Source organism: Mustela lutreola, chromosome X, assembly GCF_030435805.1.
Source record: "Mustela lutreola isolate mMusLut2 chromosome X, mMusLut2.pri, whole genome shotgun sequence".
Taxonomy (NCBI): domain Eukaryota; kingdom Metazoa; phylum Chordata; class Mammalia; order Carnivora; family Mustelidae; genus Mustela; species Mustela lutreola.
This window is the reverse complement of record NC_081308.1, coordinates 41,642,399-41,703,346: the sequence shown is the minus strand read 5'-3', so window position 1 is coordinate 41,703,346 and position 60,948 is coordinate 41,642,399. Positions and strand designations below refer to the sequence as shown.

Genomic DNA, 60,948 nt, shown 5'->3' with positions numbered 1-60,948 from the left:
GGTGGCTCAGTTGGTTAAGCAGCTGCCTTCGGCTCAGGTCATGATCCCAGCGTGCTGGGATCGAGTCCCACATCAGGCTCCTTGCTCGGCGGGGAGCCTGCTTCTCCCTCTGCCTCTGCCTGTCATTCTGTCTGCCTGTGCTCGCTCTCTCCCCCTCTCTCTCTCTGATAAATAAATAAAATCTTTAAAAAAAAAAAAAAGAATAAATAAGATAACATCTTGATAAATGTAATTAATACTCAGTAAATGAGGGTTAGGGAATGCTGTTTAAAAAATGCATAAAGTATAATATACACATTCACGTGTATGCTGTATTTGGAGGCATCTGATGATTAATCCAAATATCCTAGGTCTTCATATTTATTATGAAACATCCAGGAAACAAAACAAAAACATGTACTTAATTTAGCATCAATTTACTATAGCATAGTGCTACAAAATACTAATGGCAAAGGATTAACTTTTGTGGATCAAAATGGTGCATTAGAAAACATTTCCAGGGTGCCTGGCTGGTTCAGTTGGTAGAGCATATGACTCTTGACCTTGGGATCATGAGCTGGAGTCCCATAGTGGGCCTAGAGCTTACTTAAAAAAGAAAGAAAAAGAAAAAGATAAGCTTTACCAAAAAAAAAAAAAAAAGAACACATTTTCCAAGTTGAGAGGTTTGGGTATACACTAACAAACCTCCACTAAAGGGTATTTTTCAGGCAAAGAAGAAAATGATCCCGGATGGAATGCAGAAAGGAATGAAGAGCAACCAAGATGGCAAACAAGTGGGTAAAATGAAATGAACATATGAAACAAAAATGTTTTGTGGGGATACATGACTGTATCTGTGTATGTGTGTATATGTTTGTGTGTGTGTGTATATATATATACACATATATATAATATATACATATATTACATATAAATATATAAACCCCATAATACACTATTACATTTTAAAATATATATGTACATACAGCTATATGAGCAAAGTTTCTATTAAAAATTAGCTTTAAAAGATAATTTCTTGGGGAAAACCATAAAATACTATCAAAGGTCAAAAAGGCGACTTAAAAAATAAAAAGACAAACCATATTCATGAATACAACAGCTTCAAGCCATTTTACACCTTTCAGACTGGCCACAGTTTGAAAGACTGCTAATAAGTCCTGGTGAATACGTGGGAAAATGTAAACTTCATCTCAAACTGCTCATGAGAATGTAAGTTAGTACAACCTAGAAGGGGAAAAATCCAATTATTTAACAAAGTTGAAAAACTTCTGCATCAATCTGAAGAACCTAGCTAGGGGACAGAAACAATACCAGTTATTTTTTAATGAAAAGAGCTTATTATAAAGACTTTTTAGCTAGTCGCAGAGTTACTAACCATGTAACTGAAAAAATAGGGAACATTAAAATTATCGTGGCGATAGCAACTACAGGAAGCAGCTGGGCTAAGGTAACAAGGGAAGAAACTGGAATTGAAAAGTTGGAGAAGTAATGTCATGTGGGTGGGACTCACACCTCTAGGGAGGTGGCACTGGCCAGCGGCTGCCAGCGTCTCTGAGGGGGTGGGAGGCGTACTGTACGTAGGGGGTTCCATGGGTGATGGAAATCTACAACCTGGATTAAACTACCACCACCGGGAGGAACTGCTGCTGGCCAAGGGAAGAAGTAACACTGGGCTGACACTCAGATGAACAGGGAGCTAACAGGAAGGGGAAAAAAAAGAGCATGTCCCTTCTTCCTTCCTCACCCTCAAAGTTTATATTTAGTATCTCTTATTGGGAAGACTCAACAGGAAGAACATGGCAAGACAGAAACATGTTTTGTAGAGTCACAGCCCAAGCACCACAAAGCACAGTGTAGAAGGGGGATGTTAGAGCGAGGGCACAAGAGCTGAATCACTTAAACACTGCCTACACTCTATGACCCATCAGTTCCGTTTTTAGATTTAGACACCAAACACAGATACGATACAAATGTCTTGCACCAAGAGAATGCAGAGAGAAATGAATGGACCAGACCTATATTTATCCGTGTGGACAGACCCTGGAAAGGTAACATTTCATGAAAGGAGCAAGCTGCAGAACTTTCAACACTGTGTGATACCATTCATGTAAAGTTTTTAAAAGCAATAGGGTATTATATATTGTACAGTTCACACTATACACACAAAAATTCTCAGGGTAGATGACAAATTCTCAATGTTGAAAGGAAAACCTTAACTTTAGAAGAAAGAATAGGAGAATATTACCACCCTGAATCTGATCCATATTCCAACATAAAACCTCAGCAGAAGACTTAAAATTAAACAACCAGGTACAGTTCGTGAGGACATATCTGTAACACACATAACTGAAAAAAGATTTTTATATTCTCATATAGTAAAAAACAAAGCCAATGGACACTTAAGCCAAGAAGTAAAAGAGAAGCTCATTAAAAACAATTAAAACAATTAAAAACAAACTCTTTGCTCATTAAAAACAATGAGCAAATGATAGAGCACTGTCAGTGCACAAAAGAAAAAACTGAAATGGCCAATCAGCAGACAAGAAGCTATGCCACCATACCATAGGGAAATGGGAAATCCGAATGAAATGAAAATGACAATGAACTATCCCCCAACAGGAACTGGGATGTATTTTCACACCAGTAGGAGCCAAACTGTTACAGGTGTACTTTGGGTGCAGGGTGACCAGATGACCCAAAGGGCTTGATCAAATGGTGATGGGAGTCTTCACAAAGAAGCTTTCTCCATTGTACAAGGCAAGGGCCGGCCTACGTGGGTTCTCTGATGTTCTGTGAGGTGTGCTTTCCGGCAAAAGGCTTTCCCACATTCCCGACACTCAAAGGGTCTCTCTCCTGTGTGAATTCGCTGATGTTCGATGAGGCGCACTTTCACGTAGAAGGCATTTCCGCATTCGCTACATTCGTAGGGTTTCTCTCCGGTGTGAGTTCTCTGGTGTTGACAAAGGGATTTCTTCATACTGAAGATTTTTCCGCATTCGCTACATTCATAGGGCTTCTCTCCTGAATGCATCCTCTGGTGTTCAATGAGGCGTGCTTTTACGTAGAAGGCGTTACCACATTTCTTACACTCATAAGGTTTCTCTCCTGTGTGAATTCGCTGATGTATCCCAAGAGATGAGTGTACCCTGAAAGATTTCCCACAGTCATTGCACTGATAGGGTTTTTCACCTGTGTGAGTCCTCTGATGATTATTGAGAGTCATTTTCATTCTGAAGAATTTCCCGCATTCACCACATTTATAGGGTTTCTCACCTGTGTGAATTCTTTGATGTTGGTTTAGGGATTTCTTTGCACGGAAGTTCTTCCCACAGTCCCCACATTCGTATGGTTTCTCCCCTGTGTGAGTTCTCTGGTGCTGGGTAAGGGATATCTTAACTCGAAATGTCTTTCCACATTCACTACACCCGTAGGGCTTCTCTCCTGTGTGAGTTCTCTGGTGAATCATGAGGGTTGCCTTCTCAGAAAAGGTTTTCCCACATTCGGGACATTCATAAGGTCTCTCTCCTGTGTGCGTTCTCTGATGGAGAAGGAGTTGTGACTTCCTGCCGAAAGATTTCCTACATTCGTTACACTCAAAGGGCTTCTCCCCTGTGTGAGTTTTCTGATGAGCGATGAGGTATGACCTTGCACTGAAGGTCTTTGCACAATCTGCGCATTCATAAGGTCTCTCCCCGGTGTGTATTCTCAGATGTTCAATAAGGTTTGATTTCCGGCAGTAAGCTTTCCCACATTCGTGACATCCAAAGTTTTTTACCCCTGTGTGTGCCTTTTTAGGACCAACAAAGCCTGTTTTCTTGTAGAAGATTTTCCCGTAACCATTATATTCAACAGCTTGGTCCAAAGTTTGAATCTTCTGATGCCGGAGGTCATTATCATGCCCGAGGGCATTACCCCCAACAGAACTGTTGTCACACAGCAGTGAGAGAGATCCTTTAAAAACAAATTAGATCACCTTTTCACTTAAAAACTCAAAACTTCCCCTGTCACAGTATCAAGTGAAAGTGCTGCATAAAGTCTATTTAAAAAGTGCTTAACAGAGCCTAAAAATCTCCACATGATTGCCCCCAGCTAACTCTCTTGATTTTGCCTCTCACCACCCGCTGTTAAGTTGCACTGGCCTCTTTGCTATTTTTAGGATATACCACTCAGACCAGACCTGACACATACTATCCTCTCTACCCAAAATATTCAAAATCTCCATGGATCTGTCTCTCTCCCATCACTGATGTTGGCGGACTCATGTTAACCTCACCAAAGAGTCTTCCCTGAGCACATTCTCGACAAGCACAGAACCATCACTAGCCAGCTTTCATATCTTGCACGGATTTTCTTTTTACCACCAAACATGATGTATTTGTCTCTGCTCCCTTTCCCTCATCAGACTGCCAGCTCCAGGAGATCAGAGCTGTTAGGTCATTCGCTGCTGGACCTCCACACCGTGAACGTGACCAGATTAGAGCGGATACTCATTTAAGATTTGGTGGAACACTAAATGAATGAATGAGTGAAGGCCCGACAATAGAAGGCATCCCAGGCAACAGAGGGAAGGAAGGCAATTTCGAATACTAAAGAGAGGCACAACAGCTAAGAATGTCAGAGATGAGGTGGGCAGGGATAGAGAAGAAAGGCAGATAACGACAGAAATCAAAATAAAAGCGCACGGAGCACGTGAGCGTGAGCATAACTGGCGTGTGTGATTTAGGGATCTGAAGTGCGCGAACCTTACGTGGCCTCCAGTCGTTTCCAAAGCACGAGGGCCTCTAAAAAGAGAGTACCAGAGAACACCTCCCAGAGTGTTTTGACCTGCATTTCTGGGCTCTCATTTCCCGTTTCCATATGTCTGGCTACTGCACACTCACCTGGGTAACCAGGGCCTGGCGATTCCTCCTCTAATATCCACAGCTCTTCCCCTCGCTCCAATTTGAAGATCATCTCTGGTTTGGCCACGCAGAGGCCTGTTAATGGGAAATGGCACAGGACATGGGCCCAGTTGTCTGAGCTTAGGGCCTCTGATGGAGGAGGAAGGTGCATCTTCGTGAGCTGCACAAGGAAGGGGGCCCATTTAAACCTTTCACTGGGGGGAAGCGACGACACACACACTTCCCGGTACCCCCAACTGATCAGTCACCTGGGACCCCTGCATCTAGAACTCGAGCATCATCAACGTCTACAAAGGCTGCACACATCCCAGTAACCAAGAAAGGACACACATGCGACCGGGAGTGATATGGGAGATAATCCTCACCCACAGATGCCAGGTTGCTGTAGTTCTCCAACATGACATCCTTATGCATGGTCCTCTGAGCGGGGTCCAGTCTGTGCCATTCCTGTCGGGTAAAATCCACAGCCACGTCCTCAAATGACACAGATCCCTGTAACAACAATCTGCAAGGATCAGAATGGGACACACAGAGAAGATGTGTGGGAACTAATTCCACGGAGCACTAATGTAATAAGAGTTAACTAGGAGTTGGGGCGCATGGGTGGCCCAGTGGGTTGAGCCTCTGCCTTCGGCTCAGGTTATGATCTTTGGGTCCTGGGGTCGGGTCCCGCATCAGGCTCCCTGCTCAGTGGGGAGCCTGCTTCTCCTTCTGCCTGTCCCCCTGCTCATGTTTTCTCTGACAGATTAATAAAATCTTTTAAAAAAAAAGAAAAGGAATAAGATGGAGTGCCTGTTCTCAAAGACCTCATGCCCCAATAAAGAAACTTGTATATAAACACATTCTTGCCAGGTGCCTGGGTGGCTCAGTAGGTTAAGCGTCTGCCTTCAGCTCAGGTCATGATCCCAGGGTCCTGGGATCAAGCCCCGCATCGGGCTGCCTGCTCAGCAGGAAGCTTGCTTCTCCCTCTCCCCCTCTCTCTGCTTGTGTTCCCTCTCTCACCATCTCTCCCTCTTGTCAAATAAATAAAATCTTTATTTTTTAGCACATGGGAGCTGTGCTAGACTCGTGTGCAGGGTGCAGCGGGCTTTCACAAGGGATGGAATGGGAGTCTACTTTGTGTATCAGATTCAGCTCGATTCAGCTTCATTTGGGGAGACAGAGCTTTGAATCCCTAAACAAGAATACAATTTCTCCCCACAAACATGGGGCAATCACATAAGAAAAGGCAGGAAAACATGAAACACACATGGTGAGTTAGGGAACCTCACATAGAACAGTGTGACGGAAAACAGCACTTCAGGCTACAATGAAATAAAGGCTGTGGAGACACTCAGGGGCCAGAGAGTGGAGGGAATTTGGGGCTCTTCTTCCCTACACATTATCAGTCTCTAAGATATTTGACTGCATACACCATCAGAATATTTTCTGACCTTGGCACAATATATTCATACTTATAAATTATATAGAAGTACTGTCAAGTGGGGGAAAAGCACAGAATATTAACTCCCAGAAAAATGGCGTGAGCAGATGGGTTGGGGCTGGTGGCACATATTGAGATTAGCAAAACAAGAGAGATACTAGGCTGGCAGAAGGGGAAATTAAAATAGATCTTGGACCTCAGCTGGAGTGTTTATGACACATACTGATAGACATCCAGCTGGCAGGTGGGTATATGATTCTGAAGCTCCGAAGAGAAGGCCAGGATAGGCCAAGGCTTGGGAGGCAATCACATTTCAGTACCAGCTGAAACCACCAGAATAATCTGGATAGCTAAGAAAAAAACAAAGAGCTTGAGAAAACAAGTACTGAGTCAGCAGGGACACCAAAATGGCAGGGAGCTTGAAGGAGGGTACTGTGGGACAGAGAGAATGGGAGAAGTCCTGTTTGGGTTTTTTTTTTTTTTTAATGCAATCCTGCCCCAAAGTCAGCCCCAGAGTCAAAGCCACAAGCTTTGTAGAAGCAGACACCTCGCACTCTGAGGAAGAGAAATCTTTTTCTTTAGCAACGAGAATAGTGCTCTGAAGAGTGTGGAAAGGAGAGCGCCTGGGTGGTTCAGTCGGTTAAGCATCTGCCTTCGGTTCCGGTCCTGATTGCAGGGTCCTGGGATCAAGCTCCACATCGGGCTCTGTGCCCAGTGGGAAGCCTGCTTCTCCCTCTCCCACTCCCCCTGCTTCTGCTCCCTCTCTTGCTGTGTCTCTCTCTGTCAAATAAATAAAATAAAATAAAATAAAATAAAATAAAAAGCGACTGCCTTCGGCCCAGGTCATGATCCGGGCGTCCCGGGATCGAGTCCCGCATCAGGCTCCCAGCTCCATGTGGAGTCTGCTTCTCCCTCTGACCTTCTTCCCTCTCATGCTCTCTCTCACTCTCTCTCTCCCTCAAATAAATAAATAAAATCTTTTTTTTTTTTTAAGAGTATGGAAAGGATCCACATTGCCTTTTCTCTAACCACCTCCCCACTTGGCCCTGAGGGTAAACACAGTTATAGAAAGTGAGAGCCAAAGTGGAGAGATTAAAGCCCTAAGTCTCCAGCGAAAAGACCATGGAGGGGACCGTGGGGGAGCGGGATCGTGGAAGGGAGGAATTGCTCTAATAAAATAGCCTAGAATACATGAAACAAAACGAAAAGAACTGGAAGGAAAAAATGGGCAACTCCACATTTACAGCTGTTGACCTTCGACACTTCTTTTACTAATAAAAGTAACTAGAAGACAGAAAATCAGCAGGGATATAGAAAAACTGAACACCAACCAACTGCCTTTGCAGAGCATTCCACTCAAAAATATAGAAATTAATTATGTTTCTTCAAATACACATGGAATATTCACCAAGCTAGAACACACCCAGCATCATAAAACAAACCTCAACACTCTCCAAGACCCGCTGGGTCCCAAGGAAAGTTGACCGGGAACAACCAACTCCGAGATATATTTTAATAAAACAATTAGAATTTAGAGACAAGGAAACTATTCCCTCAGGGCCTCCAGGCAAAAAGATGAAATAACTCCCAAGACAAGAGAATTAAACTGGCATCAATTTCGCAAGACACAAAGCAGTAGTAATGTAGCACTTTCAAGAAAGTGAAGGGGGAAAAGTACCAACAAAGGCAATCCGATGCTTTAGACTTGATGCTCTTCAAGTATCGAGGCTATCAGAAGCACAGCTGAGTGAGCCAAAACACTGGTGCCCTCCCCAAGGAATTTCATAGAGCTGCACCATCCAATTTGGTAGCCACTAGACACATGTGGTTATCGAAATTTAAGTTTTGATGAATTAAAATGGAGTAACATAGGAAATTCAGTCTCTCAGTCGCATCAGGCATATTTCCAGTGTTCAGTAACCACATGTGGCTAGTTACAGTCCTGGACAGTAGAGACCCAGAACATGCTCATCGCTGCCAGAAATGCTATTGGCCAGCCCTGTACCATCCAACCAAAACCAATGAATGGGAAAATTCTGGCAAAAGCCTAACAGTGAGCATTCCATATACTAATTGTAAAGCTAAGACTAAAACAAGGTCGAAAGACAATGTATAAACTTGAAGTTGTCCTGACAAAGTAGAAGAACAAAGAAAAATGGAAGAATAGAAAGAAAAATAGAAAAGATGAGTAAGATCATTGACTTCTATATAGGCAAAGCTGAGATACAAATTAGATGTTATCAAAGATTAATAAGGAAAAAAAGGTAGGGCCATCTGGTTGGCTCGGTTAGTGGAGCGTGTGACTCTTGATCTAGGGGTTGTAAGTCTGAGGCCCATAGTGGGTGTAGAAATTACTTAAAAATAAAATCTTAAAAGGTAAACAGGTACAGTCGTTATGGAAAACAGTATGGAGGTTGTTCAAAAAATTAAAAATAGAACTAGATGATCCGGCAGTCCCCCTTCTGGGTATGTATCTGAAGGAAGTGAAATCACTATCACAAAGAGATATCCGTGTTCCCATGATCACTGCAGCATTATTCACAATAACCAAGATATGGTCCATCGGTGGATGAAGGGATAAACACGTGGTTTATATATACAACCAGATTGATTGAGTCATGACAAAGAAGGAAATCCCACCATTTGCAACAAATTAGATGAAACTGGAGGACATGATGCTAAGTAAAATGAATCAGACAGGGGCGCCTGGGTGGCTCAGTTGTTAAGTGCCCACCTTTGGCGCAGGTCAAGATCTCAAGGTCCTGGGATCGAGCCCCGCCTTGGCTTCCTGCTCATCGGGAAGTCTGCTTCTGCCTCTTCCTCTGCCTGTTGCTCCCCCTGCTTATGCTCGCTCTCTCACCCTCTCTTGCTCTCTCTCTGACAAATAAATAAATAAAATCTTTTTTTTTTTTAAAGGAAATGAATCAGAGAACGTCAAATACTGTATGACCTCACTTGTATGTGAAATCTTTCTTAAAAAGGTCGGACTCATAGAAGCAGAGAGGAGGGCGCCTGGGTGGCTCAGTGGGTTAAGCCACTGCCTTCGGCTCAGGTCATGGTCTCAGGGTCCTGGGATCGAGTCCTGCATCGGGCTCTCTGCTCAGCAGGGAGCCTGCTTCCGTCTCTCTCTCTCTCTCTCTCTGCCTGCCTCTCTGCCTACTTGTGATCTCTCTCTATCAAATAAATAAATAAAATCTTTAAAAAAAAAAAAAAAGAAGCAGAGAGGAATGTTACCAGGGGGATGGGGGAAAAGAGGACATGTTGGTCAAACAATACAAAGTCAGTTGTGTAGATGAATAAAGTCTAGAGATCTATGGGCACCCGGCTGGCTCAGTCAGTGGAGCGTGCGACGTTTTTTTTTTAAAAGATTTTATTTATTTATTCGACAGAGATCACAAGTAGGCAGAGAGGCAGGCGGGGTGGGGGAAAGCAGGCTCCCTGTGATCCCAGGACCCTGGGATCATGACCTGAGCTTTAACCTACTGAGCCACCCAGGCGCCCTGGAGGGTGCGACTCTTGATCTCAGGTTGTGAGATCTACACCCACGCTGGGTGTAGAGATTACTTAAAAATAAAATCTTTAGAGATCTAACATATAGGCATGAAGAACATACTTAATAATACTATATTGAACAACGGAAATATACCAAGAAAGTAAATTACGGGTGTACTCATCACACACAAAAAAATGGTAACTATGGGGGCGCCTGGCTGGCTCAGTTAGAGGAGTGTGTAACTCTGGATCTCGGGGTTGGGAGTTCAAGCCCCATGGAGGGGTGTAGAGATTACGTAAATAAATGCAACTTTTTTAAAAAAATGGTAAATATGTGAGGAGATAATATATTTATTAGCTTACCTGTAGTAATCATTTCAATATGTATATCAAATTATCATGTCATATACCTTAAACATATACAACTTTTGTGAATAAATAAGCAAATGGAAAGAAAGGAGGGTTGACTGAGGGTACTATAAGAAGTATTAACACGAAGGGGTGCCTGAGTGGTTCAATCGGTTCAGTTTTGGCTCTTGATTTTGGCTCCGGTCATGATCTCAGGGTCGTGAGATCCAGCCCTGCGATGAGCTCCACAGTGAGCATGGAGCCTGCTTAAGATTCTTTCTCTCCCGTGGGGTGCCTGGGTAAGCATCCTACTCTTGGTTTTGGATCAGGTTGTGATCTCAGGGTCATGAGACTGAGACCCACCTTGGGCTCGGAGTCTTCTTGAGACTTTTTCCCCCTCCCTCTCCCCCTCTGCTCCTACCCCCACCCACACACTCTCTCTCTCTCAAATAAATAAATGGTTTTTTTTTAAGATTTTCTCTCTCCCTCTCCCTCGCCCCTCACCGCCCCGCTCACACCCTCTCCCTCTCTCTCTGAAAGAAAAAAAGAGAAGTATTAACACAAAGGGAATTACCAGCATAAAAATACAACCTTCTCAATTACCAAAAAAATTTAGAGGAAACACTCAATAAAGAAGCACAGTGAATATAACATACACACAGTTATTACATCAGAAGAGAAAATGAAAGTATTGAGACCAAACATATTTGTATTCTTTCTATCATCAAACTATAACAGAAATAACTATTAATGGGCTTACCTCACCTGTTAACGAAAAAAAGATTTTCACAATGCCTCACAAAGCAGAGCCCACCAACACCATGCATAAGAGACATGTTTAAAACATAGTCATTCCAAAAGGCTAAAATTAAAGAGAGGGACAAAGATTTACCAAACGAAAACAATATAAAAGCAGGGATAGAAATCCTGATGCCAAAGTAGAATTCCAAAAGCAATTATATGAGCCAAAGGAAGATACTCTGTAATGTTAAACGCCCCCTCCAAAATGAAGATTTGAAAACAAAGATACGTGAAAATACCTATGCACAAAGTTACACAGCAAAAGCCTCTATAAACCAAAACTGTAGGAATGCAAGAAACAGAAGCATTCTTTAATGGGAGACTTTTAATATACCACTCATAAAATGAGACAGGTTTAGTGGACAAAAGAATAAGCAATGATACAAAGGACCCAAGCAACATAATTAAGAAGGTGAAACTTTTGGACCTATACATATTGAACATTACAGATCATACAAAATATAGTCTTTCTCAAGCACACACAGGATATTCACAAAAACTGACCATATAGTAGGGCACAAAGAAGATAATCTCAGTAGGCTCCTTAAAATAGAAATATGACAAACGCCAATCACAATCAGTAAAGAAATTTAACAGTTAGAAATTGACAAGCTGATTCTAAAATTCATATTTAAAAAATTAAGGGACCTAGATAGCCAAAGCAATTTTGAAAAAGGAGAAAGAAGTTGAAGGGCTTATATTATCTCATTTTAAGACTTATAAAGCTACAGTTCTCAAGACAGTATGGTATTTTTTCAAGATACACATGACACAAAATAAAGTTTAGAAAGAGACCTGCACATAAATGGTCAGTTGATTTCTAACGAAGGTGTCAAGGATATTCAGTAGAGAAAGAATACTTTTAACAAATGGCCCCAGAAAAACTTCAGAGCTTGGATAGTCATGCCCAAAAAACTTCAGAGCTCATGAGTGCCTCGGTGGGTCAGTGGTTAAGCATCTGTCTTTGGCTCAGGTCATGATCCCAGGGTCCTGGGATCAAGTCCTGCATCGGGCTCCCTGCTCCGTGGAGAGCCTGCTTCTCCTTCTTCTACTCCCCCTGCTTGTGTTCCCTGTCTCACTGTGTCTCTTTCTGTCAAAGAAATAAATAAAATCTTAAAAAAAAAAAACTTCAGAGTTCCTGAAGGATCTTACTCAACTGTAAATACTTATTATCTCCAGAAGGTAAGGAGATTATGAGGAATTTTCAAAGTAAGATTTTTGTATTTCTGGTCATTTAGTTAACATGGTGTCTATCATGTTTCTCCATTATAAAGTTACCAATTTTCCCCAAGTCATTAATGAGTAATCTGTGGGGATGTAACTTGAGACTAAATATTTTGTTCCTCATTAAACTTTCATCCAGTAGCTTTGGCACTCATCAGTGATGCTTGCTTGGGTCGATTATTACTTTAATGATTTCAAAATACTTATTTTTCTAACTCTCATTCTTTCCACACTATTAATTGGCATTGGACATTAAGGAAAGAACTTTCCCTGTCTCCTCTTCCTTCATTTATTATCAATATGGACTTACAGTTTAGCTTGGTCTCCAACCAGATTCAACACCTAGCTGCACCCAAGACCGTATGCCATGTGTGGGTAAAATGGCCAGGAGGGCAGAGAAGAAACTTCTCTGGGACCCTGTCATGAAAAAATAATGAACTTGATTCCAAAATCTGCTGGCAGAGTCCTAACAGGGGCCATAGTTAGATAAGGAGGATATAGGGATACAACAGTTGATGGAATTAAGGTGGAAGATTGGATGAAAATGGGAATGTCTGAATGGACTTTACGGGAAGTAGTTACATCTCCATCTAAATGTATTTCTGAGATGGATATTGTGTCTAACGAGGGAATACTTCTCCTCTCTAGTATGGTAACACAGAAGGAATAGAAGTTCATCCTTTGGGCAGTATTAATTGTACATGATAACTGAGAATCTTCAGAATTGCCCAAGCCTACACAAGTTGTTATTCTTGGTGGACAAAAAGAGATTACTGCTTTTAATTAATGGCATGTTAGAAGCTGGAGTGCTGGTCCAACAGATTCTCCTAGAACAGCCTTGTGTGACCTGTGACAAAGGTGGATGGCACAGGAAGACTAACAGCAGATCATCAGGGCTTACATAATTTAGTAACGCTTTCTAGAATCAGTAGCTTCTGATATGGTTTCAACAGTGGAAAAACAAAGAAAAGTAAGGAGATTGGTTCTCAGTGACTGATCCTGCAAAGGCTTTTTCTTCTACCTCAATGTAGGAAAAGAGTCAGTGGTACTTTGCTTTCACATGGGGAAGATCCCAATTTCCACGTACGGTACTACCACGGTGTTCTCTGAATTCTAGAAGGGATTTAGACTTGATCCAGGTCCCAAGGACAATAATACACTACACTGATGACATCATGGTAAAGTCAGAAACTGAAATTCAAGCCAGGACTGACTGACTCGCAATAGCAACACATGGCGAACAGAGGGGAGTAGATAAATCCGACGAAAATCCAAAGGCCTCCTCAGATGGTGAAATTCATCAGAATATGCTGATAGCAAGAGCGATCCATGACATTCCACAGGTAACCAAAAATGAACTCTTGCTGGACCACGAGCATGGGCGAGAGCCAGAAACTGACTGGCACTTGAAAGGAGCCAGAAACTTCTGTCATTCTCAGAAGGTCAGGAGGCCTCAGGCCCTGCATAAGGCATGAGTGATGGGATCTACTCTTCTTCCTGAAAGGAGGATTCCACGTCACCAGGTCAACCGGCACAGGCATTTCTTTCATATGATGAAGATCAGGGATCTAACCTTACCTGCAAAGCTAGAGAGGAACCATGTGTCCCCACTGGGATGACAGGATTTTCGGCAAGCATTGTGTAGAGTCTATAAATCGAAGAGCAGGCCAAATACTAAAATGTCATCTGTTCACCGGACCCACATGTGCCCGGCAGCCCAAGGCTTTGCTGTGGGAGCAATGACTCTTGCTATGGGCTAAGGAATTCTGGGCAAAGCCTAAACCTTAGAAGGAGGGAGGCTGTCTTGGTCTTGGAGGGGGTAGTTGCTTTACCTAGACATCTCATCTTGACGTTGAATGTTCATGTTGAAGGTAAGTCATTATAGTGGGTCAGACAATAACACAGTGATTTGAATATTGGCTTCCTTTCTTGCAGGCTTCATCGGTCTGATGACCAAATTATAGGTGATGAGTTCACGAACCAGGTCATTCAGGGGAGTCAAATCAGCACCCCAAAATGTCACTTTTGTATTAATAGTTTTTTTTAAGATTTTATTTATTTATTTGACAGAGACCGCAAGTAGGCAGAGAGGCAGGCAGAGGCTTTAACCCACTGAGCCACCCAGGTGCTCCCAAAATGTTACTTTTAAAAGTACCTGTTACTGGTATATTTACTTCCTTAAACTCTTCTGGTGAAATCAGTTCTAAAGAGGACAACATTCCAGTCCTGATGTACTTCCAGTCACTGCAGAATATCATGTACATCGGATGTTACATAGGAATCCGATTTATTCCAGTTAATTTAACTTTCTTCTGTGTGCTTTGTAGACTGAGGGAGTACTTTGCTTTTAAAGCTGGTTACCTATTGACTCCTCTCAAAACATTGCATGGAATGTAACATTCTAAGCCTCCCCACAAGTGAAAATATATGGATGTGTTTCAACCAAACCCAAAAAGCTGAAAGAAGAACTATTCAGAAGTAGAAATATTTATTTCAGGATCACACTTGCAAACATGAGAATAACTCACTTATGGATCCCAGTGTAGCCCTTCTGTAACTGCAAAATTATGTTTATGTTGCTGCTATATTAGAATAATTTGTAAAGGGCACCTGGGTGGCTCAGTGGGTTGGGCCTCTGCCTTTGGCTCGGGTCATGGTCTCAGGGCCCTGGAATCGAGCCCCACGTCGGGCTCTCTGCTAGGCAGGGAGCTTGCTTCCTCCTCTCTCTCTCTCTGCCTGCCTCTCTGCCTACTGTGACCTCTCTCTGTGTCAAATAAATAAATAAAATCTTTTTTTAAAAAAAAAAAAAAGGAAAAAAAAGAATAACTTGTAAATGTCATCTTGAAATAGAAATACATATTTTGGGGTGCCTGGGTGGCTCAGTCAGTTAAGCATCTGCCTTTGGCTCAGGTCATGATCCCAGGGTCCTGGGATCGAGCCCCACATCAGGCTTCCTGCTCAGCGGGGAGCCTGCTTCTCCCTCTGCCTCTGCCTCTCTTTCTCTCCATCTCTCATGAGTAAATAAATAAAATCTTAAAAAGAAAAAGAAATACGTACTTTAAGTGTTAATGCAAAGGTAAATGAAGAAAACTCTTTAAATATATGAAGTATGTTTATTTTTCCCATAAGGATCATAAATGTTAATGAATTACCTATAATGGAAATGATTAATGACTCATGAGCCAGCTGGTTTGGTCAGACATTATACACAGACTTCGGTATACTCCAGGTGTTATTGAACTTGTGAAATTCTCTCGTCTAACCTAAATTTACATTCCACGGTCATAATGTGTAAATGTAGTCTTACTAGAGTAACTGAACACATAAACAAACAAACAAACAAACAAAAAACCCAGAAACCTACTGTTGCCTACCGCTGGTACTAAGCAAAAAACACAGCGTCTGATCAGGTTATCTGGATTTTGAAGGATATTTGTTTCATATCTGTGCATATTGTTAGCTCCTATCTATAAAATTACCCAAATAAGGTCATATTTGAATAAGATCCTGAAAAAAAGTAAGCCATCTCAACTGCAAAAAACAGTAGCTCGTTGTATGTGTGTGGGTGTGGGTGTGTGTGGTGAAAAAACATATTTAGAATTAGCCAGCTGGACCCAGTTTTGATGCTCCCATTTTTGCCGGCAACCTCCAAAGCACCATAGTCAGGAGCCCGTCGAACATATGACTTCTTCTCTCCATTGGGCCTGATCAGGATGTTGATGATCTTGGCTACGTCAATGTCATAGAGCTTCCTCCCAGCCTGTGTGATCTGCTGCTTGTTGGCCTTGACGTCCACAATGAACACAGGTGTGTTGTGGTCTTTCTGTCCTCTTCACGGCTGGCTTGGTAGTCAGGGGGAATATGATGACGGCACAGTGGTCAAGCTTGTTTCTCCTGGGGGCGCTCTTTTGAGGCTACTTAGGCTGCCTTCAGAGACGCAGAGTCTTGAGCCGTCAGAAGTTACGTGGCAGGCAGATCTTTTTTGTGTGTGACTGGATGCCTTTCAGCACTACTTTCTTGGCCTTCAAGGTCACCACTTTGGCTGCAGCTTTGGGAAGGGCAGGGGTTTCCTTACTAGCCTTCGGTGCCATCTTAGTGAAAGGGAACCATGGCTCTCTTGATGCCTTTGGCCATCAGGATCCACACTCATATGATTCTGAAACCATCCACAACTTGGGCTAATGAAGGCAGGAGCCCAGGAGGCTCACGAGCAAAATTACTGCGGTGATGGGGATGGAGGTTATGTACGGACCCAGCAACATGGGCTTCCACTCACTAAGGCTGATCTGGCTCCAACCACAGTCACGTGCCCAAGGTGCTAGTCGCAGAGACCAACACTGAGTCTCTGATATGGCACCATTCTCTGGGGTTATCACCCACCAACCTGGTGGCGGCATGACGACACCGGACCGCTCCCGTCATGGAAAGGGGAGCACGTTGTTACAGGAATAGACAGTCACTATGAATATGGAGTTGCTTTTCCTGCACACCACGCTTCTGCCAGAACTACCATCTGTAGACTTACGTGCTGCCCTACCCACTATTGTGGTATGCAACACCGCGTTGTTTCTGACGACGGAATTTACTTCACGGCAGACGATGTTCAGCAACGGGTCTGTGCTCGTGGAATCCACTTGTCTTACAGGGTTCCCCACTGTCCTAAAGCAGCCGGCTTGACAGAATGGCAGAACGGCCTTCTGAAGACGCAGCGGCAATGCCAACTAGGGGGTAATGCCTTGCAGAGCTGGGGCGATGTCCTCCGAGGGGCTGCACGGGCTCTGAATCAGCATCTAATACATGGCACTGGCTCTCCCATAGACAGGAGTCGCGGCTCCAGAACTCAAGGGGTGGAAACGGGAAGTGGCACCAGCCACTATTACCCATAAGGACCAACTAGCAAAAATGTCCCTTCTCGTCCACCATGTGACCTTATGTTCTGCTAGTACAGAGATCTCTGTTACAAAGGGATGAATGCTTCCACCAGGGGACATAGTAGTGATTCCATTTCCCTGGAACCTGGGACTGCCACCCAGCCACTTTGGGCACCTCATGCGTCTGAATCAGGCTGATTGAGTCTGACTACCAAACAGAAATTAGGGTGAAGTAAGGAGGTATACGCCTGAAACACAGAAGGCCCCTTGGGCACCTGCGTGGTGGCTCAGTAGGTTAAGTGTCTGACTCCTGATTTCAGCTCAGGTCTTGATCTCAGAGTTGTGAGTTCAAGCCCCGTGTTGGGCTCATGCTAGGCTCCAAGCAAAAAAAAAAAAGGCCCCTTAAAGCATTCTATCGTGCTCTGTGATTAAAGTTAATGGAAACCTATACAACCCAATTCAGGCAAGACTATTAATAGCCAGACCCTGGAGGAATGAAGGTTTGGGTCACCGCACTAAGCAAAGAACCATGACCCACAGAGATGCTCGCAGAGGGCAGAAGGAATATGGAATGGGTAGTAGATGTATTTATAAATACCAGTTATGACTACATAATGAGTTCCAGAAATGAGGACTAAAATTTTTATGAGTATTTCTTCCTTGTTTTGTTATGAACATCTGTAGAAGACAATTATTTTTGCTTTGTGCCCTCCCTTAGCCTCTTATCATCCAACATAAAGTCTATGCATAATGATTAGCTTTACATCACAGTATTTAACTTATGGTATATCAAGGAGAAAAGTAAACACCACTCAATGACTTTGCATCCTCTTCTGAGGAAATAATTGGCCTGTTTTCAGCTGTACACGTGTACACGTTGGACAGAAGGATGACCCTATTATTCTCTTTATTTGGGGACTGAGCGTGATGTCAGGTGATGCATGTGGAAGCCAAGCTGACAAGGGGTGGACTGTGATGGTCAGTTTCACGAGTCAAGTTGGCTAGCCATCGCCCCCAGCTACTCAGTCAAACACTGATCCAGGTGTTGATGTGAAGTTATTTTGTGGTTGCGTTTGAACATCTCCCATTAGTTGACTTTAGGAAAAAAGATTATCCTCGATAATCTTGAGTGGGTTTTATCCAATCAGCGGAAAGGCCTTAAGAGCAAAACTGAAGTTTCCCCGAGGAAGAAGGTCTACCTGTGGATGGCAATGTCAGCACCTCCAGCCAGTTTCCTGCTCTGTGGACTTGGGACTTGCCTAGCCAACTCACACAATCACATAATTCAATTCTTTGCAATAAATCTCTTAAAGTACCTACAAATATATACCCACTACTGGCTCTATTTCTCCAATAGAACTCTGACTGATACAGAGTACCCCGTTGGGCCTTTAATCCCTATAAGACATGGAGGAGGAGAAGGCAGACACAAAGGAGAGGGTCATGTAAAGACAGAAGCAGAGATTATAGTGATACAGCCACAAACCAGTGAATGCCTGTACCCATGAGAAGGTGGAAGAGGTAAGGAAGGGCTCTCCCTTTAGGTAATAAAGCTAGAAGAATTTTGAGGCAAGTGACAGGAAAAACCCAGACTTCCCTGTAGAGAATGTTGGAAGAAATATGGACATTACAGGGCACCTGGGTGGCTCAGTCACTTAAGCGTCTACTTTTGGCTCAGGTCATGATCCCAGCGTCCTGGAATTGAGCCTCACATTGGGCTCCCTGCTCAGCGGTGGGGGGCCTGCTTCTCTCTCTCCCTCTGCCTGTCTCTCCCCGTGCCTGTCTCTCCCCATGCCTGTGCTCTTCTGCTCTCTGTCAAATAAATAAATAAAATCTCTTAAAAAAAAAACAACCAACAAGAAATATGGACGTTAAGGGCACTGCTGGAGAGGGCTCAGAAGAAGGTAGAAAGGATGGTAGAATAAGTTTCTATCATTTTAGACAATACATATATCATTAACACAATGTTAACAGCCATATGAACATTAAAGGTGCTTCTGGTGAACCTTCAGGTGAAAATGAGGAACATCTTACTGGAAACTGAAAGAAAGACTTTCCTTGTCATATAGTGGCAGAAAATTTGGTAGAATTGAGGTGTACCTTGGTTAAGCATCTTCGGCTCAGGTCATGATCCCAGGGTCCTGGGATCGAGCCCCACGTCAGGTTCCCTCTCCCCCTAACCCTCTCCCCAGCTGTTCTCTCTCTTTCATAAATAAATAAAATACTTAAAAATTAAATTAAACTAAATTCAATTTTAAAAACTTGGTAGAATTGTGTTCTATAGTTCCATGGGAATGAAACCTTATAAGGAATGAACTTGGATATTTAGCTGAGAGATATTCAAGCGAAGTACTGAAGGTATAGCCTGGTTTTGTAAAAGGTAAAGGTAAAACAAAAGGAGTATCTTGAGTAAGGAACAATTACGCAGAAAAAACCCAACACTTGATGATTTGGTATATTCTCAGCCTACACATATTGTCATGAATGCTAAAATTAGAAAACTCATTGTTGAGAACTAGTGCTAGGAAAGCCAAGGGTGTGGCTAATCTTTCCCTGAAAAAATTAGGTATGTGGCTCATCGATCCACTGAACCATCTCCACAAAATCCAGGAATGGCGATGGGATTATCCAGTACAGATCTTTGGGGTCCCTCTTGTCTAAAGGGAACATCCACAAGAGAGTCACAAGGCTTTTGAGAACGCTATAGGCATAGAAACTTTGCCAGCTTGAACTGAAAGGGACAGATGGGGGACAAAATGAGAACATGCTGAGAGCTTCTAGGTTGGTGAACATGTGGAAGTGGGGAGACTGATATGTCTCGAGAGGGTGGGGTTAGCTCTGAGCCCTTTCCCCGCACCTCGCCTTGTGCATCTCTTCATCTGGCTGTTGGTCTGTTTACTTTATCAGACCCTTTAACAAAAAAGAAACATTTTTAAAACGACACAAGGCTTCCAGACTTCCAAAATTTTATAGGTAGGAAACCAGCTGACGGAACTACCCAGCTGTAAGTGTGTGCTACTCCGCCAGAAAAAAAAAAAAAAAAAAAAAAAAAAAAGGAAGAATGACTTCAAAGGTAGAGCCGCAGGTGCATCCAGGGGAAGCGTGGGTCCAGAGGTAGAGGCCAATGGACACGCTGCAGGCATCGCAGAGGCTAGAAGCATTGCCATAGGTCCAGAAGCTCAAGAGAAAGAAACACTATTGCAATATCTCAATTCTGTCTTTCTGATGCTTCTTCCTTTATAAGTCCGTTTCCTCTGGACTCTAATGGGGAAAGAGCACGATGGCAATTTGCTGAACAGGCAGGAAGACCAACTACATCTACGGTATGCTCTTCCAATGGGGACACTTGGGACCCCGCTGGGCACGGTACTCTATCCATGACTTGTCATCCGGCAATTGGCATTGTACTCATTACCTGTGTAGATGTGTCTGACAATATCAGCAAAACAAGTCGGCATCGCACAGCAACTCACAAGGAAACTTAGAAAGAACCAGCCTGGATGGTGTCAGAAAAGGCATGGGAAAGACTTAAAAGGGGGACGGTAATAGATTAAGGACCGAAGATGATGGTGAAGATGGAAACACTTGGAATGCAAATTCTACTCAACAGATGTAGTGAGACTGGTACAATATGTACAACCAATCACTGTTTCTCTTTAAGTCAACTAAAATTCTACTGGGGGAATGAAGGAGGGCATTGGTTGTGATGAGCACTGGATATTAGACTTAAGTGTTCAATTACTACATTGTACACCTGACACAAATATTTTGTGTATGTTAACTGACTGGACATTAAAGAAAAACTTAAAAAGTTCTACTGGGGAGAACCTGGGTGGCTCAGCCCTTAAGCATCTGCCTTCAGCTTAGGTCATGATCCCAGGGTCCTGGGATCGAGCCCCACACTGGGCTCCCTGCTCAGTGGAGAGCCTGCTTCTCCCTCTCCCACTCCCCCTTCCTATGTTCCGTCTCTTGCTGTGTCTCTCTCTGTCAAATAAATAGATAAAATCTTTAAAAAAAATTCTAGGGGTTTGGGGGATGGATGAGCCTGGTGGTGGGTATTAAGGAGGGTATGATTGCATGGAGGACTGGGTATTGTATGTAAACAATGAATCTTGGAACACTGCATTAAAAACTAATGATGAATTTTATGGTGACTCACATAACACAACAGAAGAAAATACTTAAAAATATGCACATACAAAAAATTCTATCGGGGCAGTAGGACTGCTTTATGTTTTCCAACTAATCTATATTTTAAAGTGTTTCTTTAATCCTGTTTAGTGCATGTGAGTTAAAACACATAGACCAATAGAATAGGATACAGAGTCCAGAAATAAACCCACACATATATGTCAATTACTATACAACAAAGGAGGAAGAATTTACAATGAGAAAAAGGCAGTCTTTTCAATGAATGGTGTTGGGAAAACTGGACCGCTATATGCAAAAGAATGAAAGTGGACCATTTTTTACACCATACAAAAAAAATAAACTCAAAACTCCTAAAATGAACCATAGGCAATAATTTCTTGGACATCGCCCTTCGCAACATATTTATTGATATGTCTCCTCAGGAAGGGAAACAAAACAAAACCACTGGGACTACACCAAAATAAAAAGCTTCTACACACACACACACACACACACACACACAGAGGCTTCTGCACAGTAAAGGAAACCAACAACAAAATGAAAAGGCAACCTATTGAATAGGAGAAGATATCCACAAATGATGTATCTGATAAGGGGTTAATACGCAAAATACATAAGAACTTATACAACTCAACCCTAAAAAAATCTGATTAAATAACGGGCAGAGAGGGCGCCTGGGTGGCTCAGTGGGTTAAGCCTCTGCCTTCGGCTCAGGTCATGATCTCAGTGTTCTGGGATCGAGCCCCGCATCGGGCTCTCTGCTTGGCAGGGAGCCTGCTTCCTCCTCTCTCTCTGCCTGCCTCTCTGCCTACTTGTGATCTCTCTCTCTGTTAAATAAATAAATAAAATCTTAAAAAAAAAAAAAAAAAAAAACGGGCAGAGATGGGGCACCTGGGTGGCTCAATTGTTAAGGGTCTGCATTTGGCTCAGGTCATGTTCCCAGGTCCTGGGATTGAGTCCCACATGGAGCTCCCTGCTCTAAGAGAAGACTACTTTCCCCTCTCCCCACCTCCCTACTTGTGCGCGCTCTCTCTCTCTCTCTTTCTCTCGCTATCTCTCTTTCAAATAAATAAAAATCTTTAAATAATAAATATAAAAAAATTTTAAATGGGCAGAGAACCAAAACAGACATTTTTCCAAAGAAGACAAATAGCCAACAGACACATGAGAAGATACTCAGCATCACTCAGCATCAGGGAAATGCAAATCAAAACCACAGTGAGATACCAACTCACACCAGTCAGAACGGCTAGAATCAAAAAGAAAAGAAGGAAGTGTTGGCAAAGATACAGAAAAGAGGAAACCCTAGTGCACCATTAACGGCCATGTACATTGGTACAAGCACATACTGTGGAAAACAGCATAGAGATACTTTTAAAAATTAGAAATAAAAATACCATATGACCTACCAATTCCACTACTAGGTATTTACCCAAAGAAAATGAAAACACTAATTTGAAAAGATATAAGCACCCTTACGTTTACTGCAGCATTTTATTCACTAGCCACGATATAGCAGCAGCCCAAGTGTCCATTATGAGATGAATGGATAAAGAAGATACATATACACAATGGAATACTGTTGAGCCATAAGAAAGAATAAGATCTTTCCGTCTATGACAACACAGATGGACCTAGAAGGTATTATGCTAAGTGAAGTAAGACAGGGAAAGACAAGTACCCTATTTTTTCACTTACACCCGGAATCTAAAAAAAAAAACAGACTCATAAACACAGGGAACAAACTGGTGGTTGCCAGAGTGTAAGGTGGTTGGGGAATGAGCAAAATAGATAAAGGGGATTAAGAGGTAGAAACTTCCAGGGGCACCTGGGTGGCTCAGTGGGTTAAGCCTCTGCCTTCAGCTCAGGTCATGATCTCAGGATCCTGGGATGGAGTCCTGCATCAGGCTCTCTGCTCGGCAGGGAGCCTGCTTCCTCCTCTCTCTCTCTCTGCCTTTCTCTCTGCCCACTTGTGATCTCTCTCTGTCAAATAAATAAATTAAATCTTTTAAAAAAAGAGGAAGAAACTTCCAATTATAAAATAAATAAGCGGGACGCCTGGGTGGCTCAGTTGGTTAAGCAGCTGCCTTCGGCTCAGGTCATGATCCCAGCGTCCTGGGATCGAGTCCCATATCGGGCTCCTTGCTCCGCAGGGAGCCTGCTTCTCCCTCTGACTCTGCCTTCCACTCTGTCTGCCTGTGCTCGCTCTCACTCTCTCTCTCTCACAAATAAATAAACAAAATCTTTAAAAAAAAATAAATAAAAATAAAAATAAAATAAATAAGTCACAGAGATGGAAAGTACAGCATGGGGGGTGTGTCTGGGTAGCTCAGTCATTAGATGTCTGCCTTCCGCTCAGGTCATGATCCTGGGGTCCTGGGATCTGTAAGGACCTATTTTAGAAACTGTCCCTGCTCCTCTTCTCCCAGGGGATTTACAGGTAACAAAGCCCAGATACAAAGGTGGGTCAGGCCAGGTGGAGACATCGATCAGTGGCGGGGGGTGGTGGGGGGGGGATGATGCATACTGTCTCCCTGGTTACCAAGGAGTATGGGCCCCGCCCTTTGGGAGCCCTTTTGGCGCCAATCCCAATCAAGGTGTAATAGGCTGGTTCAAATGTCTACTAGGGTAAATTGTAACTCAATTGGTCACCTAGCATCCCTGTGGAGTTTCCTGTGTGTGTTATCTCATTGGCCACCTGTGCGTGGCCAGGCCCGACCGCATGGTAAAAGCTAGCCTGTGAAACAGAAGGGTCGCCCTCTCTTGTAAGAGGTGCGGCCCCTAACGTTCGGTTAGATTCTTGGTGCTTGGCGCGAAATAAAGCTTCGCTTGACCTTCGCTTTGTATCAGTCTCGCTCCTTTAATCACGGACCCATTATTGGGGCATAACAGGATCGAGTCCCACATTGGGTTCCAGGCTCTGCGGAAAGCCTGCTTCTCCCTCTCCCACTCCCCCTGCTTGTGTTCCCTCTCTTGCTGTCTCTCTCTGTCAAGTAAATAAATATTTTTTTAAAATAATATAATAGATAATAACATTGAAAGTAATATAACATTGTATGCTAATTATGCTTTATTATAAAAGAATCTATAACCTAGAAATAATATAACATTGTATGCTAATTATATAGTAATTATATACATTAACTACATATAACTTGTATATGTACAATATAACATTATAGGTAATGTTATAATCTGAAAAAAGATTTTATTATATATTTATTTGAGAAAGAGAGAGTGAATGAGAGAGAGAGCAAGCACAAGCCGGGGGAGAGATAGAGGGAAAGGGAGCCTGACGCGGGGCTCATTTCTTTGTAAACCAGAGTTAATTCCATTTTGAGTTCCCAATCCCCATCAGGCTGGAGAGAAACTCAGCGTTAGTTATTTGGGGATCCCTCACTTAGACTTGTGGATGACTTACTGTATTTTATTTTATTTTTAAAGATTTTATCTATTTATTTGACAGAGAGAGAGAGAGCAGCCGAGGGAGAGGCAGACTCCCATGCTGAGCAGGGAGCCTGACCTGGGCCAATCCCCACGACCTGAGCTGAAGGCAAGCCACTTAACGACTGAGCCACCCAGGCACTACCCCTTCCATCAGCTTTCTTTGTTTTTTAATCTTTATTTTATTTATTTGAGAGAAAGAGTGTGTGTGAGAGAGAGAGCACAAGCAGGGGGAGTGGGAGAAGAAGAAGCAGGCTCCCCGCTGAGCAGAGAGCCCGATGCAGGGCTCGATCCCAGCACCCTGAGATCATGACCTAGACTGAAGGCAGCCACACAACAGACTGAGCCACCCAGGAGCCCCTTACTCTTTTTCGTTTAACCAACAACTGAGCCACTCAAGCGCCCACCCCATCAGCTTTCATATGTAGTATTTCATATACCCAGTATCAGTATGCCGTTAGATGGCATGTTCTGCTTAAGCGTATTTTCTTCTAAAACCCTTAAGCCAGGGCGCCTGGGTGGTGCAGTCATTAGGTGTCTGCCTTCGGCTCAGGTCGTGATCCTGGGATCCTGGGATCCTTGGATGGAGTCCCACATCAGGAAGCCTGCTTCTCCCTCTCCCACTCCCCCTGCTTGTATTCCCTCTCTCACCATCTCTCCTTCTCTATCAAATAAATAAATAAAATCTTAAAAAAAAATTCCTGACCCTCAAGTATCAGGAAATCTTTACTATAGAAGAGTTATTGATTTCTTTATGGAGATACTGTAATTTGCGTATCGGATTGCACTTCTTACGGTTACGCCTTCCCAAGATATCAGAGATCAGTCTGGACTTCAGAGCCTCTAGCAGTACAGGACTGTCTACCAGCATGCCTACATTCTAAAACGTATGTTGATCTTTTCTTCTTTTCACTCCCTTTTTTTATCCTAATACTTCTCTACTTATACTTAGAAGCATCTTAAAAACCACAGGAAAACCAAAGCAACAAGTAAATGAACAAATAAAAACTGAGGAGGTGGTCATTTCTGACTCTTCTTTAGATGATCCGGGAAGGAAGAGTTGGGGTGGGGTCAGGAGGGCTAATGAGGAAAATGTTGCCATGTATGACCCGCAACCGTCAGTCTCCAAACAGTATGACTATGTAGAGTATGAAGAGGAAGATGTTTCACTGACATCCACCGAATTCCTTACAACCTAGTGATCCTTCTCCTGCAACACAAAAATTCCATTTCTAGAAAAATGTCTTCAACAAATAATCATGGATGTGCCTAAAGACATAAATTGAGGAATTTCACCACCAAAGTGTCAATGTTAATGAAAACCTACTGTCACTGCCATTGCTCAAAGGATGAAATGCTATGTGACCATTAAGATTATGGAGAGGGGCGCCTGGGTGGTTCAGTGGGTTAAAGCCTCTGTCTTTGGCTCAGTTCATGATCCCAGGATCTTGGGATCAAGCCCCGGCATCAGGCTCCCTGCTCAGCCGGAAGCCTGCTTCTCCCTCTCCTACTCCCTGTGCTTGTGTTTCCTCTCTCATGCTCTCTCTCTGTCAAATAAATAAATAAATAACCTTAAAAAAAAAAAAAGAAACTAGACCTAAACTGTTCCAACCACAAAAAACAAATGATAATTATGTGATATGATAGAGATGTTAACAAACACTACAGTGGTAATCACATTTCAATATATAAATGTATCAAACCAACACATTGTACACCTTAAACTTCCACAATGTTATATTATCAATTATATCTTGCTTTTCAAAAGGACCAAAGTAAACCCAGAGCAAGCAGAAGGAAGGAAAACAGAAAAGAGCAGAAATCAGTGAGGGCTCGGTTGGCTAACCACTTGCCTTTGGCTCAGGTCATGATCCCGGGGTCCTGGGATCAAGCCCCACATCGGGCTCTCAGTGGGGAAGCCTGTTTCTCCCTCTCCCACTCCCCCTGCTTGCGTTCCTGCTCTCGATGTCTCTCTTGCTGTCAAATAAATAAATAAAATCTTAAAATAAAAGAAAAAGGAAATGGGGGCACCTGGGTGGCTCACTGGGTTAAAGCCTCTGCCTTCAGCTCAGGTCATGACCCTAGGGTCCTGGGATCGAGCCCCACATTGGGCTCTCTGCTCTGCAGGGAGCCTACTTTCTCCTCTCTCTCTCTCTCTCTCTGCCAGCCTCTCTGCCTACTTATGATCTCTGTCTGTCAAATAAAAAAAAAAGAAATGGAAATGAAAGGTATACAGAATAAAGAAGAAAAAATAAAAATGTCCCTATTTCTAGATGACATGATTGTCTAGGGGTAAAATCACACACACAAACAAAAATCTCCAAAAAAAGAAAAACCTCCTAGAACTGAATTCAGCAGTCATGGGAAACAAGATCCAATACAAAAACCCACTGTATTTCTACATTAGCCATGAAAATATGGACTCTAAAATTAAAAATACATATATAAAGTCATTCATAATCACTAAGAAATATGAAATACTTTAGTATAAAGCTGACAAAACATGTACAAAACTTGTAAATTAATAACTACAACACACTAGCAATCTTTTTTTTAAAGATTTTATTTATTTATTTAAGAGAAAGAAGGGGAGAACACCAGAGAGAGAGCATGAGCAGGGAAAGAGGCAGAGGGAGAAGCAGGCTGCCTGCTCAGTAGGGACTTGATCCCAGGACTCTGGGATTATGACCTGAGCCAAAGGCAGACACTTAACCCAATGAGCTACCCAGGTGCCCCACATAAGCAATCTTGAGAAGAAAGAGCAATGCTGGAGGCATCATGCTCTCTGATTTTAAACTATCATACAAAGCTATAGTAATCAAAGCAGTGTGGTATTGGCATAAAAATAGACACATATCTCGGGCACCTGGGTGGCCCAGTTGGTCAAACACCCACCTTCGGCTCAGGTCATGATCCCAGGGTCATGGGATCAAGTCCCGCATCGGGCTCCCTGCTCGGCAGAAAGTCTGCTTCTCACTCCCGCTCTGCTCCTCCCCGCCACCCCGCCACCCCCGGCTTGTGCTCTCTCACTCTCTCTGTCAAATAAGTAAATAAAAATAAAATCTTAAAAAAATACATACATATCTCAATGGAACAAAACAGAGTTCAGAAATAAACCCACACAAACACATGGCCAATTGATTTATGACCAAAGACCCAAGAATAATCAATGAAGAAAGGAGTCTTCAATAAATTGGACAGCCACATGCAGAAAAATGAAACTGGGGACCACGATCTTACACCATGCACAAAAATTAACTCAATGGATTAAAGACTTGAACCTAAGACCTGAAACCATCAAACTCCAAGAAAATATAGGTAGTAAGCTCCCTGACATCAGTCTTGGTGATGATTTTTTGGATTTGATACCAAAAGCAAAGGCAACAAAAGCAAAAATAAACAAGGAGAACTACATCAAACTAAAAAGCTTCTGCACAGCAAAGGAAACCTCAACTAAATGAAAAGACAACCCACCGAAGGGTAGAAAATATTTGTAAATCATATATCTGGTAAGAAGCTAATATCCAAAAATTTATAAAAAATCCGTATGACTCAATAGCAAAAAACAATCTGATTTAAAAATAGGCAGGGGCGCCTGGGTGGCTCAGTGGATTAAACCTCTGCCTTCAGCTCAGGTCATGATCTCAGGGTCCTAGGATCAAGCCCCACATCGGACTCTCTGCTCAGCGGGGAGCCTGCTTCCTCCTCTCTCTCTGCCTGCCTGTCTACTTGTGATCTCTGTTTGTCAAATAAATAAATAAAATATTTTTAAAAATAAAAATAGGCAGGGATGCCTGGGTGGCTCAGTTGGTTAAGCAGCTGCCTTCGGCTCAGGTCATGATCCCAGCATCCTGGGATCGAGTCCCACATCGGGCTCCTTGCTCTTCAGGGAGCCTGTTTCTCCCTCTGACTCTGCCTGCCACTCTGCCTGTGCTCGCTCTCGCTCTCTCTCTGACAAATAAATAAATAAAATCTTTTAAAAAAAAGGGGGGGGGGAATAAATAAATAAATAAATAAAATAAAAATAGGCAGAGGAGGGGCGCCTGGATGACTCAGTCGGTTAAGTGTCTGCCTTTGGCTTAGGTCATGATCCCAGAGTCCTGGGATCAAGCCCAGGGAGCCTGCTTCTCCCTCTGCCTCTGCCTTCTCCCTGCTTCTCCCTCTGCCTCTGTCCCTCCCCACCATTCATGCTCTCTCTCTCTCTCTTTCTCGCTCTCGTTCTCTCACTCTTTCAAATAAACAAATAAAATCTTTTTTAAAACATGGCCAGAGGGGGGGGAAAATGGCCAGAGGATTAAAACGGACAGTTTTCCAAAGAAGATGTGCAGATGGCCAAAGAGTACATAAAAGATGCTCAACAGCACTAATTTAGGGGCACCTGGCTGGCTCAGTAGGTAGGGTATGCGACACTTGATCTCAGGGTTGTGAGTTCAAGCCCCACGCTGAGCATGAAGCCTACTTGAAAAAAATTACTAATCTAATCATTGGAGAAAGGCAAACCAAAACCACAATGACATATCACCCCACACCTGCCAGAACGGCTAGTATGAAACACACAAGTTGGTGAGGATGTAAAGAAAAGGGAGCCCTTGTGCACTGCTGATAGGAATAGCAACTGGTACAGTCACTATGGAAAACAGTATGTAGGTTCCTCAAAAAATTAAATATAGAACTATCATATCATCCAGAAATTCCCCTTCTGAGTATTTATCCAAAGGAAAAACACACTAACAAAGAAATATATACACCCCATGTTCACTGCCACATTATTTACAATAGCCAAGATAGGGAAACTACCCAAGCATCCATCAACAGAAGAATAAAGGAAATATGGTGCGGGTGTGGGGGTGGGAGTGTGTGTGCGCGCGCGAGCACGCGTACACACAATAGAATATTATTCAGCCCTAAAAGAATGGGGAAATCTTGCCATTTGCAAGAATATGGATGGATCCTGAAGGCATTATGCTAAGGGAAATAAGTCAGAGAAAGAAAAATCCTGTATTATCTCACTTATATGAGAGATCTAAAAACAACAACAACAACAACCAAGCTCACAGTATAGAGAAAGATTGGTTGTTGCCAGATGTAGGGATAAGAGTTAGGCATTATGCCTCCATCAGAAAAGACGAATACCCAACTTTTATATCAGCATGGACAGGACTGGAGGAGATTATGCTGAGTGAAATAAGTCAAGCAAAGAGATTCAATTATCATATGGTTCGCTTACTTGTGGAGCATAAGGAATAACATGGAGGATATGGGGAGATGGAGAGAAGGGACTTGGGGGAAACGAATCAGGAGAGACTGTGGACTCTGAGAAACAAACTGAGGGTTTTAGAAGGGAGGGGGTAGGGGATTGGGTGATCCTGGTGGTGGGTATTATGGAGGGAACATACTGCATGGAACACTGGGTGTGGTGCATAAACAATGAATTGTGGAACACTGAAAAAATAAAATTAAATTTTTAAAAAAGAGGCAAAATTGGTGAAGGGAGTCAAAAAATACAAACTTAGGGGCGCCTAGGTGGCTCAGTGGGTTAAAACCTCTGCCTTCAGCTCAGGTCATGATCCCAGGGTCCTGGGATCGAGCCCTGCCTTAGGCTCTCTGCTCAGCGGGGTGCCTGCTACCCTCCCGCAATGGCCTGCCTCTCTGCCTACTTGTGATCTCTCTCTCTCTCTCTCTCTGTGACAAATAAATAAATAAATAAATAAATAATCTAAAATGAAATAAATAAATAGGTAGATAGATAGATGAAGAGCATGGTATGGGTGAAGAATAGACAAATATATCAGTGGAACAAACAGAAAGGAAATAGACCCAGGGCTCCTGGGTGGCTCAGTCAGTTAAGCATCCGACTCTTGATTTCAGCTCAGGTCATGATCTCAGGGTCATGAGATCAAGCCCCAAGTCAGGCTTCATGTTCAGTGTGAATCTGTTTGTTCATCTCCCTCCCTCCCGCCCTCCCTTCCACTCCCCACTTGCACGCTGTGTGCATGTGTGCACACGCATGCACTCTTTCTCTCTCAAATAAATAAATAAAATTTTACTTTCAAAAATATTGTGTTTGTTCATTTATTTATTTATTTGAAAGAGAGCACACAAGCAGTGGGGAGGGGTAGAGGGAAAGGGAGAAGCAGGCTCCCCACTGAGCAGGGAGCCCAACACATGGCTCCATCCCAGGACCCTGAGATCATGACCTGAGCCAAAGGCAGACACCCAAAGGACTGAGCCACCCAGATGTCCCTTCTCAGATAAATAAACACATCTTTTAAAAAAATGGAAAAAAGTTCTGAATAGACATTTGACCAAAGAAAATATACAGATGGCAAATGAACATGTACAACTATGTTCAACATCATTTTTCATTAGGGAATTATAAATCAAAACAATGGTGAGATACCATTATACCCCTATTAGAACAGTTACAGTCCAAAAGCCCAACAATACCAAATGCTGACAAGGATATGGAACAATAGGAGTGTTCTCATTCATTGCTGGTTTGAACGTAAAATGGTGAAGAACTTAGGAAGACAGTTTGACAGTTTCTTGTAAAGCCGGTCTTACTGTATGACCCAAAATTGCACTCCTACTTATTTACCCATGTGAACTGAAAACATATGTCCACACAAAAACCTGTATATAAATGTTTATAGCAGCTTTATTCATAATTGCCCCAAACTGGGAACAACTAAGATGTCCTTCGATAGGTGAATGGATAAGCAAATTGTGGTACATCCATATGCTGGAATATTATTCAGTGATAAAAATAAATGAGATATAAAGCCACAAAAAGACATGGAGGAAGCTAAAATGCAAATTGCTGGGCGCCTGGGTGGCTCAGTCTTTAAGCATCTGCCTTCGGCTCAGGTCATGATCCTGGGGTCCTGGGATCGAGCCCTACCTCGGGCTCCTTGCTCAGCGGGAAGCCTGCTCTCCCTTTCCCACTCATCTGCTTGTGTTCCCTCCCTCTGTCTCTCTCTCTGTCAAAAAAATAAATAAAGATCTTTAAAAAATTTTTTTAATAAAATAAATAAATAAAATGCAAACTGCTGAGTGACAGAGGCTAATCTGAAAAGCTGTAGACTGTATGAGTCCCACTATATGACACCTTAAAAGAGGTAAGACTATACAGAGACAATAAAACAAAAAAAAACAGAAGCTCAGGCCTAGGGAGAGAAAGGATGAACAGCTGAGGCACAGACGAAACTGTTCCGTATGAAACTGTAATGACGAATATATATTATTACGCATTTGTCGAAACCTAAAGAATGTGCAACACGAAGAATGAACCTTACTATAAACTATAATTAATAACAGGGTATCCATATTAGTTCATTGTAACCAATGTACTACACGAATGCAAGATAATAATCATGGGGAAACTATGGAGGAGACAGAGTGGTACATGGAACTACATGTACTATTTTCTCAATTATTCTATAAATCTAAAGCTGTAGTAAAAAAAAATTAAGTCAATTGTTTGAAATGCACTTAGCATACAATCTAGCCATTGCATTCACGTGCATTCGTCTCACACAAAATCCTTACACAAACAATCATAGCATCTTTATTCATAATAGCCCCAAACTGGAAACAGCCAAGATGTCCTTCAACAAGAGGTTGGTTAAGCCAACTGTGGTACATTGATACCAGGGAATACTATTCAGCAATAAAAAGGAACAAGCTATTCATATACCCAACAATCTGCATGAATCTCCAGAGAATTATGCTGTGTAAAAAAAGCCAGTCCCAAAAAGTTACCTACTGTATTATTCCATTTATATGTCATGCTTGAAATGACAAACTTATAGCTCAGTGATGGTCAGGAGTTAAGGAGGGAGTGGGGGAGGAGGGAAGTGGTTGTGTCTATTAAAAGGCAAGATGAGGGGTCCTTGTCATGATGGAAATGTACCTATGTCAATATCCTAGTTGTGATACTATACCAAGGCTTTTGCATGACGTTCCCGTTAGAGGAAACTGGGTAAATGGTACATTGCATTGGAATCTACGATTATCTCAAAATTTAAAAATTTATCTTAAAAAAAAAGAAAAACTTTTAAAGTAGGCTCCTCCTCCTTACCTCAAATGATCTGCCAGGCAGTCCTGGAACCAGAGCAGGGAGCCTCTGGGGTGATTTCCTATTAGCTGACATGTTCACCCTGGGTCTCAGCCCACCTTCCAAAGCTGGAGGGGAGTCGGTATATGGACTGCGGTCAGAATGAATGGAAGATCCCGCAGCCTCCAGTAAGGAGAAACCTCAACAGCTCCACAGAGACAGCAAGAAATCCTAAAAGGACAGCATCCGTGTGATCAGTGTCATTCCACATTTACACCACAAAGTTCAGCAACCCCCACTCTGAGCGTTAGGGTGGATTATGAAAACGATCAAGATATCTGAAGTCAAATGAATGACCTCAGAGTCCTTTATTCTGGGGCTGACTCCACAGGGAGCGTCACACCTTACCTAGCCAGCCTATTCCTCAATTCTAGGTTCAAGGTGGACCTGAGTTTGCAGGGAGGGCAGAATTGGGGCAGCAAATGGTGCTAAAGTCGATGGGGACCTGAGGGGTGACTGACAGGAAACTTGGAAACCTGGTAATCTGAATGAAAGGTATCTCTTCTGCCTTCTTCAATTATTTTTCCATTTTAGAGTGAAAAATCCCTCTTATATTCTTCTAGAGGAAGCTCTTAGCCTCTTCTTTCCAGAGACGGTTCAACATTAATAATATTTATTAATCAACAAATGGGGGGGGCATGTTGCTATTAACTTACACCAGAAAAGCATTTGACATTATTCAGGAGACGTTACCAATAGGACTCCAGCTAAAATTAGGGAAGATATAATCCATTTAAATATCACAAAAATCATTTACAAAACACAGCCCTGGACTATTATGCTAAAAAGTAAAATGAAGAAGCTATTGCCATTAAAATTATCAACAAGATAGGGATGTCTAATAGAACTCACAATTGTTTTGCTGGCTCTAGCTCACACCAAGGAAGATGAAACAATAAAAATGGATATTGCAAGGAAATGAAAATGTAGCTTTCTTTTGCCAATGATATGATTTTATACAAAGAAAAAACAGACACTACTAGCATTCATAGGGCAATTTGAAAAGGGGCTGGATACCAGATAAAATTATAAGAGCAGATAGTTTTCCCTCTACAACAGCAGTGATCATATAAAAATGGGAAAAAACCCATTACTAATGACAGCAAGAAATCCACAAAATATATTTAAGGAGTTGGACTTCTACAATTAAAAAAAATTAACAAATATAAAACAGTCACACAGATATACCATATCCTTGGATAAGATGTAATAAAAATGTCAACCCTTCCAAAATGCATTTTATTAAGGTAATATAAATAATAAAAAAGAAACACAAATCTCAGTAATAATAAGATGGTGTATGTAAAATTTTGTGGAATGTAGCTGAAGAGATTCTTAAAGAGAAATTCATGTTCTAAATGGTTTTTAACAAAGAAGAAAGGCTGAACATTAATGAATTAATATTCAATTTAAGAAGTTAAAGAGAAAGTGGTACAGATAAGCGCAGAAATTACAGAAATAGAAAACAAAGGTACATCAGAGAGGATCGACAAGGCCAAAAGTTGGTTCTTTGGAAAGACTAGTAAGATTCGCACGCCTCTGGGGAGATTGATAAGGAAAAAACCTAAACACACTCTACTAAGATTTGACAAGACGCAGCAAGGAATCTAAAAATTGACTATCCCAGAAACCCCCATCCCTGACCTGCACAGATTCCCATTCACCAGATTCTGCAACTCCCCACCAATGGACCTTCAAACTGACAATTCGTCATTCCCAAAAGCCAACAAAGCCATCACCTCAAAATCACTGATGACTGTCACGCCTTAAAACCTCGTGCACTCGCTTTAGCGCCGCGCGCCAACAAGACTTAAACGTCCTCTGAGAGCCACTTCCGTTTCCTGTCCTCACCCCTGACAGTGCCCCTTCTGTGGTGTTGGTCTCGCACACATCGGAATGGCTGTGATGCTGTGTGGTCTACTCACTCTGAGCAAGGTGCAGTTACGGATCTGCAGGGATTCTGTCCATGAGTGGCGTTGTTGGGCGAGGAACATGGCTGTGCCGAGGCTTTCCTCCATGGAGGCCGCCATCTTAGCGCCCATTCCGTACAGTGGGCTGTTCCACCGAAGGCGGGGGCGGGGGGCGTTGTTCAGGGCAAGCGTCCGGGAGAAGTTGGTCTTTGGAACTGGGTTCGGTAGGTCTGTGCAAAGTTTACAGAAGCGGAGGCGCCGGGGGCAGGGGAGATGTGACCTTATCTCTAAGGGAGACACCACTGGAGAGAGGGGAAAGAAGAGGATTAGTTTCCTCCGGGAAGATGTCACTCGGAGGAAAGGAGAAATTAGAATGGTACAGTCCCCACCCCCCACCCCCCACCCCGGGCTGATACCACTGGGCAGAAGAGGGAAGGAGTCGGTGTGGTACAGTTCTCTCCTTGGAGATACTCCTGGCAGGAGGTGGGGAAAGTTAGGTTATTGTTGATCCCCTCCTGGGTGATACCACTGGAGAAGAGTGGGGAGGAGTCATAGTGATACATTATTTTGATGTGCTGGAATTGGTGTAGAAGGGAATTGAAACCCCCTCAGTCTCCATTACTGCCATTACGCCCACTAAAATGATAGTGGCTAGAAATAATAATAATAATAACCTTTGATATAGACAACTAATATTTTTAAGCAAATAGCCAATAGAAAAATATTTTAAAAACATAGTAAGCATACTGTCCCCGAAAATACATCTCGGAAACATGCCCCTAACTCCTCCTGTCAACCAGTTTGCAGCCTCGTAATCTCTCTTACATGGGACTTTAGGAGCTACTATGTACTCTTGGGAGAGAAGAGAGAATTCTACGTGTTCTTCACCTCCGAACTCCTAATCTAAACATTCTTCAAAACCTACTCCTACATATACCCTTCCTGCAGGCCTTCTCTGACAAGAGGTAGAAGGCTCTTGTCTGTTGAAGGCATTTCAGACACAACAGGTAGGCCCTAGCTAAGCTTGGGCATGGATTGCTGGGTCCCCTAGGAACATTCAGACCCTCTGCCTGGGTGTCAGCACAACAATCGGGAGAATTAGAGTGTCACCCTCTCAGTATTTGTGAACTGAGTGGAAGAAAGAGTAGCAAATGTAAGAATATTATTGTAGCACACACACTTCTACAGAAATTTCCAAAATATTCTTGTCATGACTTTTGGGCAACATCTCTGATCCTGGACTGTGCTAACTTCTACCATCAATGCCTCCTGGGCTGAACTCAAACCTGGATCTTTTTCAACTCTACCAACACCTTGTTGCACTCTTGATCTAAATTCATGTGCTCTATTAATCATTTCATCATTAGTATCTCTGTATTTTGACCATGAATCCAAGATGCTGTTAACTCATTTACCATATGTGCCCCTTTTTTATAGACTGAAAGTAGGCATTTGTTAATTTTCCACTATCAATACCTCTCTGGTCTGTATCTCAACTATTAGACCAAGGTTGACTTTTCTACCATCAATGTCCTTTGGATTAGACCTCCAAAACAGACATAGGTCTCAGATGACTGGGTTCCAGCACAAACCTGAGAGGAAATTATGTCTGAAGAATAACAGAGGCCCAAGTTCAAGAACTGGACCTGAGGACCATCAAAAGTACAAGTTCATTCATGGTAGAAGATTGCTCCCGAGGCTGGGCTTATGGTCAGTAAAACAAGAGGGTGATTTCTGGCAAAGTCATTAACAGATGTTTTTAGATCAAACCAGGGAGATTGATGATGTTGAAAGTTCATATTTTCCTAAGGTAGAGACAGGGAATTGTTAATGGAGGCCCAGGGTTCTAAGTCAGAAGTGATGGTTTGTCACCTCAGAGAACAGACTATAAAAGACTGAGGCTTCTATGTGTCCTCTCACTCTTTCTCTCTCTGTATCTCTTCATCCCTCATATCACTCATTCTGGGAGAAACCAGCCGCTGTGTCATAATGACACTAAGGCAGGCAGCCTTTGGAGAGGCCCATATGCCAAGCACACCTACCAATAACCAGTGAGGAACTGAGGCCTCTAGCCTATAGTCATATGAATGAGCCAGACTCCAGCCTCAAGGACTACAGCCCCAGGCAACAACTTTAACTATAACCTCAGTTAGAGACCCTGAAACAGAATCTTGAACCCAAGCCTCTCCCAAGTTCTTAACCCCACAGACACTGTGAAATAATAAATGTTTGTTGTTTAAACCTTTACGTTTAAGAGTAATTGGTTGTGCAGCAATAGATAACAATATAAGCATTTAAAGTTTTGGTATTTTGTTCATCATGGATTTTTGCATTAATTTTGACTTTTGAAAACACTGCACTGGTGCACCTGGCTGGCTCAGTCAGTTAAGCAGGTTATGATCCCAGGGTCTGGGATCAAACCCTATACTGGGCTCTTTGCTCAGCAGAGAACCTGCTTCTCCTTCTCCCTCTGCCTGCCGCTTCCCCTGTTTGTGCTCTCTCTAATTAATTAATTAAATTTTTAAAAAGAAAACATTACACTGAATGATATTTATCTTGATTACTGAGTTTTTTTCATGCCCCCTTAAATTTTGCTTTTGGAGGTGACTCACCCTAGTCCTGGTCCTGCTAAGAAAACTTCTCTAAAATCATAGACTATCAGAAACTTTGCTATTTGAAATTATATCAATAAGAATAAAACATCCTACTCTGCCTGGAGGATCCAAGTCACTTTGACATAGAGGAGCAACTTCAATTTCCAGCCTAGCTTCAGAGGCTCAAATAAGGGGCATCTGGAGTGAACATGTCATATATATTTTTACTTGAGTGTTTCCAGATAAAAAGGCCCCTGAATCCATTTCACAGTCCAGACTTAATATTGACTCTTTTATATACCAACTTGCTTTGCTTTGGGCTAATCAAAACCCTGCTTCACTGAAATTTTTTTTAAGGTTTTATTTACTTATTTGTCAGAGGGAGAGTGTACAGGCACAAGCAGGTTTAGTGGTGGGCAGAGGATAAAGCAGGCTTCCCTGCCGAACAGAGAACCTGAAGTGGGGCTTGACTCCAGGACCCCAAATCATGACCTGAGCTGACCACCCAGGTGTCCCTCATTTAAGGTTTAACTTAACTCAACTCTTTCCCAAAACCCTATAGTAATCCCATTTCCTCCTTTGTTTGCAAAGTCTAAGGTGATCAACCATCCTTGCTTGCCTAAAACTGAGGGATTTACTGGGCCAAGGGACAATCAATGCTAAAACCAGGAAAGTCCCAGACAAACTTGAACAAGTTGTCTGCCCTAGGTGAGATTCCCTCACAGTCCTTATGGTGTGTGGTCTCCTTTGCTGCAGCAAGTTAACAGGCCCATTAATGTCAGACTATGGATGGGCCCCTGGTGGTCTTTATGAGGTAGGCTTTTTCAAGGTCATTAATGTTGGAAGGGTTCAGAGGTCACGTTTGAGATCAGTCCTGGTATACACTGATGGTGGAGTATTTAACAGACGTGCATTGAAGCTTCGGATCAAAGGGGCATTGATGTAGGAATAATTAATTGAAGGCTGAGTGCTAAACCATGTCAGAAAAGCACTAATGGTTGAAAGTTATCAGAGCTCTAAATCAGACCAGAACAATATTAGATGGGGTTAGAAATTGGTCCAGAGGAGGTAGAAATGTTAAAAGGGGTCCAGAGTTTAGATTTTGACAAGAAGGTCTTTGGTGGTGGATTAGATCACAAATGACCGAGTTCAAGGGCCAGCTGGATGAGCAGTGGTGGTGGAAGAGTTAACAGAAGCCAGCAATTTGAATCTAGACCAAGTCTGTGGGTTGTAGATAAATGGTACAGCTGGCCAATGGCCGTGTAAGAGAGGTGGGGTCTAGTTCCTGGTGGCCAATGAGCTGAAGCAGCAGCCTGTTACTAAGGAGAAGCTCCTGTTGCTATGTGCTGAGTACCAACGCCTTGAGAAATGAGCCAGCCAAAGGGACACCAGAGAAGCTGTAGATTGAAGGCACAGTTAGGGAATGGCTGAGCATAGGAGGCTCTGGCCTCTCCACTCAAATAAGGCTGCTAGGTCTGTAAACCAGAAGTCCCTATTGTCCAATGCAGGGAGGGGGCAGGGCCCGTCTGAGGGGGTGTAGATACCTGATGCTGTGTGAGGGGTAAAGCCTGGAGCTGCTCTGGACAGAGGACGCAGCTGGCCAATGACTCTGCGGGGGAGGCGGGCTTTAGTTTCCCTGGCCAATGAAATGTGAACATCCCTGTCACTATGCAGAAATAACTTTGCTGTACCAAATTATATCCATAAGAATGAAGCCTTTCCCTGTTGCCTGGAGAATCTAAATTGCTTTGATGAAAAACAACAAGCCTCCATGTCCAACTCAAGTGGGAGGGGAGGAGGAAACAGCATGAGGGGCTGCAGACAGGTGACACATTAGGAAGAAAAAGAAACAAATGAAATGTCATGATGTATTTTATTTAAACTACATATCCAAAACATCATTTCGACTTGTAATCAGTTTTTTAAATTGCTGATGAGATATTTGGCATCCTTTTTGTTGCAAATAAGTCTGCGAAATCAGATGTGTATTTTATACTTAACAATATGCCTCAGTTTGAATACTAAATTTCCACCAGAAATACTTGATTTTTTTTTAAAGATTTTATTTATTTATTTGACAGAGAGAGATCAGAAGTAGGCAGAGAGAGAGAGAGGAGGAAGCAGGCTCCCTGCGGAGCCCGATGCGGGACTCGATCCCAGGACCCTGAGATCATGACCTGAGCCGAAGGCAGCGGCTTAACCCACTGAGCCACCCAGGCGCCCAGAAATACTTGATTTGTATTTAGATTTCATAACATTTAAATTTGAAAACACAGATTAATATTCACAAATTCGTCCAAACATACTTGAAAAGTTTTCTGATAACTGAATTGAGTATCTATTTTATTTTAATTTTAAAAGATTTTATTTATCCATTTGACAGAGAGAGAGATCACAAGTAGGCAGAGAGGCAGGCAGAAAGAGAGGGGGAAGCAGGCTCCCCGCGGAGCAGAGAGCCTAACTCAGGGCTTGATCCCAGGACCCTGGGACCATGACCTAAGCTGAAGGCAGAGGCTTAACCCACTGAGCCACTAAACTAAATGTTTAGTTAAGGGTGCCTGTGGTTTAGTGGGTTAAGCCTCTGCCTTCAGCTCAGGTCATGATCTCAGGGTCCTGGGATGGAGTCCAGCATGGGGCTCTCTGCTCAGCAGGAAGCCTGCTTCTCTCTCTCTCATTGCCTGCTGTTCTACTTGTGATCTCTCTCTCTGTGTCAAATAAATAAAATCTTTTTAAAAAATAAAATAAATGTTTAGTTAATTCAAATAAATAACATTTAAAATTCAATTCTCAATCTCACTAGTTTCATTTCAAGTATTCCATAACCACATGTGGCTGGTGTCTACCATATCAAATGGCATAATTCTAGACAATATGCCACTGATGGTGGTCGAGTTATAGACGAATGGTTTTGAGTTGTGGACCAGGTAGGCGTGGATGGTAGAAGAGTTCACAGAAGCCAGGGTTGAAGATATATAAAAGATGGGAAACGGTGATGGATTGTTGACAGAAGCCCACCTTCAAGGACAGACCAATGTAGCAAGGATGGTGGAAGAATGAACAGAAGCCTGGGTCTGAGGTCAGTCCTGAGAGGTGTTAATGGTTAAAAAATAGAGTTTTCCAGTCACAACAGGATAGCAGAGACCCGTTTCTCACTGCTCCCTCCTGCTAAGCGCAACTATCAACCCTAGAAACGAAACAGGAGAGCATCAAGAGAAAACTATGAAGGGTGGTAAAAAAAAAAAAAAATTAAAGTGAGTTTGTTTTTTAAAAGATCTTATTTATTTATTCGTCAGAGAGAGATAGCATAGAAGGAAAAGCAGGCTCCCCACTGAGCAGGGAGCCAGATGCAGGGTGTGATCCTGGGACCCTGAGATCATGACCTGATCTGAAGGCAGATGCTTAACTGACTGAACCACCAGGCTCCCAAGAAGGTGAATTCATTTGGGATCCCAGGACTGGAGGAACAGTACAACTTCAGGGTATCTTACATTCCATCCTCCATCCCAGGAGAAGGGAACTCAGGCCGGGCATTTTCTAACACCCAACCTAGGAACACGAGGCAGCTCAAGGAGGTTCAAATGGAAGACCCTCTGACAACATGAGGCAAACCCAGTAACCACAAGGGGATGGACTGGGAGCCTTCTTACAATAAGCGGCCATGAGAAGTTCTCTCTTTCTCCATTGGGCCCCAGACTGCCCTCCCCCACCAACACTGCAGCAAGCAGGGGGAAGCTGTAAGAGGGAGGCAGCCACAGCAAGACACCAGGCCTGGAAAATTCCCCTTCCCTTGAAAGCCCCCAAGACCTGAGATTCCCTTCCCGCAATAGGAGGCACAAGGCAAGTGCATGAAATCAGCAAAAAGAACCCAACCAGGCAACCAGACTTGGAAAATCCTCCACATTACCAGGGGTACTGGGGCAAGCAGGCAGAAGCAGCAAAAGGGGCTCAGCCACAACAAGCATCATGCCTCAAGATGCCACTTTGAATGTGCGGGCCAAAGATTCCCCTTCCCTGCACAGAGACACCTGGGCAGCCATGAAGTAGTGATCAGGGGAGCTCATCACATCCCTCTACCACTGAGAGACCCCAGAAGTCTGGCCTGTAGAAATCTTTTCCACCCCCTCAGGCAGAACCAACAGAGACAAATGGAAGCCCCAGAGATACCAGATAGACCAAGCAGATGAAAATTACACCACAAACTTTCTGAAAATTAAACTTCCATTGGGGGATGGGGGATGTCTGGGAGGCTCAATCAGTTAAGCATCTGCCTTTGGCTCAGGTCATGATCCCAGGGTTGTGGGATCAAGTCCTGCATGGGGCTCCCTGCTCAGTGAGGAGCCTGCTTCTCCTTCTGCCTGCTGCTCCCCCTGTTTGTGCTTTTTCCCTCTGACAAATAAATTAATAAAAATTTTTAAAAAGAACTTCTATTATAACTACAGCACAAAAACTAGGTCAAAGCCCACATCCTAAACCTAAACAGGGTAATAAAAGATTTTAATAAGACGCAGAGTCTCCTAACATCATAGACAAATGCCTGGGATACAATAGAAAATTCTCCTTCATTCCAAGAACAAAGAAAATCACAACTTGAATGGGAAAAGAAAACCTGGTGCCAACACGGAGATGATCCAGATGTTCCAATTATCTGCTGAGGATTTTAAAGCCGCCATCATCAAAATGTTTCAACAGTTATAAAATCTGCAAATTCTCATGGAACAAACGAAAAAACAAGAAAAATCTCAGCAAAGAAATAGAAGTTGTTGTTTTAAACCCAATGGCAATTATAGAACTGAAAAATGCAATAAAAGAAATAAAAATATCACTAGATGGGCTTTTTAAAGAACAAAATTGAACTGAGTACCTTTAAACCTCTAATTGGCTTTATTCAATCATTAATGAATCTAGCAGTATCCCATCTATGCAATAAAAAACAGCTCTGAGGAGCTGTACAAAACATTAGATTTTTATAGGTAGAAGAAGGCAGAACAAGGAAGTTACTAGCAAGGAGTGAATTGTTTCAGACAAGGTCACCTTCCTTTGAGGAGTGACGGAGGTCTACAAGTAATTACCTCATTAGTGCTGACCAGGAAATTCTAGCTGACTGGTTTATATTACATTCCTGGGAGAGACTGAAACTGCAGTTAGGTTAGGAACTAAGTCTCTATTTGGTGATATGAGTTTAGCACAGGTGACTCCATTTTGGGGCCTGTCGTCCTCCCCCCGCCCCGCTCCCCACCACCATGGCCTCAATAGTAGAGTGGAGATGACAGAATATAGAATCATTAAATTTGAAAACTAATCAATAGAATTAACCCAATCTGAACAACAGAGAGAAAACAGATTGAAAATATTGAACAGATGGGGGACCAGGGTGACTCAGTTCTTAAGCATCTGCCTTCAGCTCAGGTCATGATCCCGCATTGTGCTTCCTGCTAAGTGAGAAGACTGCTTCTCCCTCTCTCACTCCTCCTACTTGTGTTCTCTCTCATTCTCTCTCTCTCTCTGTCAATTAAAAGAAGAAAGGAAGAAAGAAAGAGAGAGAGAAAGAAAGGAAGGAAGGAAGAAAGGAAGGAAATGCTGAAGTGAGAAACAGTAACAAAACACCTAGCATTCGGGATGCCTGGGTGGCTCAGTGGGTTAAGCAGCTGCCTTTGGCTCCAGTCATGATCCCAGTGTCCTTGCTCGGCAGGGAGCCTGCTTCCCCCTCTTCCTCTGCCTGCCACTCTGTCTGCCTGTGTTTGCGCGCGCGTGCACTCGTGCTCTCTCTCTCTAGCAAATAAATAAATAAAATCTTTTTTTAAAAAAAGCACCTAGCATTCATATCGTAGATGTTCCAGAAAGGTGACAAAAAGCGAGGCCAAAAGAACACTTGAATAACTGCCGAAATGTTCCAAATCTGTCAAAAGACACAAACCTACAGATCCAAGGAGCTGAGGCAATCTCAGTGGGATAAACCCACCCCAAATTCACATCAAGATATATCATAATTAAGCTTTTGAAAACTAAAGACAATGAAAATACGTTGAAAGCAACCAGAGAGAAACAAAGCATTAGCTCTAGGGGAACACCCATTTAAATGACAGCAGATTGGGTGAGGGAGTTGGGGAGATGTTGTTTAAGGGGACAAACCTGCAACTCTTAGATAAATAAGTTCTGGGTATCTAACGCACAGCGTGATGAATATAGCTAAGGGTATCATATCTGATGTGAAAATTCGGGGATTCAGGAGTGAAAGGTCAAGCAAGAATTCTTGAGATGTCTTCCGTGCAAAAAGGTGGTTTTATTAAAGCATGGTGACAGGCCCCATGGGCAGAAAGAGCTGCACTGGGGTTGTGAGAAGTGGCTGATTATACACTTTCAAGTTGGGAGGGAGTTAGGGATAATGTAAGTCTCTAAGGAATTTGGAAGCAAGGTTTGCTGGACCTTGAGGGGCCGCTGTTGAAGATAAGGTCATTTACTACCGTCTAGTTCAACCTTAGTCATGAGACCCTTCAGATGGATATCGGCAAGCCTATGCTTGGAGGATGACTGCTAAGATACGTCTTAGGGGGTAGAGATAAAGGAAGTTTCCAAAGGAATTTTTCTGTTAAGGAGATTTACAGGATCCTGGGGGGTTGGGATGATGCAAAGGTGGCTTTTGCCCTTAGCTAAGTATTAAGCTAGGGGAAGGTTGCTCTGCCTGTCTCAAGAACTTGTCAGTGGGCTGTAAGCAGTAAGGAAATTTATTTTTTTTCTTTTGCCCCTGCTCCCGATATCAATATCCTTGAATACTGCTAGGAGAGTAGATCTTAAATGTTCTCACCATAAAAAAAGAAAGGGTAACTGCGACAGGATGGAGGTATTAGCTAATGTTACAGGAGTGATCATACTGTAATATATAAATGTCACCCTCGACCGGCAAGGAAGACAAGAAGCCTGATTCGGTGTTAATGCTTCATTTCCGGTTTATTTCATCAACTTCCTTAGCTTATATGCGGCAGGGTGACCAATAAGGGGCCAAGCAATGGGGAGAGCCAATGAGAGTCCTGTTACTATGCTGATTAAATTTGAAACAGCCAATGACTATGTCCTCCTTTAGGCGGGCTTCACCAGAAAGTTTGTTGTATACTTGCAGCATATTTTGCTGGCAGTGAGCCAAGCGCCATCTTGTAATGGTGGGGACTTTCCTGGCCGGAGGCGGTCCCCGACATATAAATGTATCAAATCAACACATTATCCACCTTAAACGTACACAATGTTATATGTCAACTATATCCTAATTTTTAAGTTAAAAAAACAAAAGCTCTCAGTAAAAATGACAACAAAGGGGCGTGTGGGTGGCTCAGTCAGTTAAGCGTCTGCCTTCGGCTCCAGTCATGATCCCAGGATCCTGGGATGGAGCCCTGCTGTGGCTTTGGGCTTCCTGCTCAGCGGGGAGCCTGTTTCTCCCTCTCCCTCTGCCCTCTCTCAGCTCGTTCTCTCTTTCTCTCAAACAAATAAATAAAATCTTAAAAAAATAACAAAAATTTAAAAAAATTCAACCAAGTACATTTTGAAGATCTAATTGGCTTTATTGACTCCTGAATTGGACAGCAACCCATCTACCGTCTAGCAAGTCCGAGGGATTACAGAAACGGAAAAGTCTTTAAAGATAGAAGAGGCAGTGGGAAAAAGGAAATTATTAGCAAAGACCCCATGGTTTCAGGCAAGGTCACCTGCCTTGGGGGAGGGGGGGGTGGAATGGAAGGAGTCTCTCAGTAAATTTCCTATTGCTCACCAGGAAATTCCCAGGTTGACTGGTTAAAGGTTACATTACCAGGGGGTTGAAACTGCAGTTAGGGTTAGGTATTAAGTCTTGGTTTACTGACTTGGGGTCGTAACCCTATGGGATACAATTTGGGGCCGGTGGCTTTCTTTTTAACGCTGGTACTCTAGTAACAAAAATGTTCCTGAGTTATGTGACCTGCTGTAGCAAATTAATGGAGCCTAAGGAGGGGTCGTGAGAATCTCCGGTTTGTAGCCAGATGGTCAGAAGTACAGGTAATCTGAGCCTGTGACTGCCATCTGAAGTGTGTCTGTGGCAGGCTGGGGCGTGGGGGGGGGGGGGTCTTGTAGGACTGAACCCTTAATCTGCAGAGCCTGGGGCCACCTCCGGGTAAACGGAATCAGAATTGCCCGCAGTGGTGTCAGAAGCCCACCCCCGCCCCGCATTGGAATTGGGTCCAGGAACCCTACGTAGTTTGGTACCAGATACGTGGGATTTGCTAAGAATGGCCCTTGGCTACTGGAAACAAGTGGTTTGGAGAGGGAAGGATAAGGGGGTGGGGGTGGGGGTGAGGCAGGTTTGATTCTGGGGCGGCCACGTGGTCACTTAAGGTTTAGAGCCGAAGCTATGCGGTGCTCAGTTACTAAAGATAAAAATTACCAATGAAATTTAAAAATGCATCCAACTCGCAGGCGGTTGGTTCACTGAATGCATAAGGAAAGAATGAGAAGCTAAGAAGAAAACGAAGTAATAAAAGGCCAAATCTTCAATCCCTTGGTTATTGTCATCTGTAATAGCTAAACAAAAAGTCAGAGAGAATGCCGGCTCCGGCTCTGTTGCTAGCCCAAGCTCAGATTTCAGTCTAAGCTTCAGCCCCCGGCATCAAAGCCGCCCCCAAGGTAAAAAACCCAGGTGGGGGATGGGCAAAGCCGGGAAACGATTGAAACTGGCGGGAGAGGATCGGAGGGAGAGGGGGTTGTTTCCTTTTGTAGATAGGGGTGCCCTCAGCTTCCAGAAGAGCCTTTACCAAAATGAATTATGAGAATCATTTCCTTAGGAGCTGCGTCCGTGGTCTTTGAGTGCTGCTGAGCGGAAGAGCATGTCTGGTTTGATCCAGGACTCGCAGCTCACTCCCCAGGTCAAGATAAATGCTGTGATTAAGGGGCCCCCTTTCACGGGGCACCGCAGACAACCTTATTGTGGCAGAACTTAAAAACAGCTCCGGAAGCCTTATTGAATTTGGAGTCTCAGCTTCCCCTCCCGGGTCTTACAGATGCTAATGAACATTAGGGTCATTAACAAGTGAATGGGGGGGGAGATTCCGAGGGCACAATCCGAGGACTCTTCCCCCACCAGGTGGAAAAGTTTTTAACAGTTGTTTAGAAGTGGGGTAAAGAAAGCAAATAATTTAGGAGCAAAACGGGGGAGAGTCACGGGATTTGTCCCAGCAGGGCGGAAATCTTTAGATGGTTAGTAAGAGATGGGATGAATGAAACAGACATTGAGGGGGTTAAAGCAGAGGTTTTAATACAGCACTACCGAAGGTAGCAATACCAAAGCTATTACCAAGGGTTGGGTGGCCAGAAGGGACCCCACCACCACTACTGCAAGTATCCCAATATCAAAGGGCCTCAAACAATTCTGCTTTATTTACCCCAGTTAGAAGCAATTTGAAAAGTCAGGAGGTAGAGATTCCTATAAGAAACCCGACCAGCAATCCCATGGATCAATGGTTAGGCAAATTAATCGAGTTAAAAGTTGACAAAAGCCCTGGGGCTGGCTTGGTCACTGGAGCCTGCGAATAAATCTGGGGTTTGTGAGCGCAAGCCCCACGTTGGGCATAGAGATTAATGAAAAAATAACATATAAAAAAAAAAAGTTGACAAAAGGACCAGAGCCCCGTGGCTGGGTCTGTCTCTGAGGAGCCAAAGGCCTTTAGCATCAGAGTAGAAAAAATGGTAGGGGGATGGAGAAGTTTCTAGGACTCCTTAAAACAGAAGCCTTACAGATACAGAGCTGTAGTACCAAAACCTGCCGATGAAGTCTTAATGGAGGCTACGGTTAGAAATGCAAGCCAAGGGGAGCATGCTTTTCCACCCCAAAATATGCTTCTTTGGCTTGTGGATTATTTTAAGCTGCTTACTTTCAAGAAACAGCAGACACAGGTGAAACTCTGAAAATTGAATAGAGGTTACATTTGGTAAGAGACATTTACATGTATAAGAGAAATATCCATTTGCAAAAGAGTCTTTGTTACCTTACCAGGAAGAGGGTTATGACTCAATCTCTAGAAATTCTTTTTTTTTTAAGATTTTATTTATTTATTTGACAGCTAGAGAGGTAACAAAAGCAGGGGGAGAGGGAGGGGAGAAGCAGGCTTCCCGCTGAGCAGGGTGCCCCTCAATCTCTAGAAATTCTTATCCACAGAGAAGACGGTGACTTAACTGTGCATAAGAACCCTATGCCAGGGGCGCCTAGGTGGCTCAGAGGGTTAAGCCTCTGCCTTCAGCTCAGATCATGATCTCAAAGTCCCAGGATCTAGCCCCACATCGGGCTCTCTGCTCAGCAGGGAGCCTGCTCCCCTGCCTCTCTGCCTGCTTGTGATTGATCTCTCTCTCTCTCTCTGTTAAATAAATAAAATCTTTTTTAAAAAAAGATATACCAAAGTATCCTGTGCTCTGTTTCTTTTGTCTTTAGCTGAAGGTGGTATTTAAAGGGATGGCTTTGATCTTTTGGGGGGGGTGCAGGGAGTTACTCAGTTTTCCTGGTCTGTCCCATGTATTAGGGAGGTATACACGTGATTAAACTTGTGTTTTTCTCCTCTTGATTGGTCTTGTATTAATTTAGTTATCAGACCAGCCAAAGAAGCAAGAAGGGGAGAAGGGAGAACTTTTCCACCCCTACCTAAGGGCTGATAAAATTAAGGTGAAAGTTTGTAGGGGAATTGCTGTGTTTGAAGAGGCTTTATGTGAAGTGGTTGCATTTTTTTTTTTTTAATCTAATTGTATTGTGGAGATGGACACTGAAACTGACTGGGGAATGTTTCCTCTGCCCAACAGCATGACCCAGAAGGCGTGGAAGCCTGCCCTTCAAAGCAATGTTAATTGGACATGCTCAATGGGAATCAGTAAGATTGCTGGAGCCCATGGTGCAGCACGGGAGCTGGAGCGTGTAAGAGATTTCAGAATAGAGCGAGCCAGCCTAGATAAGAGTCTCTTTTAAAAATAGGGTCAGGAGGCCATCAGGGAGGAGGAATTTATGCACATACTCATTGAAGAAGCCATGAACTTTTTTTGAACTTTTCAGCCAGCTGCAAGCCCTCAGCCTGGGCTTAACTTTTCACCATGGGCCCCCTCCTGCCCCTGTCCCTCAGTCATCCCCAACTTCACTTTGAAAGGAACCAAAATGATTTAACAATTGTCAATCCCTCCTGTGCGTATGAACCCAAGGAATCCCAGTTAACCTAGTTTCGGGCCCCGTTTTCCCTGGGGGACCTGAAAGAGAGCTACACTGTACGGCTTTTGCCCCTTTCTTTGTTTTCCTTGGAACATAACTTAGATTTCTACCTGAATCTGTATCTCCTGAATTGCAAGTCTAATTGCTCAAATAAATGCCTTTTTGTTTAAATTCTCGGGGAATTCTTTCTTAGTCTTAGTCCGGGGAATTCTTTCTTAGTCCGCAAGCGCTGATAGGGACTAACAGGGAGCTTAGATTGGGCCTTACGGCAAAAACCAGTGAACGCCTCCCAGCAACTACTCTGAGGACTTTGAACTAGAGAATTTGCACTGGAAGGCACTTAATACCTTTCTATGAGACATTATTAATTGAAGCTATCTCTGCGACTGAAGGACATAAAGTGATCTTAATGCCAGAAAGTAGGCCACGAAAGACAAAGACCTGGTGAACAAATCCAGGCCTAAAGGAAGTGGCCCAAAGGCAAAGTCCAGAACAAGTTCAATAACCTAGACTTCTTTGACAAAACAACATACGACAAACTCTGCAAGAAAGTTCCCAACTATACATTTATAACCCCAGCTGTTGTCTTGGAGAAACTGAAGGTTCAGTCAGGGTTCCCAGACCCGGGCAGCCCTTCAGGGGCTCTTAGGAAAGGACTTATTAAACTGGTTTCAAAAATCGAGCTCAAACCTAAGCAACCATCAACTTAACAGAGACTGCTATATGAAGAAGATGTTATATAAAAACCTAATAGTAACCGCAAATCAGAAACCACCAATAGATATAGAAAAAGAAAAGAGAAAGGCATCCAAGTGTATCACTAAAGAAAACCAGCAAACCATGAAACAGAGAAAGAGAAGAAAGGATCGGAGACAAACAACCATAAAACAAGTAACAAAATAATTATAAATACTATCAATAATTACTTAGGGACCGACTTGAGTGGCTCAGTCAGTTAGGCGTCTGCCTTTAGCTCAGGTTATATTCCCCTAGTCCTGGGATTCAGCCCCCGCATCCAGCTCCCTGCTCAGTGGGGATCATGCTTCTCCTTTTACCTCTGCCTGCCACTCCCCTTGCTTGTGCTCTCTCTGTCAGATAAATACATAAAATCTTTTAAAAATAATAATAATAATAATTTACTTTGAATGTAAATGGACTGAACATTCCAATCAAAAGACATAGGGTGTGGGGTGCCTGGGTGGCTCAGTCAGTTAAGCCTCCAACTGTTTTTTTTTTTTTTCCTAAGTATTTTATTTATTTATTTGAGAGAGAGCATGAGCGGGGGAGTAGCAGAGGGAGAGGGAGAAGCAGGCTCCCCGCTATGCAGGGACCCTCCCCCACCCCATGTGGGGCTTGATCCCAGGACCTTGGGATCATGGCCTGAGCTGAAGTTAGACGCTTAGCCAACTGAGCCACCCAGGCACCCCAAGCATCCAACTCTTGATCTCAGCTCAGGTCTTGATCTCAGGGTCATGAGTTCAGGCCCTGCATTAGACTCCATGCTGGGCATGCAGCCTACTTTAAAAAACACAGGGTCACAGAGTGGATTAAAAAGGAAAGACCTATGTATGTGCTGTGTACAAGTGACTCCTTTTAGACCTAAAGACACTGGCAGATTAAAAGTGAGAGAGTGGAGAAACACCTATCTTGCAAATGGATGTCAAAACAAAGCTAGAGTAGCAATACTTATTTCAGAAAAAGTAGACTTTAAAATAAAGACTGGGGGCACCTGGGTGGCTCAGTCGGTTAAACATCTGACGCTTGGTTTTGGCTCAGATCATGATCTCAGGGTCATGAGACTGAGCTCCATGTCAGGCCCCCTGCTTAGCACAGAGTCTGCTCAAGACTTTTTCCCTTTCCTCCCCCTCTGCTCCTCCCCCTCCTCACGCCCATGCACTCTGTCTCTTCTCTCTAAAATAAACAAACAAACAAACAAATAAAATCTTCTTTTAAAAAGAATAAAAGCGAATCAGGAGAAAGAATGTTAAAAAAACAAAAACAGAGACTGTAACAAGAGACAAAGAAGGACCCTATATAATAATAAAGGGGAAAATCCAACAAGAAAATATGACAATTATAAATACTTATACACACAACATGTGAGCATCCACATACATAAGGTAGTTCATAACAAACATAAAGAAACTAATCTATAGTAATACAACAGTAGAGGACTTTAACACACCACTTCCATCGATGAACAGAACATCCAAACAAAATCAACAAGGAAACAATGGCTATTACACAACGGACCAGAGGGATTTCACAGATATATTCAAATCATTCCATCCCAAAACAGCAGAATACACATTCTTTTCAAGTACGCATGGAACATTCTCCAGAAAGATCCCATATTAGGTCACAACAAATCTCAGCAAATTCAGTTTTAGTACATGTGCTGCTGAAGCGAGCACTAGTCTCAGCAAATTCAAAAAGATCAAAGTCATATCATGCTTCTTTTCTGACTACAAAGCTATGAAACTAGAAATCAACCACAACTACATGCTACTAATAATGAATGGATCGACCAAGAAATCAAAGAAGAAATCAAAAGTACATGGAAACAAACCAAAATTAAAACATGATGGTCCAAAACCTTTGGGACACAGCAAAAGCAGTTCTAAGGGTGAAGTTTATAGCAAGAAAGGCCTAGCCTTCTTTACTCAAGAAAGAAGAAAAAGCTCAAATAAACAAACTAACCTTGCACCTAAAGAAGCTAGAAAAAGAATGACAAACAAAACCCCAAACCAGCAGAAGGAAGGAAATAAAAGATTAGAGCAAAACAAATGATATAGAAACTTTAAAACAATAGAACAGATCAATGAAACCAGGAGCTGGTTCTTTGAAAATATCAACAAAAATGGACAAACCTCTAGCCAGACTCAAAAAAGAAAGACGCAAATATAAAAAAATCACAGATGAAAGAGGAGAAATAACAACCAACACCACAGAAAACAGTTGTAAAATAATATTATAAAAAGTTATATGCCAACAAATTGGACAGCCCAGAAGAAATGGATAAATTCCTAGAAACATATAACCTATCAAGACTGAAATGGGAAGAAATAGAAAATTTGAACAGACCAATTACCAGCAAGGAGGTTGAATCAGTAACCAAAAAACTCCCAACAAACAAAAATCCAGGGACAGATCACAGACAAATTCTACAAAACATTTTTAAAAAAGTTAATACTTATTCTTTTCAAACTATTACAAAAAAAAAAAAAAACAGAAAAGGAAGGAAAACTTTAAATTTATTCTATGAGGCAAATATCACCCTGATACCAAAACCAGATTTAAAAAACACACACACACACACAAAGAGAGAACTATAAGCCAACATCTCTCATAAACATAGATGCAAAAATCCTCAACAAAATACTATCAAACTGATTCTAACAATATATTTTAAAAAGTCATTCACTGGCAGACAGTCTCTGCTTTATTGTCCTGCCTGCCATTCCCTTGTGGTATATTCAACAAACTTCTATCTTTTTTTTTTAAGGTTTTATTTATTTATTTGACAGAGAAAGACACAGCAAGAGAGGGAACAGAAGCAAGGGGAGTGGGAGAGAGAGAAGCAGTCCTCTCACTGAGCAGGGAGCCCGATGTGGGGCTCAATCCCAGGACCCCAGGATCATGATCTGAGCTGAAGGCAGATGCTTAAAGACTGAGCCACCCAGGTGCCCCAACAAACTTCTATCTTCTTTAAAAAAAAGATGATTTACCACAATCAAGTGGGATTTATTCCTGAGATGCAAGTATGGTTTAATATTTGCAAATCAATCAATGTGATACATCACATCAATGAGAAAGAATAAAAACTATATGATCATTTCAGTAGATACAGAAAAAGTATCTGAAAAACTATAACACCAGTTCATGATAAAAGCCCTCAAAAAAGTAGGTTTAGAGGGAACATACCTCAACATAATAAAGGCTATATAAGAAAAATCCATTACAACGATCAAATTCAATGGGGAAAAAGTAAGCGCTTTTTGCTTAAGGTCAGAAACAAGACAACGATATCTACTCTCACCACTTTTATTTAACATAGTACTGGAAGTCCTAGTCACAGCTATTAGACAAGAAAAAGAAATGAAAGCATCCAAATTCATAAGGAAGAAGTAAAACTTTCATTATTTGTAGATGACATGATACTATATAGAGAAGACCCAAAAGAATCTATCAAAAGACTACTAGAACTGATAAATGAATTCAGTAAAGTCATAGGTTACAAAATCAATATACAAAAATCCATGGCATGCCTATATACTAATAATGATACAGCAAAAAGAGAAATTAAGAAAAAAAATCCCATTTAGAAATGCACCAAAAAGAATAAGATACCTAATAATGAACTTAACCAAAAAGGCAAAAAAACCTGTACTCTAAAAGCTATAGAACACTGATGAAAGGAATTAAGACAACACAAAGAAATGGAAAGACTTTCTATGCTCATGAATTGGAAGAACAAATTTTGTTAAAATGTCTATACTACCCAAAGCAATAATTTAATCTAACATTTAATCTAATCCCTATCAATATACCAATACCATTTTTCACAGAACTAAAATAAACAATCCTAACATTTGTATGGAACCACAAAAGACCCCAAATAGCCAAAGCAATTTTGAAAAAAGGAAAGCAAACCTGGGTGGTATCACAACTCCAGACTTCAAGTTATATTACAAAACTGTAGTTATCAAAACAATAGGGTACTGGCACAAAAATAGACACATGGATCAATGGAAGAAAATAGAAAACCCAGAAATGAGCCCCCAATTATGTGGTCAATTAATCTTCAACAAACCAGGAAAGAATATCCAATGGCAGAAAGACAGTCTCTTTCATAAACTGTGTTGGGAAACTAGTCAGTTACATGCAAAAGGATAAAACTGGACTACTTTCTTACATCATACACAAAAATAAATTCAAAATAGATTAAATAACTAAATGTGAAACCTGAAACCATAAAAATCCTAGAAGAGAACACAGGCAGTAATGTCTCTGATATTAGCTGTAGCAACACTTTTCTAGACAGGACTCCTGAGGCAAGGGAAATAAAAGCAAAAATAAACTATTCGACTACATCAAAATAAAAAGCCTCTGCACAGCAAAGGAAATAATCAACAAAATTAAAAGGCAACCTACAGAATGGGAGAAGAGGTTTGCAAATGACATAACTGATAAAGGGCTACTATCCAAAATATATGAAGAACTTTTATAAGTCAACACCCAAAACCCAAATAGTTGGATTTAAAAATGGGCAGAAGACATGTATAGACATTTCCACAAAGAAGACATCCAGATGAACAACAGACACATGAAAAGATGCTCAACATCACTCATGATAAGGGAAATACAAATCCAAACTGCTATGAGATACCACTGCATACCTGTCAGAATGGCTAACATAAAAAACGTAAGGAACAACAGGTGTTGGTGAGGATGTGGAGAAAAAGGAGCCCTCTTGCCCTGTTGGTGGGAAGGCAAACTGGTGCAGCCACTCTGGAAAACAATATGGAGGTTCCTCAGAAAGTTAAAATAGAACTACCCAGGGGCGCCTGGGTGGCTCAGTGGGTTAAAGCCGCTACCTTCGGCTCAGGTCATGATCCCAGGGTCCTGGGATTGAGCCCCACATGGGGCTCTCTGCTCAACAGGGAGCCTGCTTCCCCCTCTCGCTCTCTGCCTGCCTCTCTACCTACTTGTACTGTCTGTCAAATGAATAAATAAATAAATCTTTAAAAAAAAAATAGAACTACCCTACAATCCAGCAACTGCACTACTGGATATTAAATCCCCCCAAATATACAGAAACACTAATTTGAAGGGATACATGTACCCCTATGTTTATAACAGCATTATTTATAATAACCAAATTATGGAAGTACACCATGTGTCCATTTATAGACAAATGGACTAAAAAGTTGTGGTATATATACAATGGAATATTATTCAGCCATAAAAAGAATGAAATCTTGCCATTTGAAGTGACAGGAATGATCCTAGAGAGTGTAAGGCTAAGTGAAATAAGTCAGTCAGAGAAAAACAAATACCACATGATTTCAATCCCATGTGGAATTTAAGAAACAAAACAAACAAGCAAAGGAATAGAGCAGGTGAAAGAGAGAGAGAGAGAAACCAAGAATCAGACTCTTAACTATAGAGAACAAACAGATGGTTACCAGAGGGGAGGTAATGGGGGGGGTGAAATAGGTGGTGGGGATTAAGGATGGCAGTGGTCGTGATGAGCACTGGATGATGTGTGGAAGTGTTGAATTGCTATATTGTACACCTGAAATTAATAAAATCCTATATGCTAACCATACTGGAATTAACATTTTAAAAAGATTTTATTTATTGGGGCACCTGGGTGGCTCAGGTCATGATCTCAAGGTCCCGGGATCGAGCCCCACATCGGGCTCTCTACTCAGCAGGGAGCCTGCTTCCCCCTCTCTCTCTGCCTGTCTCTCTGCCCACTTGTGATCTCTCTTTGTCCCTGTCAAATAAATAAATAAAAATCTTTAAAAAATTTTTTAAATTTATCTTTCTGAGAGAGAGAGAGAGAGAATAAGCAGGGGGCAGCCAAGGGGAAGGAGAAGGAGGCTCCCCACTGAGCAGGGAGCCCGATGGGGGGCTCAATCCCAGGACCCTGAAATCATGACCTGAGCTGAAAGCAGATGCTTAACCGACTGAGCCACACAGATGTCCCGGAATTAAAATTAAAAACAAAACAAAACAAAACCTCCGAGCTGAAGTAAATTATACCAGAAACATCAAGGGTGGAGATGCCCCAGCTGCTGATGAAGATACAGGAACAGATCCTACCAACCGTACATTTTGAAAAGTACAGCTTCATTAAATCGAAAAAAACAAACAAACAAACCATAAAATACCCACAATGTCTAGGATAGTGTTGAAGAAATGCCCTAATGGGTATGGGGGTGCCCAGAAGAATTCCATGATGAAATGGAAATAGTTTATAAGGATCATGCTGCCTAGGCATGGGAGAAAACAGGGAGAGCAGGGAGCCCCTCTTGCCTGGATTGATTCTGGAACTGTGTGAGGAATTGCTGGATTCTATTGTCACTTGGACAATGCCTTATCCACAGCTCTCAACTGACCAACAACGAGCTTCTTGGTTGGTGGATGGTAGTCCCAGCATGAGTGGAAAGCATCCTGTTTGGAAGGTCACCACTCTGATTGAATAAGGTTAAATACTGATCAGCTCAGTGGTCTGAATTGCATGTTCTTTTGTTAGCAGTGATGGAAGAATTGAACCATGGTGAAAGCCTGTATGTTTGACTTTTTTTTAAAATATATTTATTTATTTAATTTGTTAACATATAATGTATTATTTGTTATAGGGGTACAGTTCTGTGACTCATCAGTCTTACACAATTCACAGCACTCCTCTAGCACATACCCTCCCCAATGTCCACCACCGAGCCACCCCATCCTTCCCACCCCACTCCTCTCTCAGTTTGCTTCCTGAGATTAAGAGTTTCTTATGGTTTGTCTCCCTCTCTGGTTTCATCTTGTTTCATTTTCCTTCCCTTCCCCTGTGATCCTCTCTCTTGTTTCTCTTGTGTGTGTGTGTGTGTGTGTGTGTGTATACACACCCCACATCTTTTTAACCATTAATAAATACATCTTAAAGAAATACATCAGAGGGAGAAAGCAGTGAGAGATAGGCCAGGGGTTAACCATGGGGAGCACACAATTTATGGAGAGAAATTGTCTTCATCTCAACACATAATTCTTTGAGTGCTTACTATGTGCCAAGTGCTGTGTTAAAATGTTTGACTTTTGACGGACTCATGGGCTGTGGCCAATTGCCCGGCCACAAGATCGGCAAGCAGGCAATGGGAATGTGGCCTATTAAAGGGATGCCCATGTAGGACATAGCCCTCTAGAAATTTTTTTAAGTAATCTCTACACCCGAAGTGGATCTCAAACTCATGACCCTGAGATCAAGGGTCCCGTGCTTTGCTGACTGAGCCAACCAGGTACCGCGGCCCTGTGGAAATATGAGGGGTGTGTCAGAGTAGGACATGTCAACGCCCATCAGAAGAACTCTGCTCCAGGTTTGGAAGGTGGTTGGAATAAACAAGCAGACATCTCCATGTACTCCCCTGAGGTGGCCACCTGGATCCATGAGATGAGTGGACATTGCGGGTCTGCAGCCATGCAGAGATGGGCTGGTTCCAGACCTGTTCCTCTGGCACCTTCGGAGGCACAAAATGTCAAAAAGAACTGTTCTGTTAGCAAAGGAGACAGAGTACAGGTGGCTTTGTGGCAGATTCCCTGGTGGGAAGAGCTGGTGAGGGAGCCTGATGCTGGCAGCCCAAAGGGCTACGAGTGGGTCCTGACAGCAGGAGCCACTGACTCTAGACCTGCTTTGCTTCTCCCGCGGGAGGGGTGAGCACTCCAGCGCTGGGAAAGAACCAGAACTGAGGACAGGGTGCTTCTTTGGACAGCCCACTGACACTTCTTCAGACCGAGGAATTTCGAGCTGATAATGGCCAGCACTGGGCAGGGATATCCTCCTCAGAGTACTAGTAAGACAGAGAGTGGAGGGGGCGATTAAACAATGGTTGTCGAAAAGTGGGGAGGGGCAAGGGGGGAGACACGCATGAAGTGGGCTGGCTTACAGTCCTTCACAAGCGTGTGCTCACACTCAGCGCGAACACGAGGAGGCTACAGGAGTGTCCCCCCCACTGGATAGATTCCTCTGTTTTTCTGGTGGGTCTGGGGAAGGGGTTGTGGCCTCAACTTGCCCCCGCCCCCTACTTGATGCAGTGGTAGGAGGACAAGGGCTGCAAGTAGAAGGGCTGGAAGCAGGGATGATTCCTAAGCAAGAAATGTAGCTGTGTTTTTAAGTTTTATGTCGGGATTCCTAAGGGCCTAGTGGAGCAGAATTTGACTTCACCCCGTCTGGCAAAAATGGATTAACAATGGATGTGGCTCTATTGCTGAGGGGTAGAGCTAGCCCACCAGGCTATGTGCCTAGGTAACCTTACCCTGTGTGAACAGGAGTCACTGAAGGGAGGCATTCACTAGACTAGTATTGCTGCCTCCAATCTAGAGCACTGGAGGGGTAAAGCCTAATGTCCCCTCCAAAGGTGGAAAAGCTCAGGTATAATCGAAAAGAAGGAAAAATAGTAGCTGAGAGTAAGGGGATGAGTGAATGGGTTATGTTATATAACGAGAGAAAGCTAAGATACATTAACACCTTTAAAGAGGCTCAGAGCAAGAAATGATACTCTCTAAACGTGATTATACCAAGTGCCTGAAAGGATGAAGCCGTAACTTTGCTGACACCACTCCTGCTTTTGGAAACTGACCAGATGAAAGGGAAGCCTGTGTAGGGGAGGAAAAATTTTATTCCTACCCTTCTAGTTTCTTTGGCTGGTTTCATAAATAAACTGACATAAGACAGGGGCACCTGGGTGGCTCAGTGGATTGAAGCCTCTGCCTTTGGCTCAGGTCATGATCTCAGGGTCCTGGGATGGAGTTCTGCATCAGGCTGTCTGCTCAGCAGGGAGCCTGATTCCCCCTCTCTCTCTGCCTGCCTCTCTGCCTACTTGTGATCTCTCTCTCTGTCAAATAAATAAACAAAATCTTTAAAAAAATAAAAATACATTTAAAAACTGACATAAGACAGATAAACAGCAGAAAAATTTAATTATGTAGTACAGGAGCCCCAAAAGTATAAGACTCAAGGGCAAGTTGGTCAGTTGAGGCGTATAGGCCATCCTGAACTAAGAATAGCAGAGAGACTTGGGGCTTCAAAGGGGAGGATGATAATTCACAGGACAGTAAGAGAATCAAAGTTTGGTAATTAGATATTTGCCCTGCCATATAGACAGGTCTTTCAGATAAAAGTTATCTCTGGTAATAGGTCTTTCTCTGAGCCAGACGGCCACCCCCAATCTAAATTATTTTAGGTAGTTAAGGGAGAAGTAACTGCTGGGCCTTGATTGCCTTCAGTTCAAAATAATCCATGTGTCAATGTGGTATGTTTTGGTGTCACATATTCTGCTCCACTTCACCTGCATATCTGAGTGGTTTCACCCTGGGAGACATTTTCATGTGATATGATGATGGACTGGATAGTTACTAATGACTGAATGAGGTTCTAATAATGTTGCATTATCTTTTAACATTTATGATGATTTTGCTATAAAGGGTCCATGTTCAAAGACCAGGGAGTGGAGAGCAATAATGCAATTTAATTATTTATTTATAAATATTTTAGTTATTTATTTATTAAGATTTTACTCACTCATTTGACAGAGAGAATGAGAGAGCACAAGCAGGGGGAACTATAGAGGGAGAGGGAGAAGCAGGCTCCCTGCCGAGCTGGGAGCCTGATGCGCGCTCAATCCCAAGACCCTGGGATCATGACCTGAGCCAAAGGCAGACACTTAACCATCCAAGGCACCCAGGCACCCCTTATTTATTTATTTTAGAGAGGTCAGGGGGAAAAGGGGCAGATAGAAAGGGAGAAGCAGACTCCTTGCTGAGTAGGGATCCTGACACAACATGGGGCTTGATCCCAGGACCCTGAGACCATGACACCTAACCAACTGAGCTACCCAGGCAATGTTGTGATTTATAATAGGAAATATATATTTAGTCTTCTTTTCCATTTCTGGCACAGCCCTCCTAAAACCCCTGGAATTTCCTAAGTGAGAGTCTTCTGTTATGTTAATAAGATGGTTTTCGGAAACACTCTAAAGAGAGAGAGAGATGGTTGCCAGGGGAACCAACCATGATTACAGGGTTGGAATTTTTTGTCCCCCCCCCCAACATCTCAGGAGGGTACAGGGACTAGAGATTGAGTTCAGTCACCAGTGGCTAATGATTTAATCAACTGTGCTTATGCAATGAAGCTTCCATAAAACCCCAAAAGGATGGATTTGGAAAACTTCCAGATTAGTAAACACATGGAGATAAGGGGAGAGAGGCAGGCCAAGAGAGGGCATGGAAGCTCTGTACCCCTCCGACTCATTGTTTTATTCATCTCTTTCATTAGGCTGTTCCTGAGCTATATCCATTTTTAGTAAACTGATGATCTAGGAAGGAAAAATAAATACAATTTTAAAAAGACAGGGAATTAAAGACATACTCAGACAAAGGAAACTGAAAGAATCTGTTGCTAGCAGATGTACCCTTAACAACTGGTTAAGGAAGCTCTTCAAAAAACAGAAAATGAGAAAAGAAAGAATCCTGGGGGAGTGCCTGGATGTGTCAGTCAGCTGGTCGTCTGCTTTCGGCTCAGATCATGATCCCAGGGTCCTGGGATCAAAGCCCCAGTCAGGCTCCTTGCTCAGTGGGGAGCCTGCTTCTCCCTCTCCTCTGTCTGCTGCTCCCCCTGCTTGTGCGCGCTCGCTCGCACTCTCTCTCTCTCTCTGTCAAATAAAAAAATAAAATCTTTTTTTAAAAAAAGACTCTTGGAGCATCAGGAAGGGAAAAGATTCAAGAAGGGCAGAAATATAGATGCATACAATAGACTATCCTTTTCTTCATTAGTTTTACATACTGTATCATACTTGATGGTTAAAACAGAAGTGGGAGGGCGCCTGGGTGGCTCAGTGGGTTAAGCCGCTGCCTTGGGCTCAGGTCATGATCTCAGGGTCCTGGGATCGAGGCCCGCATCGGGCTCTCTGCTCGGCGGGGAGCCTGCTTCCTCCTCTCTCTCTGCCTGCCTCTCTGCCTGCTTGTGATCTCTTTCTGTCAAATAAATAAATAAAATCTTTAAAAAAAAAAAAAAAAAAAAACAGAAGTGGGAAACGGTGCCTGGGTGGCTCCGACAAAAAAGAGTCTGTCTTTGGCTTGGATTGGGATCCCAGGGTCCCGGGATCAAGCCCAGACATTACAGATTGAATGGTTGTGTCGCCCCAGAATTCCTATGTTGAAACCCTAACTCTCCATGTGGCTGGGTTTAGAGATGGGGCCTCCAAGGAAGTAAGTAAGGTTAAATGAGGTCATAAGGGTGGGGCCCTGATCTGATGGGATTAGTCACCTTATAAAAAGAGACGCCTGTAGACAACAAAATTGTATTATCATCATAATACATACATAAGTACAGACTAGATCTGTACTTCCATAGCAGAGAAGAAATGACAATTACCTGACATGAGAGAGGTGCCATTTTATCACAATGGACATCATATTATAATATGAAAAGGTATCAAATCAACGTATTATATACCTTAAATTTACAAATTGCTGTATGTCACATATATTTCAATAAAACATTAAAAGCAAAAAAAATGAATCAAGAGCCTTTATTTTTCCATATTAAATAGACACCAGAGTTCTCAGGTTCTCTCTCTCTCTCTCTCCCCGTGTTTCTGTACAAAGAAGAGGTCACATGTGTGAATTCAGAGAGAAGGCAGCCATCTGCAGCCCAAGAGGAGGGCCCTCACCAGACACCAACTGCTGGCACAGTTCTAGTTTC

The 60,948-nt window shown here is 42.7% G+C and overlaps 1 protein-coding gene across 3 annotated transcripts; it reads right to left on the bottom strand.

The window, feature by feature from the left end:
- Positions 1-202: 202 nt before the first annotated feature.
- ZNF157 (zinc finger protein 157) lies at positions 203-34,822 on the bottom strand. 3 transcript variants are annotated; one of them, XM_059158067.1, is made up of 5 exons: positions 34,698-34,822; positions 32,737-32,943; positions 5,267-5,393; positions 4,881-4,976; positions 203-3,951 (listed from the first exon to the last, which is right to left on the bottom strand). In XM_059158067.1, exons 2-5 carry the CDS (start codon positions 32,806-32,808, stop codon positions 2,729-2,731), a joined length of 1,518 nt encoding a protein of 505 aa, XP_059014050.1. In that variant the 5' UTR covers positions 32,809-32,943; positions 34,698-34,822; the 3' UTR covers positions 203-2,728. The 3 variants fall into 3 exon arrangements, with proteins under 3 accessions (XP_059014050.1, XP_059014051.1, XP_059014049.1); XM_059158068.1 differs by lacking the exon at positions 34,698-34,822 and adding an exon at positions 34,512-34,682 and having other exon boundaries at positions 4,881-5,061; XM_059158066.1 differs by lacking the exon at positions 34,698-34,822 and adding an exon at positions 34,512-34,680.
- Positions 34,823-60,948: the final 26,126 nt, after the last annotated feature.

What these genes read in the sequence shown, in the direction of transcription:
- ZNF157 (XM_059158067.1), bottom strand. Translation starts at nt 32,808, where the DNA reads ATGTCAGCTAATAGGAAATCACCCCAGAGGCTCCCTGCTCTGGTTCCA. An exon ending in TGCCTGGCAGATCATTTGAG is followed by an intron (nt 5,394 to 32,736) that starts GTAAGGAGGAGG and finishes TTGTTGTTACAG; the next exon opens with GGATCTGTGTCATTTGAGGA. An exon ending in GCCAGGCCCTGGTTACCCAG is followed by an intron (nt 3,952 to 4,880) that starts GTGAGTGTGCAG and finishes TTGTTTTTAAAG; the next exon opens with GATCTCTCTCACTGCTGTGT.